This window comes from Apium graveolens, chromosome 5, assembly GCF_009905375.1.
Source record: "Apium graveolens cultivar Ventura chromosome 5, ASM990537v1, whole genome shotgun sequence".
Taxonomy (NCBI): domain Eukaryota; kingdom Viridiplantae; phylum Streptophyta; class Magnoliopsida; order Apiales; family Apiaceae; genus Apium; species Apium graveolens.
Window position 1 is genome coordinate 106,693,637 of NC_133651.1, and position 72,089 is coordinate 106,765,725.

Here is a 72,089-nt window from a genome sequence, read left to right on the forward strand (position 1 = left end):
AACAACTAGCAATGAAATCCAATTTTCTCCAATTTTAAAAATCCATGTTATTTTATTATTAAGAGAATATCTTAAATTCTAAATATAAATAAGCGATTAAACTTCGATAAACAAACAAACCATGACCTAGCACTCAAGAAACCTATAAGACTTAGTGAAATACAATTATTTCTAGCATGCAAATCAATTCGACAAGACTTAACATCACCAAATACGAGATCACTACACTAGCATCAATATCACAAATCAATACGAAAAATCATCTAAGGGATCATGTTATTATGCAAATGCATGAACTATATGAACAAACTATCATAAAAACTATAAAAATAAAATAAAAAAAATACATGGCAAAATATGCAACTATATGCACTAAACTATCATGAATATGCAAACTATATGCGACTCACACAAAATATATTCTTTCAAATACTACCCCCAAACTTAAAATTTTCACTGTCCTCAGTGAAGGTAATAGTAAGGAATCAGGCATACCTACTCGGAATCAGGATCCTCACCCCCAATGGGTGGAGTGTCAGGCGTGTCTGGAGGTGGATACACGGAGTCCTCACCAAATACTGGACACCGAATGTCAACACCTATGGCTCTAAATGCTGTTCCTAATGCCTGAGTGAGATCACGTGCAAACCGACTATGGATGTTATGCATCACATTCATCCTCCTCTCTAGACGCCTATACTGTGTTATGCTCATACCAACTACAACATCAGCTCCTGCTTTCTCCTGCTCCTGCTGCGATGGACCAGCCTCTTCACCCAACTGAGACCTCCAAGCGGCTCTGCTCGACTGAGCTGCCCCAGCAGCTGGCCTCCTACCAGGAAGATGGTCAAAAGAATAACCAAGTCCCTTCAAATCAGGCTTGCCTCCATCCCACTTTTGCATCATCGCCAAAGTGGTGCTGTCAATAGGAGCACTCGAAATCTGGAGCTGCTCGTGTGCTAGCCAATGGACACCAATTTCCACACACAGCTTCGTCACAACGGGCGCGTAGGGTATAAAACCCGTAGTACTCACTCGCAAAAATCTCAGAATACCCTGGTAAATCACCATCCCAAGGTCCACATAATCACCCTGAAGAATCCCCCACAACAGCCGTGCACGCTCCACAGTCACATCATGCACATGAGAAGATGGCATGATGTTAGCACAAATAAACGCATTCCATGTACGAACAAACCTGTTCATGCTCGAAACAGGGAAGGTGGAATAATCGATCGTGCCCCTTTTGAAATTCTAATGAGTCTCAGGCACGCACAGAGTAGCAACAATCAAATCCAAATCAAAGTCTTCCCGAGTCTTATCGCTCCAGGTGTCCTGATCGGGCTTCCTCGCAGGCTGCTCAATCACTCTCCTAATTGCATCCACACTGTACTCCACCGTCATCCCCCTAACCACAGTGAAACCATTCTTCTCCGTCTTAGCATTAGCATAAAACTCACGAACAACACTCATGGGTACAACATCGGGTGCCTCACAAAAAGCAACCCAACTCATCTCTAAGATCATCTCCAATAACTTACCATCTTTCCCTGATGGCAGAAAACCTCGCTCCTTCGCTATAGGCTTCGAGAGAAGCCTTGTATACTCTGCTTTAGCCTCATGAGTTGAAAACCTCGTCCTCACACCACCTGCACTCGAAGAATCAGTGGTGCTGCTGCTTACTTGAGTTCTATGTCTATTGGGTGCCATTGGGATTGAATAAGAGAGAATAAAAGATAAGTGTTTGAGAGAAAAATGTGTTTGAGAATTTGAGAAGTGATGGAGAAGTTTGTGTATAAGTGTGTGTATATTTAGGAGGTGAGAAGAGAATTAGATACGGAATAGAAGTGGGAATTGATTATGGGAATAGTGTGAATAATGAGTTTGATTTGGATAGGGAAATTTGAGATGTGGAAGAGCAAAATTCGGGTAGGAATTGATTTTTAAAAGAAGTCCTCGATTTTCTCTTTATTCCCATCTTTTATTTTTTTTCGGACTCAGGGGGTAGCGCGGCCGCGCGCTACCTCAGCGCGAGCGCGCCGTGCTTCTATCTTTTCAACACGGCCGCCCCGCTAGGCAGTGCGGGCGCGCCATATCTCTGGAAAATGGGCGCGGCCGCCCCGCTTCCTTAGCGCGGGCGCGCCGTGCCACTATACTTGGCCCCAATTTTTTTTTTGATTTTTTTTTATGTTTTTCTCTTTTCTTTCTTCTTCCTCTATCTACTAATGTACAACAAACTTGAGTTGCCTCCTAAGAAACGCTTGCTTTAGTCGTTAGCTTGACGTAGAAATGCGAGGTCAAACGGATAATAAAACGGCACTAACCACCTCGCGGTTTGCCGTGTCACCATAGTAATGCTTCAACCTATGACCATTTACCTTGAATGCTTGGCCCGAATCATTCTCAAAAATCTCCGCCGCTCCATGTGGAGACACAGTTTTGACAACAAACAGCCCTGACCACCTTGACTTCAACTTTCCAGGAAAAAGACGGAGACGAGAGATGAACAAAAGAACTTTTTGTCCCGACACAAATGATTTGAGCACTAGACCTCTATCTAGCCACCTCTTGACTTTCTCCTTATAAATTTTGTTGTTTTCATATGCTTGAAGTCGAAACTCATCGAGTTCATTCAATTGAAGCATCCCCTTCTTTCCAGCTGCATCCAAATCAAGATTCAACTTCTTCAAAGCCCAATTCTCTTTATGCTCGAGCTCCACCGACAAATGACACCCCTTACCATAAACCAACTGAAACAATGACATTCCCAATGGAGTCTTGTATGCTGTTCTATACGCCCAAACAGCTTCATCAAGCTTCAAAGACCAATCTTTTCTCGATAGACACACAACCTTCTCCAAAATATGTTTGATCTCTCTGTTATATACCTCAGCTTGACCATTCGTCTGAGGATGATAAGCCGTAGCAATGCGATGATTCACATTATACTTTTGCATCATAGCAGTGAACTTGCGATTACAAAAATGCGACCCCTCATCACTGATTATGTTTTTTGGAGTTCCAAATTTTGTGAATATCTGCTTATGAAGAAAATTAAGCACTACCTTCGCATCGTTTGTTGACAACGCCTTAACTTTAACCCATTTCGAGACATAATCAACCGCCAACAAGATATACTTATTGTTACAAGATGAGACAAATAGCCCCATGGAGTCAATTCCCCAAACATCGAAGACTTCAACCTCGAGAAGCACATTAAGAGGCATCTCATCCTTCTTAGAAATATTACCCACACGTTGACATCGATCACATTTCAAAACGAACTGATGAGCATCTTTAAACAAGGTCGGCCAAAAGAAACCCGCTTGAAGAATACGAGATGCTGTCTTTTCTCCACCATAATGTCCTCCATAAGCTGTTGAGTGGCAATCTCACAAGATCCCCCCCGTTTTGCTTTAAGGAATACATTTCATGATGATTTGGTCAGCTCCTTGTCGAAAAAGAAATGACTCATCCCACATATACCACTTCACTTCATGCAGAAACTTCTTCCTTTGAGCGTATGACAAGTCGGGAGGCATGATATTACTCACAAGGTAGTTCACAATATCTGCAAACTACAGTTCTTCCTTGTTAGGTCACACTTTCACTGTAGAGGGGGTGAATACAGTGTTTATTACAATCAAATCAAACTTCAAGAACTTATGTAACAGAAAACAAACTTTATTGAAACAATAAACTCTGTTACAATCTGGAACTGTTATCTCTCAGTGATGAACAAAATATCACGAGAGCTGCTAGGGTTACAGTAAATAATATTCTCGATAATGATAACACTTATAGTGTAAACCCTATGTCTGTGTTTATATATTACACAGTTACAAGATAATCGCTAATTGATATGGAATATAATTCTGCTTCCTAAAATATATCAATCAGATATCTTCTATTCCAAGTATTCCATTCTTCACGGAATTCCTTCTTCATGCATATCTCTTCTTATGTTTATCTTGATCTTCTTAACTTTAATCAGCTACTGTCCTTATCTGATCATCCTTCAGCACTTAAGTTCTGATATCTATCTCCTGATGCTTATCTCCTGATAACATAAGTACTGATATCCCTTAAGTTCTGACGTCCAGTATAAGTACTGATCAGTTAAGTACTGATTTGTTCTGTTCAAATAAGATCTGAAATCTAAACATAAAACATATTAGCCATGACATTATCAAATATATCTAACAATCTCCCCCAACTTGTAAATTAGCAAAATATACAAGTTTAACAGATATTTGATGATGTCAAAAACATTAAGTACAAATGCATGAGAAATAGACAAGATAACTACAACTTACAGTCCTTAAAGCTTTTACCAATTCAACTTCTGATAACAACTTTGGTCTGTATACATATCAGAATTTAAGTAGTTGTAGATCTTTGACTTGGCTTCATCATTTTCTGATCTCTCTGATGTCAGGAGTTGTTCTGAGATAATTCTTCAATAAACATTTCTCAGCATATCTGAGTTCATCAATCATTCTCCGTTTGACATCTTTAAGCTCTGCAGTATCTTCACCAGTTTGAAATATTGCAGCTCTGAGATCATTAATCTTTGCTTTTCTCAACTCCCGATCTAGTCTTATGACATAAGCTTTGTTAGACTCTAGATTGAATTCAAGCCCCTTAATACCAAGATATGTTCTGATCTGTGCAGTATTAGGCTTCATATCAACAATATCACCATTGTGATTTCTGTACTTTGGAACATATCTGCTGTCAGACTTAACAGAATAAAGTCTTTTCTGTCTCTGAATCTGTTCTTTCAAATAATTTGCAGCAGTCCCTGTCAATCTGTCATCCACTTGAAGTAAGAATAATACATGCTCCAATTCTTCAAAATACTTCAATGGAATGGCATTTTGTCTTATATGATAAACCCTACCATCTGTCATGAAATACAACAAGATGTGTTCCTTCAAGTAGGTATGGTAAACCATTTGTACAGATTCCAATTGATTCAATCTTTCAGGAGTTGCTCCAATACCTGGTTCACTCAAGGAAGTTGGATCATCGGTAGTGTTGTGTACTCTTCTTTCATCAGCACTTCCCAATCCAGTTTTATCTCTAGCTTCCTTTCCAGTAACTACTCTTGCTTCAAAACCACTTGGAGTAGTCTTCAAAGATTGAGTCTATTTTGCTTTAGTGAATCCTGGTAGGAGTGTTTTAGATTTATTTTCTGATATCAAGTTAACTTGAGCACTGTCAGAGGTTACTTGCTTCTTCTGAATATCAGAACTTACAATTTCTTGACTCTGAACAACTTGAGCCATGTCAGAGGTTGTTTTAAGAACTTTTCTTGAAGTCAGAGCAAGATCATCTTTTCCATCAGTAATTTCTTCTTTCTCAGGAGGTACATAAGGCTTGATAGGTTCACCAACCTTTTCTTTACCCTTGGATTTTGGATCTATCTGTGGTTGTGATCTAGCCAAAGTTTCTTCAGTATGTATCCTTTCTTTGATCACAATGCCTTTAGGTTTTGGAAGTAACTTTTTACCAGAAGCTTCAGATTTAGATGTGACTTTCTCTGATTTAAGTCTGGCTTCTTCTTCCTTTAAACTTTCCAAGTCCATCCCTGGATTTTCTTGAAGAAATAACTGTCTTGACATTTCCTCATCAAGATCTAGAAGTTCATCAGAACTTATCCTTTTACCAGCAGCAGAACTTATTCTTTTCCCAGTATCAGAACTTGTTCTGTGACTAGCTTGTCTTGATGTAAACCTTCTACCTTGACTATGACCACTACCCATTCCAGAGTTTCCTTGGTCATCTTTTCCATCATCCTTTCCTTGCAGTGACTTGTTGGTTTTGCATTTGGACTTAATTACCTTCTCCCCCTTTTTGGCATCAGCAGGTAATAAAAGAGAGATAAGTAGTTCCACTGAGGTCTGGATTTCAGTAAGTTGCGATTGCTGAGAAGCTTGATTTGTCAGAATTTGATCAATCTGAGCTTGTTGCTTCTCTTGAGTTTTCTTAATATAAGCAACCCTGTCAATGGTAGGTTGGAAGAACTTTTTCTTATCAATTTTTCAAACTTGTTCCTGTTTGATAAAGTTCTCCTGAATCTTGTGTAGCTCTGCATGAGTGTTGGAATGAAGACCTTGTAGATGTTTAGTACTCAATGCAGTGACTCTAAGCTGGGTTTTAAAATCATCAGAATGTAACATGTCATCAGCTTTAGTCAAGTGCTCAGCAAGATGTAAAGCATTTGGAACACATGAAACTGAGTTCCATTCCTTAGTCCACTCCTGACCTGCAGGAGTTTCACTCCAAGGTACTGGTGCATCCCTGATAACAAACTCCTTTACCAGTTCAGACTTAGGAAGAGTCAGTGGAGGAGTATGTCCTGAAGGACCTGCTTCATCAGCATCTACAGTTGTAGCAGCCTCACCAGTATCTCCAACATTTGCAGCATCAGAACTTAGAGAATCAGTATCTTCTGATAAGACAACTGTGTGAGTAGCAATGGAGGCTTCAACATCCTCTAATTGCTGATCTGATACTAAGTTCTAATCAACAGCCATATCCTGATGCTCACCTAAAATCTGATCATCAGCATCTTGATGCAGAGAAGGTGTTAGTGATAACTCAGGAGTTTGAACAGCATCAGTAACAGGTGTTGTGGAAGGATTATTTGCTGTTGGAGCTTCTAAGTAAAGTATTTCAGGCACAACCAGGTTCTGAATATCAATTTCAGCACTTGTGCCTGGATCAACAAGAGACATAGAAGGTGAATTAGCCTTGTCAGATACATGTTCCTGAGATGGAGTTGATGGAGAAGAAGTGACTGGAGCAAATTCCTTGTCTTGTGAGATCAGAGATTCCTGATCCCCTTCCTTAGCTGCTTCCTCCTCATCATCTGAAACTGGCCTTTGTGCCCTCTGTTTCTTGTACTTCCTTGTTGATTTGGATTCCTTGGGAGTTTCAGGAACCGTCATACGTCTAAGCCTCTTGAGAAGCCTAGAACCCCCAATTGCAGAATCCTTCTGAGAAGTTGCCTTCTCAGCTTCATTTACCACAGGTTCTGAAGAGGGAATCTGATCCTCAGAATCTGATTCATCTCTCAAAGTAATGCTTCTCCTCTTTTGAGGTGTTTGAGGAACAGTCTTTGTTCTCTTTGGCTTAGAGGATGTAGGCTTCACAGTAGGTGCTGAAGAAGAAGGTTGAGCAGTCTGTGAAGTGGAGAGATAGGATTTGAGATAAGTTCTGAGGGTAGGTTGAGTAGAATGAGAGGTAGGGACTGAGGTTGATGGATTTTGGTTATGGTGAGTTGGTTGAACATTTGAGTAAACAGATTTGTAAGTAGCAGGATCAGCATTTACCAGAATCTGTTTCACAGACTGAGGAATCTGTAATTGTCTCACCATTGATTTCTTTGTGTCAGCATTTATCAGGTCGTTAAAGTACCTTTTTGCAACCTTAAAAGGTGGGGTTTGAGTGCTGACTAACTGGGGTTCAGCAGTACAATACGTATAAATAAGTTGACAGAATCTAGCAAAATAAACAACATCTCGATCCTCTGTCATCCTATCCCCAATAAAACCAATTATTCCAGTTGCAAAATCAAAATGAGTTTGATGGATAATAGCATACCCGATGTGCTGACTCAGAATTGGGATGGCATCAAAATTTGAACACTTGTTGCCAAAAGCCTTGGTGATGCAATCGAAGAAGAAACTCCATTCTCTTCTGATATTGGCCCGTTTCAACTGTCCAAGTTTCGTCAGACTCTTTTCATATCCCAAATCAGTCATTAACCCCCGAAGTTCTGATTCCTCTGGTATAGAGAAGGTACAATCTTCTGGAAGATGTAATGCTCTTCGTACTGTACCAGGAGTGACTACATAGGATGAATCACCCACTTGGAAGATAATACTGGGAGTTCCTCGTTTACCACCATCATCAAAAACTCCAGTCCTCCAGAACCGCAGAACTTGTTGACTTGAAAATAATTCAGGCTGAGTTAAGGCGTACCCAACCTCACTATGTGCAAGAAGATCTTGCACAAAGTGCAATTCAGATGGAGCTTCAGCATGATCAAGAATTGCAGCATAGTTGTTTGGAACAAACTTTGCTCCATCAATGATTAAATCCTTTGGTGCCATGTGAAAAAATATTGAAATTCAAGTATGCCTGTTAGGTGTTTGAGATAATGTCTGTATGAAAAACCAACGTGAGAAAGAATGAGAAAGAGAGTAAAAGTAAGAAGAGAGATAAAGTATAAAGAAAATAAAAGATTAAAGAAATCTTCTCTCTGTTGTTCTTATACTCTGAAAAAAAATGTTACCGTTGGACACCTGTCAGACATGCAGTAATAACGGATAGTTACTGGGCTCGAGAAAACAGGAATGATTACTTACCCAGTTGCCTTGTTTCAAGGAAAAACCATTTCATTTATCAAGAGACACAGTTTTAATTCAAAATTTAAACCGTTAGCACTGATTGAATTATTTTTCACTGCAACATTAATATTCTGAAAATGAATCATGTTAAAAATGACCGAGATAATTTCGATGAATAAGTGCTGACAAAGAATCAGAACTTAAATAAAGACAAAATTTAAATGGTCATCAGAATATCAAGCAGGATTTAACAATACAAGATAAAATATCTCAGAGACAAAATCTTGAAGTAAAAACAGTTTTCATTAATATATCAAGTCAATACATATATGAAATAGAAATGACATCAATACAAGATTTTCCCTAAGCTTCTAATCCTAACGTCAACAGCTTTAGTCCTAGCTAAGAAGCCTGACAAAGCTGAGGATGAAGAAGAACAGGAAGAAGACGAGATTAAGTCATCTTCCTCTTCCTATCTTCGACGAACAAGATGGCGAGTCGTATGATTCGCTCTTGCTGACGGATACGACGAAGGTGAAGGTCTCTTCGAATGGCCACCAGATCACGTTTGATAACCTCTGGAAATTGAATCCAGAGATTGTGAGGGATGTTGGTGATAGGGTAGGGAGTTGGAATTCCATTCAAAAAGACATGCACAGTCTCATCACCGTAATTGTAGAACCAGCCAAATTCAGCCATTTGTGATAGTAAATGAAAAACAAGACTGAATTTGTGATACAAGTGTGATGAGAAGACTAATGTGAAGTGGCTGTGTATATAGGCAAGAGAATGCCAAGAGACGCAAAGATATTTAATGCTGACAGGTAGAATTAATTCTACCTCGTCTCCCTAGACTTTGAAAAAGAATAACAGTCATTGGAAAGAAGAATCATGGTCTAGACCGCACAAGACACAAGAAACAGTGGACTGTTCAAGTACAAAACCATTAATCCTAATCATAGTGACTATTAATCTTCCACTTCAATATATGCGAGTACAAACTGAGACTGTTATTAAATTTCATTCAAAGATAAGCCAAGTAAAGGATTAGACTGAGAAATCAGAACTTAGACCTATACTAGAACTTAACAGTCATCAGAACATAATTTCTTAACTCGAAAAAGGAATTCTCATCTTAGTAAATACTCATACAAGTTCTTAGTTATGAACGTCAGAACTTAATCATCAGAACGTGTAACTAGAACTTGTCCTCAGAATTTGTGCAAAAATGACACAATGACTGTTTATCTAAAATAACATAGACCACCACAGAAATTTTCATCATTCAGATGGAGTGATTAGTGTGTGCATTAAGCTAAATAACAGACAAAGAGTAAAGTCTGATCTACTTTAGTACATCTTAGAAATAAGTCATAATTAAAATTTTGCTAAAGAGCTGTCATTATCCTGAAACCTACTGATAAATGAGTTCATGCATGAGTCCACCTCAACTGTTTTTGTGCTAATTTTATGCATCTTTTGAAATTCTATTTTACAGTGGCTTCTCAGTGTAAGTGAGTCACGACTGTTTATCAGAATTTATGCTATTATCAGAGTATTTCTCCAGTAATCATAGAGTGTGAAAAGTCACCAAGAAAATATTTTGCTTTTCTAATGCATATTTACTTAATACCAGCAATGCACTTGGGTCGTCCCTTTCACATTTTTACTCTAGATCTCAAAGGAGTACCTGATTTTTTTTTTTTTGATTTTTGTTCTTCTTCTTTTGATAAGTGAGGTTTATCAGCACTTAGTACATTCAGCAGTTTTACTAGAATCAGAACTTAAACAGATGAGTAGCATTATTCTAATTTGGGACTTAGTAATAAGATGAATAAAGTAAACTAAACTAAGCTCAAGTATCAGAATTTGCTTGTGTCATAAGATTTCCACAGAAATAATTACTTCTTTTATGGGATCATTTGTTTATTAAAGATTACTAGATCAGTATCTAGCACAGTTATCCTCATAGGATTGAATAGTTACTGAAACAGACATATCACTTATCAGAGTTTAGAAACATATATCAGACAACAGTCAGTACTTAAAGACATTTATCAATTAATGCACAGAATATACAAAGAGATTAATTCTGTAAATACTGATCATAAAGTCTGATAACATAGAACAAGTTTAAGCAGATTTAGAGAAAGAACCTGAAATCATTCCAAGTTCATTTACCAATTTTGTAAAGGTAGCTTCACACAGTGGTTTTGTGAAGATATCTGCTACTTGTTGATCGATGGGAACAAAATGCAATTCCACTGTACCTTCATCCACATGTTCCCTGATGAAATGGTACCTGATGCTGATGTGCTTTGTCATAGAGTGTTGAACTGGATTACCTGTCATAGCAATAGCACTTTGATTATCACAGTAAATAGGGATTTTGAAATATGTTAACCCATAATCCAGTAACTGATTCTTCATCCAAAGAATCTGTGCACAGCAGCTTCCTGCAGCAATATACTCTGCTTCTGCAGTTGATGTGGAAATTGACTTTTGTTTCTTGCTATACCAAGAAACCAACCTGCCTCCAAGAAATTGGCAGCTACCACTTGTGCTTTTCCTGTCAATTTTGCAACCTGCAAAATCTGCATCTGAGTAACCTATTAATTTAAAATCTGATTCTCTAGGATACCATAATCCTAGATCAGCTGTTCCTTTAAGATACTTAAAGATTCTTTTTACAGCTGTTAAGTGAGGTTCTCTTGGATCTGCTTGAAATCTTGCACAAAGACAGGTAGCAAACATGATATCTGGTCTACTAGCAGTTAGATAGAGAAGTGAGCCAATCATACCTCTGTAATCAGTAATATCTACTGAATTACCAGTATCCTTATCCAGTTTTGTTGCAGTGGCCATGGGAGTGGATGCACTTGAACAGTCTTGCATTCCAAATTTCTTCAGCAAGTTTCTGGTGTACTTAGATTGACAAATAAAAGTTCCTTCTTCACTCTGCTTGACTTGAAGGCCCAGAAAATAACTAAGTTCTCCCATCATACTCATCTGATATCTTGACTGCATTAGGTTGGCAAACTTTTTGCAAAGTTTGTCATTTGGAGACCCAAAAATAATATCATCAACATAAATCTGGATCAAAAGTAAGTCCTTGCCATGGTTGAGATAGAACAGTGTTTTGTCAATAGTTCCTCTGTTGAATCCACTTTCCAGAAGAAACTGAGCTAAAGTCTCATACCATGCTCTAGGAGCTTGCTTAAGTCCATAAAGTGCTTTATCAAGCCTGTAGACATAATCTGGATGTTTGGAATCTACAAAGCCTGGAGGTTGTTCAACATATACTTCCTCTTCCAATTCTCCATTGAGAAAAACACTTTTCACATCCATTTGAAAGACAGTAAACTTTTTGTGAGCAGCATAAGCCATGAATATCCTTATGGCTTCTAACCTAGCAACTGGCGCAAATGTTTCATCATAGTCAATTCCCTCCTGTTGAGAATATCCTTTTGCAACCAGCCTTGCCTTGTTCCTTACAATTATGCCATCACTGTCAGTTTTGTTTCTGAATACCCACTTTGTACCAACAACCGATCTATTCTTAGGTCTTGGCACTAAGGTCCAGACTTTGTTTCTTTCAAATTCATTCAACTCTTCCTGCATTGCTTGCACCCAATCAGCATCTTGAAGAGCTTCTTCCACTTTCTTTGGCTCAGACTGAGAGAGAAAAGAATTGTAAAGACATTCATTCGAAGTACCTGTTCTAGTTCTGACACCTGCCTCAGGATTTCCAATTATCAAATCAGGTGTATGTGATTTTGTCCACTTCCTTGCAGATGGAAGATTTTCTCTAGAACTGGATGCTCCCCCATGATTCATGCTGTCTTCGGTTTCATTTTCTGATGCTCCCCCTGAAACTATGCTCTCTGAGTTGGATCCTTCAGTATTTAGATTTTCAGTACTGTCAGTACTTGGCTTATCAGAACTTGACGAATCAGAATTTGAAGAGCCAGATGTATGTTCTGATGCTTCTTGAGATGTGATAATATCTTGAGTATGCTCCCCCTGCATTGGTGCATCTTCCTTTGACGTAGTCACCACAGTTTCAATAACATCAGAGTTTAATCCATCAGAATTTACAGTATCAGGACTTAGACTGTCAGGACTTGAGGTATCAGAATATGAATCTTCATTTTCAAATCTCAGCTGATCATGATCAATGCAATCTTCAAGTCCAGTGATCTTCTTGTCATCAAAAGAGACATTGATAGATTCCATGACCACTTTTGTTCTCAAATTATAGACTCTGAAGGCTTTTGTAGAAAGTGGATATCCAACAAAGATTCCCTCATCAGCTTTTAGATCAAACTTGGATAGCTGTTCAGGATGAGTCTTGAGAACAAAACACTTACATCCAAATATATGAAAGTATTTGAGATTTGGCTTCTTGTTCTTCACCATCTCTTATGGTGTTTTTCCATGCTTGTTAATGAGTGTTGCATTTTGAGTAAAACAAGCAGTCTGCACAGCTTCAGCCCAGAAATAGGTTGGAAGCTTTGCTTCTTCAAGCATTGTTCGTGCAGCTTCAATGAGAGTTCTATTCTTCCTTTCAACAACTCCATTTTGCTGTGGAGTTCCAGGAGCAGAAAATTCCTGCTTTATTCCATGATTTTTGCAGAACTCTTCCATTATCAGATTCTTGAATTCAGTGCCATTATCACTCCTCAAAATTTTCACAGAATCTTTGATCAATTTATCCAGATGTTTGACATGATCAATCAGGATAGATGCAGTTTCACTTTTTGTGTGCAAGAAATACACCCATGTGTATCTGGTGAACTCATCTACTATGACCAACGCATATTTCTTCTTTGCAATAGACATGACATTCACTGGACCAAATAGATCAACATGAAGTAGATAATAAGGCTCAAGAATTGATGATTCAGTCTTGCTCTTGAACGAAGATTTTCTTTGTTTAGCCTTCTGACATGAGTCACAAAGACCATCAGGAACAAACACTGATTTTGGCAGTCCTCTCACAAGATCTTTCTTGATCAGTTCATTTATCTTGTTGAAGTTTAAATGAGAGAGTTTCTTGTGCCAATTCCAGCTTTCTTCAGTTGAGGCTCTACTCACTAAACAGATTGCAGAACCATCAGAACTTGTTGAAAGCTTAGCTTCATAAATGTTACCACGCCTGAATCCCTTCAGAACAATTTTTTTTTTAGATTTACTAACTATTTCACAGTGTTCTGCAAAGAAATCAACATGATAACCTCTGTCACAGATTTGACTTATACTCAGTAAGTTGTGTTTCTCCACAAAGTCTGATAGCAGGGCCTTATTTCCAGTCATATGTCCTGAACATCCACTGTCCAGAACTAAAATATTTTTCCTGTTGCCCTGCAATCAAAAAGACCACTAATTATTAGTTTTAAGGACCCAGACTTGCTTGGATCCTTTGGCCTTTTTAGGTTTGTTAACATTTGCAGCGGATTTAGCATCAGATTTTATGTTAACAGTTTTCTTATCAGAACTTATACTACCAGACTTTGAATCAGAACTTACACTAGAAGGAACAACAGAAACTTTCTTTAAAGAAGGTTTTATTTGATAATAATCATAGTACAAACTATGATATTCCTTACAAGTATAAATGGAATGCCATAAACTACCACAATGAAAACAAGGATCTTGTGGTTTGTATCTAACAGACTGACTCTTAACTCCTGATTTTGTAGATAAGGAGTTAATATTCTTATTCTTCCTGCAAAAAGAAGCCAGATGGTTAGAACTTCCACAGTTATGACATGCTTTCCTAGGAGCATCAGGAACAGATTTATAGTTATTGATTTTATTCACACCTTCCTTTCCATTCCTGTTTTTCCTAGGTGATTTTACCTTGTTTGCATTCTTAACATCTTTCAGCTTATGCTTAAGCTGCTTCTTTGTCATTAAGCCTATGTTAACTTCAGCTGTCTTTTCCTGTTTTAGTTTGTCAGAAGCTAATTCCTTTTTAACTTCTGATTTCTCATTTTCAGATTTTTCAGTTACAAACTTAACAGGTTTTAATTTCGGCTTTTGCTTATCAACAGGCTTAATTTCTACAGTTCCTTTTTCATTTTTATTTTCTCCATAGCCTAAGCCCTCTTTCCAGTTTCCACTGCTTAGCAAATTTTGAGTTGTTTTGCCAGAGTTAGTCCAAGTTCTGATAATCTCTCTCTCCTTTTCTAACTCAGTTTTTAGAGATTCATTCATTTTTAACACTTCATCCCTAACATAAAAAGCATCATCTCTATCCTGCTGAGTTTGATGGAACATGACTAACTCTTTTTCTAAGAAATCATTTCTTTTCCTAAAAGCAAGATTTTCAGAAGTTAATCTTTCACATGTTAAAGTTTGATCTCTATAACTAACAAACATGGTTTTAAGATATCTTCTCAACTCATTAATATCATCAGTATGAAAAGCATAAGTAGTCTGAGGTACCTTTATTTCAGCAGCTTCAGAACTGCTCTCAGAACTTGATTTATCAGCATTTGCCATCAATGCATAGTTCTCCTCACTTTCAGAGTCTGAGGTGTCTGTCCAGCTTTTCTGCTTTGTGACAAGAGCTTTGCCTTTGTCACTCTTGGTCTTCTTGCAATCAGGAGATATGTGGCCTTTCTCACCACAATTATAACATTTAACATTAGCGTAATCTCCTCTGTCAGACTTTCCTCCTCTTCCTTCAGATCTTCTGAAATTCTTCTTATCAGAACTTATGCCTTTTCTGGAAAACTTCTTTCCCTTCCTGAACTTCCTGTATGCAATCTTTGTGATTCCTTTCACCATAAGAGCACACAGCTTCATCATCTCCTCATCAGCATCAGTTTCAGGCAAGCTTTCAGAATCTGAGTCATCATCACTCTCAGAACTTGATGACTCAGTATCAGACTTTATGATAAGAGCTTTACCCTTGTCTTTCTTTGAGGAAGGTGGTTTGGGGGATTCCTCTTCAGCCTTGAGAGCAACTGTCCTTGACTTTCCTCCTTTCCTCTTGCTTCTTTGTTCCATCTCAAGTTCATGAGTCTTGAGCATTCCATAGATTTCATCAAGAGTTGTTTCATCAAGATTGTAGTTGTCTCTTATTGTTGTTGCCTTCAAATCCCAACATTCAGGAAGAGCTAACAGGAATTTAAGGTTTGTATCTTCAAGATCATACTCCTTATTTACTAATGACAAGCCATTCAAGAGTTTGACAAATCTATCATATACATCAGTCAATGACTCATTAGTCCTAGAGTCAAAGTGTTCATACTCTTGAGTGAGTATTGTCTTCCTGTTCTTCTTAACTGTTTCAGTTCCTTGACACCTTGTCTCCAGTGCATCCCATATCTCCTTAGCAGTCTTGCAGTTGATTACCCTGTTTGACATTACATTATCAATGGCACTATGCAATAAGTGTCGTACCTTGGCATCCTTAGCAATAGATGCTATATCTTCAGCAGTGTAATCACTCTTTTCCTTTGGTACGGTCTTTGCTGCTTCACCTGCAACTACAACAGCGAGCTTGGTAGGTTTGTGAGGCCCTTCCTTGATTCTATCAAGGTATTCTGGATCTGTTGCTTCCAGAAACATGGTCATCCTTACCTTCCATATGGGATATTCAGATGGTCTCAATATGGGAACTCTGATAGTCTCATATCGACTCTGAGTTGATGTCTTTGATGATTCCTCAGTTTTGGTAGGCTTAGTTGGAGTTTCTGTGTCATACATGATTGTGTTTGGATCTTTAACTGTATGTGTGTTAACAGAAGGCTCTGATACCACTTGTTAGGTCACACTTTCACTGTAGAGGGGGTGAATACAGTGTTTATTACAATCAAATCAAACTTCAAGAACTTATGTAACAGAAAACAAACTTTATTGAAACAATAAACTCTGTTACAATCTGAAACTGTTATCTCTCAGTGATGAACAAAATATCACGAGAGCTGCTAGGGTTACAGTAAATAATATTCTCGATAATGATAACACTTATAGTGTAAACCCTATATCTGTGTTTATATATTACACAGTTACAAGATAATCGCTAATTGATATGGAATATAATTCTGCTTCCTAAAATATATCAATCAGATATCTTCTATTCCAAGTATTCCATTCTTCACGGAATTCCTTCTTCATGCATATCTCTTCTTATGTTTATCTTGATCTTCTTAACTTTAATCAGCTACTGTCCTTATCTGATCATCCTTCAGCACTTAAGTTCTGATATCTATCTCCTGATGCTTATCTCCTGATAACATAAGTACTGATATCCCTTAAGTTCTGACGTCCAGTATAAGTACTGATCAGTTAAGTACTGATTTGTTCTGTTCAAATAAGATCTGAAATCTAAACATAAAACATATTAGCCATGACATTATCAAATATATCTAACATTCCTCTTGCACTCCAAACAGCTGCTCATCGGGAAAAGACTCATTTATTAATATCTTATCCAGTGAAGTTGCAATTGGATCCTCTAAATGTGATAGATGATCAACGACTTGATTTTCAGTCCCCTTTCTTTCCTTGATCTCTAATTCAAACTCCTGGAGTAAAAGAACCCATCTGATCAATCTAGGCTTCGAGTCCTTCTTTGAGATGAGATATCGAATTGCAGCGTGATTAGCGAAAATTATCACCTTCGTCCCAATGCAGGTAAGATCGAAATTTCTCAAAACCATAGATATTAGCTACAAGTTCATTCTCCGTAGTAGTATAATTCTGTTGAGCACCATTTAGGGTCTTACTAGCATAGTAGACCACATGAAATATGTTTATTCTCTGCCCAAGAACTGTGGCAACTACATAGTCACTTGCATCGCACATCATCTCAAACGGTTCACTCCAATCAGGTGCAGTTATGACATGTGTCGTGATTAAACTCTTCTTTAATGTCTCAAAAGCAACGAGACACTCGTCATCAAACTTGAAAGGAACATCTTTCTCTAGCAAATTGCATAACGGTTTAGAAATTTTTGAGAAGTCCTTGACGAAACGCCTATAAAAACCCGCATGACCAAGAAAATTACGAATTACCTTAACAGAAATTGGTGGAGGAAGATTTTCAATAACCCCCACCTTGGCTTTGTCCACCTCAAGACCCTTACTAGAGACCTTGTGCCTAAGAATAATGCCCTGTCGCACCATAAAGTGACATTTCTACTAATTGAGAACCAAATTGGTCTCAACACACCGTTTGAGAACGTCGCCTAGATTCTGCAAGAACTCATCAAATGAATCACCAAACACAGAGAAATCATCCATAAACACCTCCACATTCTGACCAATCATATCAGAGAAGATAGCCATCATGCATCTTTGAAATATGGCTGGTGCTCCATATAATCCAAAAGAAACCCTTATAAAGGCGAAAATACCAAATGGACAAGTGAAAGTAGTCTTCTCCTAATCTTCTGGAGCAATGCAAATTTGATTATAGCCCGAATAGCCATCCAGAAGACAGTAGTATTCATTCCCAGCCAATCTATCAAGCATCTGATCAATGAACGACAGAGGGAAGTGATCTTTTCTTGTGACCTTGTTCAGCTTCCTATAATCCATGCAAACTCTCCACCCCGTGACTGTTCGAGTAGGAATGAGCTCATTCTTCTCATTAGTAACCACAGTGATACCTTCTTTCTTTGGTACACACTAAACTAGACTCACCCAAGAACTGTCAGAAATGGGATATATGATCCCTGCATCTAACAACTTAAGGAATTTCTTTTTCACAACCTCTTTCATGATCGGATTTAACTTCTCTATTGCTCAACAATAGGCTTACTTCCTTCCTCTAGCAGAATTTTGTGCATGCAATATGAAGGGTTGATTCCCTTGATATCTGCTATAGTCCAACCAATTGCCGATTTGAATTCTCTAAGAATTCTCAAAAGCTTCTCCTCGTCGCTACCTGAATGGTCATCTCCTAAAAACACACACCTCAAATGTTCAGGTAAAGGCTTAAGCTCAAGAGTAGGAGCTTCCTCAATAGATGGTTTCAGGCGCTTAGGAGCTTTGTTCAGCTCCTCCATTTCAAGAGATTCAAAAGGCATATCCATCTTCCTCTTCCAGGGAGAAGCATTCAGAAATTGTAACTACTCATCCCCTTCATCATCTTCACTATCGGAATTCCCCAACAAGGCCTTTTCTAAGGCATTAGACCTTAGCAATCGATCGCGTTCAGAATTAACCACAGAATCAACCATCTCTACCTTAAAGCACTCCTCATTTTACGTAGGGAATTTCATGGCATTAAACACATTAAAAGTTACATTCTGATCCATCACTCACATGGTGAGCTCACCTTTCTGCACATCTATCAAGGTTCGGCCAGTAGCCAAGAAAGGTCTTCCCAAGATTATGGGAATCTTTTTATCCTCCTCGAAATCAAGAATCACAAAATCAGCAGGGAAGATGAGTTTATCCACCTTGACCAAGACATCCTCCACAATACTTCGCAGATATGTAATAGAACGGTCGTCCAACTGTAAAGTCATATAAGTAGGCTTTGGATCAGGTAAGTCCAACTTCTTGAAGATTGACAAGGGAATCAGATTGATGCTAGCTCCCAAGTCACATAGACACTTGTCAAATGACACCTTTCCAATTGTGCAAGGAATAGTGAAGCTTCCAGGATCTTTAAGCTTCAAAGGCAATTTCTGTTGTAGCACAACACTGCATTCCTCCGTGAGAGCAACGGTCTCTAAGTCATCAAGCTTCACCTTCCTAGAGAGAATACCTTTCATGAACTTTGCATAACTAGGCATTTGTTCAAGAGCTTAAGTAAAAGGTATGTTGATGTGAAGTTTCTTGAACAGCTCCAGAAACTTCGCAAACTGCTTATCTAGCTTTTTCTTCTGCTGCCTCTTAGGAAAGGAAGGTGGATGATAGATCTGTTTCTCCCCTGTATTACCCTCAGGAGGAGTGTGCTCAATAGTGGTCTTCCTTGGTTCCACTTCTGCTTCCTTCTGCACTTCTTCTTCTTCAGCCTCAACTTCTTAGCTTTTTCAGGATTTGCAACCTTACCAAACCTCAATGTAATTGCTTAACATGCTCCTTAGCTTCATTCTTGCCTGACACTTCAGTATAGCTCGGAAGCGTGCCAGGTTGACGATTCAGTAATGCATTAGCAATTTGCCCAATCTGATTCTCCAAGGTCTTGATAGACACAGCTTGGCTCTTGCATATGAGCCTTAACTCCTCTAATTCAGATTTTTCATTAGCTTACGGTAACTGTTGAAGTTGTTGCCTAGGGGCATGATAAGTGACATTTTATACCACTTAGAACGTCTTAAAATGGCTTAAATTGGTGTCTTGAAATCAAGTATTTTGTGTATTTGATGCGTTTTTCTAGTGTTTATGCATTTCAGGGTATTAGTTGCATTTCGGAGGAGGAATCATCAAGGATAAGCCTTGGCATGTGTTCACCATTGCGAGAGGAAAAGAACGGGCAGATTACGGCGAAGAAACTTAGCAAACCTGGAAATTTTCCAGTAGGGTCCTGCGCGCCCGCGCAACAATGCTGAGCGGCCGCGCAGCAGCCTTGCGCGCCCGCGCAGAAATGCTGAGCGGCCGCGCAGGGTCGGGGAAAAAGCTGAATTATTTTAGACTTCTACTTCTGTTTAGCTTCCAACTTCTATGTAATCTGAGTTTTATGGGACTATTATATAAGTAGATTTGAGACGTTTTTCACAGAGTATTAAGAGGAGATTATGTTTTAGATTGTGTTTTGCAAGAAGCGAAGGAGATAGGGAAGGAGACCGATTTAGCACACAGCAACGAAGAGGAAGCATATATTCTTGTGATTCTTGTTTCGTTGTAACGTTGGATGCTAGTTTTCTTGCTTTGACTTATTTGACGTACTCTGTTTTAATATAATCAGTTTAGTTGATATTTTCTTGAGTTCGTTTATCATGATTTCATATGAACCCATGATGGCGATAAGTTCTATTATGGGCTAATCGTGATCATGGGGTTGCAACGGATTTATTATGAAATTCTCTAGTTAATTGTTTAATACTTTAGTGTGTGATGATTGCATGATATCTAGTATTGGTTGTGCGTATTCGTCTTATGTGCGTCGTGAACATATAAGATAGGGTGTTAATCTCTTGTGAAGCGACGGTGGATCTTGAGATTTAGAACTTGCCATGCTAGCATAGGTTCATGTACATTGTGCATGATTAGTGGGTAACTCTAACAGTTTTATTTGCCCTATGTAATCAAAAGGAATAACTTGTGCTTAAATCGTTGTGTTGTCAATTTCTGTAGACATATAGGAACTCAACATAATTGATGACTATTCAACTTCTATCTTAATTGTGGATGTTTGGTAGAATGGTATTAGTACAATGAAAGTTGGCTTTTATCAGTTTCGTGTTATTCGATTAATATCATCACTGTCACATGCTAAAGGTAATAACTATGGCTATAGAAGGAAGTAATAATGAAGTTGTGATCTCATGAGTGTTTTATTATTGATAAATTGAAGTGTTAGTTAAGTGGTTAATTAAGTAGTTAATTATAGTTAATATTTGATCAACAATTTTAAGTGTTATCTTAACATTGAGAAGTAATCATACATTGGTGAGTGAGTTAAATTAGACAATAAATTAGTCTGAGTCTCTGAGGGAACGAACTAGAAAGTATTCTATATTACTTGCGAATGCGTATACTTGCGTGAATATTAGTGCGTGATTTCACCCTAACAAGTTTTTGGCGCCGCTGCCGGGGACTCGGCGTATTTGTTTAGTTTATGTACTTACCATCATTGGTCATTAGGACTCAGTGATTAGGACGTAGTAGTTAATTACTCTTTTCGGTTGTGTTTCAGGTACTTTAGCAAACGTTTATGCAAACTCGTTCTCGTGCTCGCAAGAGGACCTTAGATACAGCTGAGGAGAAAGACGAAATTCTTGATACACCGGAGAAGTTAGATTTTGAGGATTCGGATTCAGGAACTGAGCAGAAAGAACCAGTAAATATGGGAGATCGTATTGTTCAAGCTGATCCAGCTCTTATGGATTTTTCTCGGCCTAAAATTGATGACATTCAGTCAAGCATCCTTCATCCGGCTATTCAAGCTAACACCTTTGAAATCAAGCCGGGCACTATTCAGATGGTGCAGAATTCTGTTTCTTTTGGAGGAGCGGCAACTGAAGACCCCAACATGCACATAAGGAATTTTGTCGAGATCTGCAGCACTTTTAAGTATAATGGCGTGACTGATGAGGCTATCAAGTTGAGGCTTTTCCCATTCTCACTGAGGGATAAAGCTAAAGACTGGTTACATTCTGAACCAGCTGGGTCCATCACTACGTGGCAAGATCTTGCGCAAAAGTTTCTGGTGAAGTTTTATCCAATGGCAAAGACTGCTGCTATGAGGAGTGCTTTTACTCAGTTTGCGCAGCAACCTACAGAATCTATGTGCGAGGCTTGGGAACGCTACAAGGAAATGTTGAGAAAATATCCACATCATGGAATGCCGGATTGGATGGTAATAACTGGTTTTTATAATGGTTTGGGGGCCCAATCTCGGCCCATGCTCGATGCAGCAGCTGGAGGCGCCTTATGAGCTAAAAGCTATACTGAGGCGTATAATCTTATCGAGACGATGGCTGCAAATGAGCATCAAAACCCAACTCAGAGGATGACATCAGGCAAGGTAGCAGGTATTCTGGAAGTTGATGCAGCCACCGCTATTGTAGCCCAGCTCCAAGCGCTATCAATGAAGGTTGATTCTTTGGCTACGTATGGAGTTAATCAAATAGCTATGGTTTGTGAGCTTTGTGCAGGTTCTCATGCTACGGATCAGTGTTCTCTTATCAACGAATCTGTTCAGTATGTGAATAATTATCAGCGATAACAGCAGCCTGTGCCAGCGACCTATCATCATAACAACAGAAATCATCCAAATTTCAGCTGGGGAAATAATCAGAATGCTATTCAGCCACCATATCAGCAAGGAGTGAGTAAACAGTTTAACCCACCTGGATTCCAGCAACCACAGCAGTATGCTACAAGGCAATCATATCCTCAACAGGGAAGTGCAGCTGCACCTACTAGTGCTGATTTTGAGGAACTTAAGCTGTTGTGCAAGTGTCAGGCGGTTTCTATCAAGACCTTGGAAAATCAAATCGGTCAATTAGCCAATGCAGTGCTCAATCGTCAACCTGGCACTCTTCCCAGTGACACGGAAGTACCAGGCAGAAAGAAAGCCAAAGAGCAAGTCAAGGCTATTACCTTAAGGTCTGGAAAAGTAGCTGATGCTGAAAAGGCAAAAGAAGTCGAAGCTGAAGTTAGAGATGAAGAATCTAAGCAAAGGGAGAAAGCGGCGGAACCAAGGAAGACTACTGTTGAACACACTCTGCCTGAGGCTAATACAGGGGAGAAACAGCTCTATCCTCCACCACCTTTTCCTAAGAGATTGCAGCAACAAAAGCTGGATAGACAGTTCGGGAAGTTTCTGGAGGTGTTCAAGAAACTTCACATCAATATACCTTTCGCTGAGGCTCTGGAACAAATGCCTAGTTATGCGAAGTTTATGAAGACTATTCTTTCAAGGAAGGTGAAACTGGATGACCTTGAAACCGTTGCTCTCACGGAAGAATGCAGCGCGGTTCTGCAACAAAAGTTACCACCAAAACTGAAAGATCCAGGAAGCTTCACCATTCCTTGCACCATTGGCAATCTAACTTTTGACAAGTGCCTTTGTGATTTGGGAGCAAGCATTAATCTGATGCCGTTGTCGATCTTTAAAAAACTGGACCTGCCTGATCCAAAACCCACATACATGTCGCTACAATTGGCGGACCGTTCCATTACTTACCCAAGGGGCATAGTTGAGGATGTGCTTGTCAAGGTGGATAAGCTCTTCTTTCCTGCTGATTTTGTTATTCTGGATTTTGAGGAAGATAAAAAGATTCCCATAATCTTGGGGAGGCCTTTCTTGGCGACTAGCCGTACCTTGATAGATGTGCAAAAAGGGGAACTTACTATGCGGGTTCAAGATCAGGATGTGACCTTCAACGTATTCAAGGCAATGAAATTCCCTACAGAAGATGAGGAGTGCTTAAAAGTGGATGTGATTGATTCTGCGGTTACTTCGGAACTCGATCACATGCTAATGTCTGATGCATTGGAAAAGGCCTTAGTGGGGGAATTTGACAGTGATGATGAAGATAGCAACGAGCAATTACAATATCTGAACGCTTCTCCCTGGAAGCGAAAGCTAGATATACCATTTGAATCTCTTGGTACTTCTGACCTCAAGAACGCTGAAGGGAAACTCAAACCATCAATAGAGGAAGCACCTACCTTGGAGCTCAAACCATTACCTGAACACTTGAGGTATGCCTTTTTAGGTGATTCATCTACGTTACCTGTTATTATTTCAGCTGACCTTTCAGGTAGTAAGGAAGACAAGCTCTTAAGGATTTTGAGAGAATTCAAATCAGCTATAGGATGGACCATAGCAGACATCAAGGGGATAAGTCCTTCATATTGTATGCATAAAATTCTGTTAGAGGAAGGTAGTAAGCCAACTGTGGAACAGCAGCGAAGACTGAACCCGATCATGAAGGAGGTGGTGAAGAAAGAAATTCTGAAATGGCTAGATGCAGGCCTCATTTATCCTATTTTTGACAGCTCGTAGGTGAGTCCCGTGCAATGTGTACCTAAGAAAGGAGGTATCACGGTGGTCGCAAATGAAAATAATGAGCTCATCCCTACTCGAACAGTGACAGGATGGAGAGTATGCATGGATTATAGAAAATTGAACAAAGCCACAAGGAAGGATCACTTCCCTCTCCTATTCATTGATCAAATGCTTGACAGATTGGCGGGACATGAGTATTTTTGTCTTCTGGATGGTTATTCCGGGTATAATCAGATTTGTATTGCACCAAAGGATCAGGAAAAGACTACCTTCACTTGTCCATTTGGCACATTTGCTTTTCGAAGAGTTTCGTTTGGGTTATGTGGCGCCCCGGCCACCTTTCAGAGATGTATGATGGCTATATTCTCTGACATGATTGGAAATAACGTCGAAGTGTTCATGGATGACTTCTCCGTCTTTGGACACTCATATGATGAATGCTTGAATAATCTGCGCGCCGTACTCAAAAGATGCGTGGAAACTAATTTGGTGCTTAATTGGGAGAAATGTCATTTTATGGTGTGTGAAGGCATTATCCTTGGACATAAGGTCTCTAGCAAAGGTCTTGAGGTGGACAAGGCCAAGGTGGGAGTCATTGAAAATCTTCCCCCACCTAATTCAGTGAAAGGAATCCGTAGTTTTCTCGGTCATGCGGGTTTTTATCGGCGATTCATCAAGGACTTTTCAAAGATATCTAAGCCGTTGTGCAATTTACTTGAGAAAGATGTGCCTTTTAAATTTGATGATGAATGTTTGGCAGCATTCGAAACTCTCAAGGAGAGTTTGATCACGGCACCAGTTATTACAGCACCAGATTGGACAGAACCGTTTGAGATGATGTGTGATGCGAGTGACTATGCGGTAGCTGCAGTTCTGGGACAGCGCAAGAAAAATCTCTTCCATGTGGTCTACTATGCGAATAAGACTTTAAATGGGGCCCAATTGAACTACACCACTACTGAGAAGGAGCTTTTGGCTATAATCTTTGGCTTTGAGAAATTTCGATCTTATCTGCTTGGTACGAAAGTAACAGTATTCACTGATCATGCAGCTATTCGCTATCTGGTTTCTAAGAAGGATTCGAAGCCGAGACTCATTCGTTGGGTGCTTTTACTTCAGGAATTTGAGTTAGAGATCAAAGATAGAAAAGGTACTGAGAATCAAGTAGCTGACCATCTCTCTAGGTTGGAGAATCCCGATTCTACTTCACAAGATAGGACGTTAATTAATGAATCTTTTCCGGATGAGCAGTTGTTTGCAATTCAGGAGGAAGAACCATGGTTTGCAGATATTGTAAACTATCTTGTCAGCAATATAATGCCTCCTAATTTGACATCCGCGCAAAAGAAGAAGTTTCTGCATGAGGTGAAGTGGTATATGTGGGATGAACCATATTTGTTTAGACAGGGAGCTGACCAGATCATCAGGAGATGTATCCCGTTCTGTGAGACGGAGGGGATATTACGAGACTGCCATTCCACGGTTTATGGTGGACACTATGGAGGTGAGAAGACGGCAGCTCGTATTCTGCAAGCAGGTTTTTTCTGGCCCACCTTGTTCAAGGATGCTCATCAGTTTGTTTTAAGGTGTGATCGTTGCCAAAGAGTGGGAAATTTGTCAAGGAAGGATGAGATGCCATTAAATGTGATGCTTGAAGTCGAGGTCTTTGATGTATGGGGAATCGATTTCATGGGGCCTTTTATCTCGTCTTGCAATAATCAGTACATCTTGCTGGCAGTCGATTATGTCTCAAAATGGGTCGAAGTTAAAGCTTTACCGACAAATGATGCAAAGGCAGTGCTAAATTTTCTTCATAAGCAAATTTTCACAAGGTTTGGAACACCTCGGGTAATTATAAGTGATGAAGGATCGCATTTTTGCAACCGTAAGTTCACTTCTATGATGCAGCATTATAATGTGAATCATCGAGTAGCTACTGCCTATCATCCGCAAACAAATGGTCAAGCGGAAGTGTCTAACAGAGAGATAAAGCGCATTCTAGAGAAGGTTGTTTGTCCGTCAAGGAAGGATTGGTCTTTAAAGCTCGATGAAGCTGTTTGGGCTTACAGAACAGCATACAAAAACTCCACTTGGGATGTCACCGTTTCAGTTGGTGTACGGTAAGGGATGTCATCTACCGGCGGAGCTTGAGCATAAGGCCTACTGGGCATTGAAGAAATTGAACCTGGATTTAGATGCAGCTGGTAAGAAAAGAATGCTTCAGCTTAATGAACTTGATGAATTTCGACTTCAAGCGTACGAGAATAACAAAATATACAAGGAAAAGGTGAAGAGGTGGCACGATAGGAAGCTACATCCTAAGTTGTTTGTGCCAGGGCAACAAGTTCTGTTATTCAACTCTCGGCTCTGACTTTTTCCTGGGAAGTTGAAATCAAGGTGGTCTGGACCTTTTATTGTCAAAACTGTGTTTCCACATGGAGCGGTGGAAATTTTTGAGAATGATTCGGACCAAGCATTCAAGGTTAACGGTCAGCGGTTGAAGCACTACTATGGGGACATGGCAAACCGAGAGGTGGTTAGTGCCATTTTGTTGACTACGTGAGAAAGGTACGGAACGTCAAGCTAATGACGAAAAAGAAGCGCTGCGTGGGAGGCAACCCATGAATTGTTGTTACAGGAACCCTTAGAAGTTAATAACCTATCCAAAAACACAAAAAAATCAGAAAACAGGGGCTGAAATTTTTTTTTTTCCAGAGACCCTCTGCGCGCCCGCGCAGCTATGCTGAGCGGCCGCGCAGCTTGCTGCGCGCCCGCGCAGAAATGCTGAGCGGCCGCGCAGGGGTCGAGTTCCAGAAATTTTTTTTTACAGTTCAGAAAAAAAAAAAACAAAAACACAAAAACCCATTACAGCCCATAAACCCACGAATTCTTTTCCCATTACCCCATGATTTTATCCCTCAACCCCACTCCTAATCTAATTTAACCTACTCCACACCCTATATATACATACACCTATCCTACATATCTCCCACAACTTCCTACACTTAAACCTTCTCATAAACATCAAAAATCAGTTCTTACACACTTTTATTCACAAATTAATGGCACCCAAGAGAGCACGCACTATTGACAGCAGCAGCACAGTTCCTACTGCTGATTCATCAAGGGGTACTGCTGCAATGCCTCGGTTAACTGACAGAGCCGTGGAGGAGGAGTACACTAGGCTGTTGGGGAAGCCGATTCTGAAGGAGAGGGGGTTTTTACCATCAGGGAGGGATGGTGAGTTGTTGCCCATAATTGCAGAGAAGGGGTGGATAGCTTTTTGTGAGTCACCCGAAGCAGTACCGATGAGTGTTGTTCGCGAGTTCTACGCGAACGTGAAGGCTGAAAAGAATGGGTTTTCTGTAGTTCGTGGGCTGACGGTTGATTATCATCCTGCGGCGATTCGCCGTGTGATTGGACAGCGAGAGAGGAAGCCCGAGGAGGAGAACTGGAATGAAAAGACTGCTGAGGACTTTGACTTGGATTTGATTTGTGCGACTCTCTGTCGACCAGGCACAGTTTGGAACCGCAGTCCAGCCAATAATGAGTATCGTCACTTTCCGGCGATCGCCATGAACAGGTATGCCCGTGCATGGAATGCATTTATATGTGCTAATATTTTGCCTTCTTCACATGCACACGAGGTCACAGTTGAGAGAGCACAGTTGTTGTGGGGAATTCTGAATGAGGAATACTATGTGGACCTTGGTGAGTTTATCTACCAAGGAATTCTGAAGTTTTTGAGGGGAGCAAAGCATATGAACATCCCTTATGCATCCACGGTTACGAAGCTATGCCGAGCAGTAGGAGTGAATTGGCCGGCTCATGAGCAGTTGTAGTTGCCAGCAGCTCCGATAGATTCTGGCACTCTGAATGGGATGCAGGAGTGGACCGGTGGTGAGCCTGAGGAGCATGGGCTGGGTTATCGTCTTCTAGGAGGGCGTCCAGCACGAGGTGCTACTATGGCCAGGCCAGGGCGTGGTGAGGCTAGTTCTTCGAGAGCCCAGGAGGGTGCTGGGATGGGTGATGCCCAGTATAGGAGGCTTTCACGGCGGATGGATGCCATGTATGAGACGCAGAGCAGGTTTGCTCAGGAGCTCACCCTTGCGTTAGGGACTGCTTTTCGAGGCCTTGGAGCTGATATCCAGTGGCCAGTTTTTGGTGAGGACTCTGCATACCCGCCGCCTGATACTCCACCCACTGAGGGTGATGATGATGATGACTCCGAGTAGGTATACCCTGTGTTCCTTTCTACTACCTTCACTGGGGACAGTGAAGATTTTAAGTTTGGGGGTGGTAGTTAAGGAATATTTTGTGTGTGTCATATAGCTGCATATTCATGATAGTTAGTTCATATAGTTGCATAATTTTTGCCATATAGTTTTTTTTATATAGCTTTATTTGTTTGTCATATCATATAGCTCATGCATATACCATGATCCCTTTTGCAATGATTTATCGACTGAATTGTGATATTGAGGCGAGTGTAGTGATAACATTAAAGTGATATTAAGTTGTGTAGGTTGATATGCATGCTAGAAGCACTTGTATTTTCACTAAGTCTTAGAGAATGCTTAAGGACTAGATTGTTGTTATGATCTGATTATTTTCGAGGATAATCTATTTATTATGCTTAGAATTTGATGATAGGTTCTTAGTGGTAAAGGCATGAAAAAGAAAAAAAAAATGGAGTAAAAATGGAATTTGTTGCTAGTTGTGGCTAGGCGTCAAATGGCTAGTAGCCGGCTCGCATGTTATGCGAGTAGTCTAGGGTTGAGCAAGATGGAGCGAAACGCACTTGCTCAGAGTTATAAAAAAAAAAAATTGCGTAATTGATCAAGAGTGGGCTCTTTGGTATTCGAGTTATTAAGTTCTTAGGGGACTTTGTGCCTAGTGACCTAAGGCTTTTAGAGTCTGGGATCCGCTAACCTAACGCTCGTTACATGGATACCATTGTATAAGTCTTTTGTGGACCTCACTCATTGCACGGTCAAATAAGCATTTGAGTTGTAAATAAAAAGCACGATTCCGTAGTAAGCTCCAAAGTTCTTGTAGTGTTGTATATCACTTTGTGCCTAGAATTTTTATTCTTTGTATAATCGTAGGATTGCCTTGAGGATAGTCTAGTCATAGTAATTGGTCTAGTTCCGAAGCATATCTGTTAAGCATTTGCACACACCACGTTTCTGGAGGTATGTCCGTTTGCATGAGTTTCTTGATCTTTAGTGTCTAACTGCATTCGTTGAGACGTGACAATTTGGTTGGTTAATTGTAGTAAGGGGGATCGTTGCATTTTCATATAGATTGCATTCATGCATATTTTTTTTTTTTTTGAGTCTGTGACGCTTGAGGACAAGCGTCGATTTAAGTTTGGGGGTGTGATAAGTGGCATTTTATACCACTTAGAACGTCTTAAAATGGCTTAAATTGGTGTCTTGAAATCAAGTATTTTGTGTATTTGATGCGTTTTTCTAGTGTTTATGCATTTCAGGGTATTAGTTGCATTTCGGAGGAGGAATCATCAAGGATAAGCCTTGGCATGTGTTCACCATTGCGAGAGGAAAAGAACGGGCAGATTACGGCGAAGAAACGGAGCAAACCTGGAAATTTTCCAGTAGGGTCCTGCGCGCCCGTGCAGCAATGCTGAGCGGCCGCGCAGCAGCCTTGCGCGCCCGCGCAGAAATGTTGAGCGGCCGCGCAGGGTCGGGGAAAAAGCTGAATTATTTTAGACTTCTACTTCTGTTTAGCTTCCAACTTCTATGTAATCTGAGTTTTATGGGACTATTATATAAGTAGATTTGAGACGTTTTTCACAGAGTATTAAGAGGAGATTATGTTTTAGATTGTGTTTTGCAAGAAGCGAAGGAGATAGGGAAGGAGACGGATTTAGCACACAGCAACGAAGAGGAAGCATATATTCTTGTGATTCTTGTTTCGTTGTAACGTTGGATGCTAGTTTTCTTGCTTTGACTTATTTACTCTTGTGACGTACTCTGTTTTAATATAATCAGTTTAGTTGATATTTTCTTGAGTTCGTTTATCATGATTTCATATGAACCCATGATGGCGATAAGTTCTATTATGGGCTAATCGTGATCATGGGGTTGCAACGTATTTATTATGAAATTCTCTAGTTAATTGTTTAATACTTTAGTGTGTGATGATTGCATGATATCTAGTATTGGTTGTGCGTATTCGTCTTATGTGCGTCGCGAACATATAAGATAGGGTGTTAATCTCTTGTGAAGCGACGGTGGATCTTGAGATTTAGAACTTGCCATGCTAGCATAGGTTCATGTACATTGTGCATGATTAGTGGGTAACTCTAACAGTTTTATTTGCCCTATGTAATCAAAAGGAATAACTTGTGCTTAAATCGTTGTGTTGTCAATTTCTGTAGACATATAGGAACTCAACATAATTGATGACTATTCAACTTCTATCTTAATTGTGGATGTTTGGTAGAATGGTATTAGTACAATGAAAGTTGGCTTTTATCAGTTTTGTGTTATTCGATTAATATCATCACTGTCACATGCTAAAGGTAATAACTATGGCTATAGAAGGAAGTAATAATGAAGTTGTGATCTCATGAGTGTTTTATTATTGATAAATTGAAGTGTTAGTTAAGTGGTTAATTAAGTAGTTAATTATAGTTAATATTTGATCAACAATTTTAAGTGCTATCTTAACATTGAGAAGTAATCATACATTGGTGAGTGAGTTAAATTAGACAATAAATTAGTCTGAGTCTCTGAGGGAATGAACTAGAAAGTATTCTATATTACTTGCGAACGCGTATACTTGCGTGAATATTAGTGCGTGATTTTGCCCTAACAGGGCATATTACGGTTGCTGAAAACCAGGAGGGTTATACTGCTTTGCTGTGTATGGCTGATAAGATTGTTGCACCGCATTCTGATTGTTACTCCAGCTGAAGTTAGGATGATTGCGATTATTTGGATGATTAAGTGGCTGGAGCTTGTTGTTGTGATCTCTGAAAGTTGCTCATAAATTGAGCTGATTCTCTAGAAATAGCGCACTGCTCAGTTTCATGTGTCCCCACACAAAGCTCACAAACACTAGTGATTTGATTAACTCTATAATTAGCCAAAAAGTCCACTTTCATCGTCAAAGCCTGAAGTTGAGCAGCTATAGCAGTGGCTGTATCCACTTCCAGAATTCCTGCTCCCATGCCTTGCAATATTCTTTGCGTAGGATATTCATTAGTTTCCATTAGCTCAATCAACTCATAAGCTTCATTATAGCTTTTGGCCCATAAGGCTCCACCAGATGCTGCATCGAGCATAGGTCTAGATTGTACGCCTAAACCATTATAAAAATAGTTTATAATCATCCAATCAGGTATGCCATGATGTGGGCACTTCCTTTGCATCTCCTTGTATCGATCCCAAGCCTCACATAGAGATTCTCCAGTTTGCTGCACAAACTGAGTAAGAGCATTCCTAATTGCAGCAGTCTTCGCCATAGGAAAGAATTTAGTGAGAAACTTTTGAGGAAGATCCTCCCATTTGGTGATAGACCCTGGTGGTAGAGAATGTAACCATCACTTTGCTTTATCCCTCAGAGAGAATCGGAAGAGTTACAGCTTGATAGCATCTTCGGTCACCCCATTGAACTTGAAAGTGTCACAGATCTTGCTGAAATCCCTGATGTGCATGTTGGGGTCTTCTGTAGTAGAACCCCCAAACTGAACTGAGTTATGTATCATCTGAATCGTGCTCGAATTGATCTCAAAAGTGTTAGCCGAGATGGCTGGTCTGATGATGCTCGACAAAATATCATTGATCTTAGGGTGGGAATAGTCCATCAGAGCCTTAGGAATTTCTGCTTGATCTCCCATCACTACTAAATCTGGTTCCTTGATTTTCTCTTCTTCTTCTACTTTCTCTTCTTCCTCAAAAAATTCCCTTCGAATCACTACAACTTCTTCCTCGGCTTGATCCAGAGTTCTCTTACGAGCCCGCGAACGCGTATGCATACACGCTCGTTAGAGTACCTGAAACACGATAAGGAAAATGGTAGATAAGTAACAATGTCCGAGTCAATGAAATTTAACGATCACTGATGACAAACACATAAACTAAAAGTTAACACCGAGTCCCCGACAGCGTCGCCAAAAACTTGTTAGTAGCTAAACACACGCTAATATTTCACGCAAGTATACGCGATCGCAAATAATATATAATTATTTCTAGTTCGTTCCCACAGAGACTGGTTTAGGTTAACTTGTGATATATGCATTATGCAACAATGATATGGCTATTATTCAATGCTAAGACGAATAACAATTTGGCTTTTGATTATACTACGATTAACTATTGAGAATTATACTAGAGAAAATTAACTAAAGAGATTAAAGAGAGTTGAATAATATATGACACAAACATGAGATTCTAACTTTATTAAGTACTCCATTCAATAGCCTTTTCATTCTTAACCTTAGCATGTAATGGTGATGACACTAATCAGATAACACGAAATTGATAAACGCCAACTTTTGTTGTACGCATACCATACTACCAGACATCCACAAAAGAGATAGAAGCTGAATATACACCAATTATATTGAGACCCTATATATCTATAGAATTTGACAACATAACGGTTTAATGCACAAGTTATCTATCTTGATTACATAGGGAAAATAAGATGGTAAATTACCTACGAATCATGCATAACAATAACACATGAACCTATACTAGCATGGCAAGTTCTAAATTCTTAAATTCACCGTCGCTTCATTAATAATTAACACACTATCTTATAAGTTCGCGACACTCATAAGATGAATAAGCACAACCAAAACTAGGATATCATACAATCACCACACACTAAGGCATTGAAACAAATCAACTTAAGAAATCCATAAATAAATCTGCTAGAACCCCACGATAACAATTAGCCAATAATCGAACTCATCATCAACGTGGGTTCCGATGAAAGCATGGTGTAATAAATATAGTCTTTATAAACAAATAATAAACAAAGTACGTAATCAAGAGTATTAGGTTCAACAAAACAAGAAACGAGCATCCAAGATTACAATTTAAAACAAAGATTCAGAAAAATAAAATAGTTCTTCTTCGCATTCGTTGAATTGTGCTATAGGTTTTCTTGTCGTCTTCTCCTCAAGCTCCGTTATAAAAAACGTCTTTTATTATCTTTAAATAGCATCCCAATTAATCCAAAAGCCCATAAAAACAGTCTTCTAATTGAAACAGGAAACTGGATTCCCGACCTGGCACCACCGCGTGCTTCACCAGCGCGGGCGCGCTGACATTCTGCTTCTCTGGTGTGGCCACGCGCTAGCACAGCGCGGGCGCGCCGGTCTTCTGGAAAACTGGAATTGCCTTCTTTTCTTGCTGCAACGAGTTGGTCTTCACGGGCCTTTATTCCTTGGACACCATCCTAGCACCATATTAGCATCAAATCAATGCTAATTCACCTGAATCCGAGATTAATTCCTGAAATGCAAAAATACTAGAAAAACACATTAAAACACCAACATCTTGAGTATAAATACACCAAATCAAAGCTTAATAGAGCGTTAGAAAGTGTCATAAATGTCACTCAACAATAACGTGAATACGTATGTTCTTCAAACTGATTATGTTCTATACAATCATATGTTCAGCAATGTTCAACTTGTCAAATGTATGAGATTTGCAAGATATTTATTAAAATAGTGATATTTGTAGAACATACTTTACATTATAATACGTTTTACAAAAAGTTTTATATTATTTTACTTGTAGAATATATATTGATTTCCGTACTCAACTAAAAACAAGGACTCAAATGAAATAGGGGACTCCATTAAACCTAACCCTATATATATATATATAGGCCATTACTCCGTAGAGAACCATCTTATATGGAGAATCGTGGAGAATCATTGATTTTATTATAGAATTTTATCACAAATTGTAAAATTTTTTTCCAAAAATAAATAAATTTCGATGCTAATCTAGAATAATATTTATATTTGAATATAATAAAAAAATTAACAATTAAAATTAGATGAAATTAATTAATTTTAAATTTGATTCTACAGTGAAATAATTTTTAATAAGTGTGATTTTATTGTGATTCTACTATAGAACCAATTTAAACTTTTTCATTAATTTCAATGTTTTTTAAATAACAAAATTGTGTAACTTCGATTTTTAACTTGATAATTTAAATATATAACTATATATGATGAAAAATAATTTTTTTTTTATATTTTTTAAATAATAATTCTCCACAATTCTTTATATAAGAGTGTACTCCATGGAGTGATACCATATATATATATATATAAGAAACTTGAAAAATTATAGAATTTAATATTTTGAAAAAATATATTTATAATTAGCAATAATAAACTTACAAAAAAAATATTTAGTATTGAAAAATACTGTACAGCTATTTTGAATTATTTGAAAAAAGGTTAAAACTATAATATATTGTGGTATTTGATTTAATCCATGTTATGTTATCAAAATAAAAAAATTTATATTAGTCGATATTTTGAAAGGATTAACAAGTTCTCCTAATATTTAAAAAAGTTCATCAAATTAAAAATATTTAATTTTAGAAAAATAATATACAATATTATCTACAGATTTAGAATCATAAATGAAAGAAACTTCAAAATGATTTGAATGATGATATTAGTACATATTTATCTACAGATTCTTGAAAAAAAACTTTTTGAATATCAGTAGTTAGTCTTTACGATATATGCATTATTTTTATATGTCATACCCATGACTGATACTCGTTTGACTAAAAATAGATATTGTTTGATTGTCACTGGTACTACACCTACGATATATAAATGATTATAATTTATTTATTAGATAAATTTAATTTTTGAATAATCATAAATACATGTTATTTGAGTAATTTACTGAATAAAAATTAGATATATACATGACAAAGATATCTAACATATAAATAAACTGGACCAACATAATTTACTCGAAAATATAATAAATAATAATTTACATACATACACACACATTTGACTTTATCTTTACCAATATTAAAAGATTTAATTTTAATGGTGTATTTCAGATTTATTGATATATATACTAGAAGAATATAACAAAAGTCTTTTATGTTCTGAAAATAAGAATGATCAATTAAATTTAAGTTTTTTTTCAATGTGTTAAAAACTAAATATATTATGTCAATTTTAATTTATGAATTAACAATTATGTGACATCTTATAAAAGTACACGGTCGAGATCAACTTTAGTTAATGAATTAAGACATTAGCAATGATATTAAATCAACATAAACGTTAAATTAAAAAATAACATTTTTCTTAAAAAATAAACTTATATAATTGTAGTGTAAATTCTACTTTGTTTAATATTACGATTGCAGGTTTTGACCACTTTAATTATGCATTACTAATCCTTTTAAATTAAACGAGGTAATTATAAATTAGTAATGACTTTAGTAATAAAATATCTCATTACTCGGGCTTTATTTGACCAAAACTCAAAAAATTTACTCGACTCTGCAATATACATATATATTAATTTTTAGTTTCTTTTAATAAACATATTGACAATATTTGATGTATTAACTTCAATCTTTTCCTTTTAGACGTGCTTGTATTCATTTAGTAAATATAAATTACATGACACAAATAATAAAAATTTGTATTATGATTAATGAGATATATTAAAACGTTATGAACGTTATTTATGTTTTACATGAAAATCATACACATTGATAGATACTCAATTTGTATTTGATATGTTTTAGACGTTATACAATATTTATCAATAAAAAAATGATCTAGAATTTTACTAATATAATTGTATGGTGTACAAAAATATAGAAAATGACAGTTTATGAATAACGAGAGACCTCTCATATATATTTTTGTAGTTTTCTTAAAATTTTAATATTATTAAATAGAAAAAAAGATTATATTTATTATAGCTATATCTATTGTAGCTAATCCATTTAATCACTATAGAACAAAGCACATTGATGTAAGGTACCATTTTATTAGAGAATATGCTGCAAATGGTACCATTGAGCTAATTTTTGTTCCAATAGAAAAACAATTAGCTGACATTTTCACTAAACCTTTGGATGAAGCAACTTTCACTAGACTTGTAGGTGAAATTGGAATGTCAAATTCTTCATCCTAAGGCAAGAACTCAACTAATGTGTTGCAGCAGATTAATTTCTAGTAAATCAAAATTAATTTAATTTAACTGGAAATTAACTAAAATATGAATTAGAAATATTTCAGAAATCTCTATATATTTATTTTTCAAAAATAAAATTTTAGCTTGGAATTTTTTAATTCTAAGAAAACTGTCAAAATGTTGATTTACATCTTAAATATGTAAAATAAATACAAGGCAGAATCAAAATGATCAAGAGCATATAGAGAACTGAGTTCTCGATAAATCTAATTGACTTATCGACAAATCATTTTAAGACTTCTCGAGTGAGTTCTCGACAAGTTATTTTTCTGACTTCTCGATAAAATTTATAATGACTTCTCGATAAGTCATTGTAGAGTTCTCTATAAGTGTTAATTCATATAGTTCTCTACAAGTACATTTAGACTTATAAATAACTTAGAACTGAAGTAATTTAAATTCAATAAATTATTTTGGTAAATTGCTCTTGATAAATTCATTCTAAATATATTTGGATTTATTTAAATAGAAATTAGAAATAATTCAGTCCATTTAGGACAAACTGAGTATTTATTTGACATCTCGATAAGTTAATTTTAGTTCTCTAAAAGGAGTAAATTAAAATGACTTCTCGATATGTAATTCTTTTTCAAAATGACTTCTCGGTAAGTATACTTCAAACCTCTATTTTTGAGTCCTCGATAAGTCATTTGCTTTTACTATAAATACTCATACATCTCGACATACATATACTTACGCCTTCGAGAACTCTAAGTGACCTAGCTTTTTCAATTTCAAACCAATTTCTTTCTCATTTTAAATACCTTCTCTCTAATTTCTTTTACCTATTGATCTACACATTCACAACAATGGCAGCTAACATTATTGTACCCTTCATCCCAAAAGAGACCAACTTCCTTGCATTCTTACATGCAAATCAAGCTCCTGAATCTTTCAAGAGCTTTGTCAAGTTCTTGTCTGAAACTTATTTTATTGGAGCTCTTACAGCTAATCCAGTTCTCTATCTGGATGTATTGGGTGATTTCTGGAACACAGCTGTATCTAGGACAGTTGTGCATGAAGACCAATCCTCTAGTCTAGTGGTTAACTGTCAAATCAAAGGACAACATGTTGAGATAACTGAAGCTGACATGAACCTGGCCTTAAACATTCCAACTGACAGGCTAATGTAGATTCCAACTCAGGAGGAGCTGTATGATTTCCTGGATTTTATCAACTACTCTGAGAAAATCAACTTGGCCAACTTGAAAGAGAAAAATCTGAGAAGAAAGTGGTCCTTTCTGTTTGACTCTGTGATAAGAGCCTTTACATGCAGAAAATCAGGATTTGACAATATTTCTAGTGTTATTCAGAACCTGGTCTACTCAATGGCTCACAAAAAATAGATTAATGTAGGATACTACATTATGGGGGAACTGAGCACCAGGCTCATCATGCCATTCACTTCAAGAGGTAAAGAAATTTTCCTTCCTAGATTTATTATATTTGCTTTAAATCATAAAGTAAATGACATACATATGCTTGAAGGTGTAAATAGGTCATTAATAGGCAACTGTAAAAAAATATCCAAAATTCTCTTTGGATCACTTATTACTAAGAATAAGGTACCAGTGGGTCTTAAGTTAACACCTTTCATGATTAAAATATTTAAGATCTACCCTTATCCTATGCCTGACATGAGGCCTAATGTAGTTCAACCAATCGCAACAATGGTTTCTGAGCCTGTGGAAGTACAAACACATGCACACCCATATAAGCCTTCCCAAGTTGAGCCTATTTCTTCAAAACCACTAGTTGTTAGGAAACCAACCACTTCATCCTCTCAAAAGGATGGAGTGAGTAAAAAGAAGAGAAAGGAGGTAACCCTTACAATATTAAATGAGAGTAGTGATGAAAAAACATCAATTGAGTCACCCTTGGTCAGAAAACTCAGCCTTATTTAAACCCTTACAATATTTACACGATTTCCCAAATTTAAACCATTCAAAAACCATCACAATTCAACCTCAACCCATTCATACAACCAAAGTCCATCCTTATCACATCATAACAGCCCCAATAAATTCAATATTAACATTTATACTTATGCCTAAGCTTGAATTTAACTATACTTAAGTTCTTTTAACCAAAACAACACGATTCACCATTCCATTTCACTACCACTCCAACCCAAACTCTAAACCACAAGCATTAAGCTACTATATCATCATAACAATCAAAATCATCTTATTATACAAAGGAATCTAGGGTTTGGAGATGATATACCTTCCTTGAAGTGGTGTGAGTAGCTAGGAAGCCTTAAGAAGCCTTGAGAAGTCTTAGGGATGCTTGGATCTTAAAGGAAAACAAGAAAAAATCAAGTTAAAAACTTTGAAATTACTATTCATTGTCTTCTTCATTGATTTTTTGAAGAAGATTGAGAAAGAATTGAAGGCTCAAACTCATAATATAACCACAACTATGCATAAGGATGACTAGGGAATTATCTTACCAATTTAGGAAGCCTTGATCTTGAGTTTTGAATTTTATTTCTCTTGGAAATGGCAAAAGCCGAGAGCAAGCCTTGGTTGAATGAGAGAAATGATTTTGTGTTTTGATGAAAATGATTTGCTTGGCTTGGTTGATTTGGTTTTGTTTTTGTTTTAGTTAATTACCTTTTTAGCCTTAAACTTTGTGTGGTTCTAATTCAACAACATCTCCTTCCTTCCCATGTCATGCTTATGTCATGCTATGATGTCATCTTCCCCTCCTTGTCCTCTTCTCATTGGTTGGGTGACATCATCCTCTCTAATCCCTTTGATTAAGTTCCTAATTGTTTGCCTAATGACCGCTGATCTGTTATACGATTCGCTTAACTTTCGTTTTCGTTTATCGTTTGAGGGATCATACCCGGGATCTTATTACTTAGGTTCCCTTAACCTTTCTCAATATATTATATTCCTTTTATGATCCTCTCTTATAATCCTTTAATTTAAATCCTTTTTATCCTGTTACCTTATACTCAATTCTTTCCGTATCTAATGGATTTCCGGGAAAAATCAAAGTGTCCGGAATTGGATTCTGACGATCTTTACAAACACTTATATACCATATAGAGTACTAATAAAATCTCAGAATATCCATAACAGAACCCCTACATAGTGTGGCATGAAAAGTTTTCTCATTCAGCAAAAACACTATTCACAAGGGTTACAAAAAGTTGAAAATTTTGGGGGTTATTACAACTGAGACCCTTACAGATTCCTCAGTTAGTAAAACAGATCCTGGTAAATGCTGATCCACAAACATACACATCTGTTTACCCTGATGTCCAACCCACCAACACATCACAGCCAACACAATAGTCATCAGAACATACCATCTCTCACCAACCTCAAACTTTTCAACCTCAACCGACTCAACCCTCCATCAGGACATATTACAAACCAACACAGTCATCTCAACCTCAACCTTCAGCACATCCAGTGAAGCCTTCATCTTCAAAACCCAAGAGGACTAAGATAGTACCTCAGTTTCAACTATAAAAAAAGGAGGATAGTTCTGAGAGATGAGTCAGATAATGAGGAACAGGTTTCCCTATCAGAACCTGTTGTTGTAGAAGCTGAGAAGATCTCTTCTGAGAAAGATACTGAAACTAGGAGTTCTAGGCCCCTCAAAAGGCTTAAAAAGCTAAATTCTGATGATGAAGCTCCCAAAGTCTCTAATTCTACAAAGAGACTTAAAAAGCAAAAAGCCAGGAGGGCTGTAAGTGTATCATCACACTCTGAAGAAATTCTGGAAGCAGCAGCTAAGGAAGGGTGTCAGGAATCTCTGATCCTAACAGAACCTATAGTCATTGAATTACTTCCCACAGCTGAATCAGACTTTACTCAAGCTCCAAAGTCTCATATTCAAGAGCAAGAGGATATTCCAGAGCAAGTGTCTACACCTCCTGTGTCTCCTCTCATTAATCCAGTACATGCTGAAAACCCAGGTACAAGTACTGAAATTGATATTTATAACTTGATTGTGCCTGAGGTTCTGTACTTGGAAGCTCCACCAACTCAACTCACTCCACCAACAATACCACTTTTGGATGCTGATTTCAATGCAGATATTCCATCAACACCAGTTCCGAATCTAGATGATGAAGATCAGATTTTAGGTGGGCATCAAACTTTGGATGTTGATCAGAACTTAGTTGTAGATCAGAATTTAGAGGATGATGTTGAAGCCTCTATAGCCTCACATACTGTTATTTTATCAGAGGATGCTGATACTGTAGGCTCTATAAGTTCTGATGCTGACAATGCTGAAATTACTGGTGAAGCTGCTACAAATGTAGATGTTGATGCAGCTGGTCCTTCAGGACATGCACCTAAACAAACAGTTAACAAAGCTGATTTGATCAAGAAGTTTGTTAGAGAGGATGCCCCAGTACCTTGGAGTGAAATTCCTAGAGGAAAGGAGTGGACTAAGGAATGGAACAAAGTTACTTTTGTTCCTACTGAAAAAATTCTTGCTGAGCACCTTGCCAAAGCTGATGAAATGCTGGTAAATGATGATTTCAAGGCACAACTTAGAATTACTGCATTGAGTACAAGGCACCTTCAAGGTCAACACTCAATAACTCATGACAAGGTGAATAAAATTCAAGAATCTCTGATCTAGCAAGATATGAACATAAAATTGGAAAAGAACAAATTTTTCAAGCCAGCCTTTGACCGAATTGGGTATATTGAAAAGACTCAGGAGAAGCAACAAGATCAAATTTCTGAAATTCTAAAGAATCAAGCTTCTCAGCAAACTCAACTCAATGAGATCCAATCCTCAGTGGAATTGCTTGTCTCTCTTCTTTTACCTGCTGATGCCAAAAAGGGGGAGAAAGTGATTAAGTCCAAATGCAAATCTACTCAACCACTGAAGGGTAAGGATGATGGAAATGATGACCATGGAAACTCTGGAACGGGTAGAGTTCATGGTCAAGGCAAAGGTTTTTCATCAAGCAAAGTTGGAACTACAAGTTAAAGAACAAGTTCTGATGCTGGGAGAAGAATAAGTTCTGATACTGGTAAAAGGATAAGTTCTACTGGACATCTGGAGCTTGATGAAGAAATTTCAAAGAGATTATTTCTCAAAGAAAATCTAAGAATGGACTTTGAAAGTCTAAAGGAAGAAGAAGCTAGACTTAAAGCAGAAAATGTCAACTCCAAGTCTAAAGCTTCTGTTGTTGAAAAGAAACTTCCAAAACCTAAGGGTATTGTGATTAAGGAAAGGACAAATTCTGAGGCAACCAAAGCTAAATCACAAGTGGAGGTAGATCCAAGATCCAAGGGCAAAGAAAAAATTGGTGAACCTGTAAAGGTATATATGTCAGTCATGGATCTGGAAGAAAAATCTGATGAAGATGCAAGTCTGATTTTGAAGAAAAAGGATATTCAAACAACCTCTGAAATAGCTCATGTTGTTCAAAATCAGGACTTAGTAAAATCTGATATGACAGTGAAGCAAGCAACCTCTGAGATAGCTCAAGTTGGCTTGATATCAGAAGATAAGGAAAAGGAAACCTCTGACATTGCTCATGTTAAACCTTCAAAGATTCTACTACCAGGATTCACCAAAGCTCAACAAACTCAACCTTTGAGGACTACATCAAGTGGTTTTGAAGCAAGAGTTGTTACAGGAAAGGAAGCAAGAGACAAATCAGGATTGAGTAGTTCTAAAGAGAAGAGAGTACACAATACTACCAATGACCCGACTTCCTTAAGTGAACCAGGTGTAGGAGCAACTCCTGAGAGATTGAATCAACTTGAATCTGTATAAATGGTTTACCACTCGGTTTTGAAAGAAGATATCATGTTATACTTTATGACAGATGGGAGGGTATTCCAGATCAGGGAGAATGCTATTTCATTGAAGAATTTTGAAGAACTGGAACATGTTCTATTTCTACTTCAAGTGAAAAACAGATCAACAGATGGTGCTGCAGGTTGTTTAAAATTAAATATTCAAAGACAGAAGAAGCTTTACTCTATAAAGTCTGACAGCCCATACTGCCCTAAGTACAGATCTCACAGTGGAGAAATTGTTGAAATGAAGCCTAATACTGCTAAAATCATCACTACATTTTCTGGTATTAAGGGGCTTGAATTCAATCTAGAGTCTGATAAAGCCTATATCATCAGACTAGATCAGGATATAAGGAAAGCTAAAATAAATGATCTCAGGGCTGCTATCTTTCAAACTGGTAAAGATACAGTTGAATTGAAAAATGCTAAAAGGAGGATGGTCAATGAACTTGAATATGCTGAGAGATGTCTGTTGAAGAACTATCTCAGAACAACTCCTAATATTAAAGAGATCAGAAATTGAAGCCAAGTCAAAGATCTACAACTGTTTACATTCTGAAGGATATACAGACTGAAGTTGATATCAGAGTTTGAGGATGATAAAGCTATAAGGACTGTAAGTTATAGTTATCTAGTCAAATTCTCATGCATTTGTACTTAATGTTTTTGACATCATCAAATATCTGTTAAACTTGTATATTATGCTAATTTACAAGTTGGGGGAGATTGTTAGATATATTTGTGATATCATGTTTAATATGATTTGTGTTTAGATTTTAGATCTTACTTAACAGGACAAATCATGACTTAACTGGAAATTAGTACTTATACTGAAGTCAGGACTTAAGATATCAGAACTTCAGTTGTCAGAACTTAAGTTATCGGGAGATATTTATTAGGAGATAATATCAGGACTTAAGGAGACTTTCAGATAAGGAAGGCGGCTGATTGAAAGGAAAGAAGATCGAGACTGAAACAAGAAGAGTTATGCATGAAGAAGAATTCTATAATGAATAGAATACTTGGAAGAAAAGATAACTGATTGATATATATTAGGAAGCAGAATTTATTCGATATCAATTAGAAGATTATCTTGTAACTGTGTAGTATATAAACACAGACATAGGGTTTACACAATGTGTGTTATCTTAATCGAGATTATTATTCATTGTAACCCTAGCAACTCTCGTGATAAGTTGTTCATCACTGAGAGAGAACAGTTCTTTATAACAGAGTTTATTGTGTTGAATAAAATCTGTGTTTTGTTACTTGAGTTCTTATATTCGATTTGATTGTAGTAAACACTGTATTCAACCCCCTTCTACAGTGTGTGTGACCTAACACACTACAAAACACATTAAAACCCCAACAACTTGAGTACAAAAACATCAATTCAAAGCTTTATGGAGCGTTATAAAGTGTCATAAATGCCACTCAACATACCCCTAAACTTAAATCGATGCTTGTCCTCAAGCATAAACAGACTCAAAGAACAAGAAATAAAATTGCATGAATACAACTATATGAATGCAACGATCCCCATAAAATAACTCAACCAATCAACAAGCAACATCTCAACAAATGCAGTTATTCGCATAAAGATCAATCAAACCCCACAAATTAACTTACAAACCACCTTATTATTTTCAGTTAAGAAGGAATATGAAACCCATCAGAACTCGAGTGGTAAAGAAGCGGGTCAAGCCGACGTGCGTGTGTGCAAATGCTTACAGATATACCATCGCAACTAGATCAATAATCATGACTCACTACTCATCAAAGCAATCGCAAGGTTATAAATAAATTAAAAGCTAGACTAAAAATAACTTATAACTTTTTAATTCTTATATCGGAATTTTATATGGATTCATGCTTTTATTTGCAACATCAAAACAACACAAGTATGCTTATTTGACCGTGCAAAGTGAGGTCCACAAAAGACTTATACAATAGTACCCATGTAGCGAGTATTAGGTTAGCGGATCCCAGACTATAAAAGCCTTAGGTCAGTAGGCACAAAGTCCCCTAAGAACTTAATAACTCGAGTACTAAAGAGCCTGCTCGTGATCAATTATACATAACACTTTTTTTTCTTTTTTTCTTTTTTTCTTTTTTCTTTTCTTTTTTTCTTTTTTTCATAAATTTCTGAATGAGTATGTTTCGCTCCATCTCGTTCAACCCTAGACTACTCATATAAACATGAGCCGACTACTTGCCATTTGACACCTAGCCACAATAACTAGCAATGAAATCCAATTCTCTCCTATTTTTTAAAAATCCCTGTTATTTATCATTAAGATAATATCCTAAATTTTAAATATAAACAAGCGATTCAACTTCGACAAACAAATAAACAATGACCATGATCTAGCACTCAAGCAACCTATAATACTTAGTGAAATACAATTGTCTCTAGCATACAAATCAACTCGATACGACTTAACATCACTAAATACGACATCACTACAGTAGCCTCAATATCACAAATCAATCAGAAAAATCATCTAAGGGATCATGTTATTATGCAAATGCATGAACTATATGAACAAACTATCATAAAAAAACTACAAAAATAAAAAACTATCACATGGCAAAGATACAATATATGCACTTAACTATCATGAATATGCAAACTATACGCAACTCACACAAAACATATTCCTTCAACTACTACCCCCAAACTTAGAATTTTCACTATCCTCAGTGAAGGTAATAACAAGGAATCAGGCATACCAACTCGGAATCAGGATCCTCACCCTCAACGGGTGGAGTGTCAGGCATGTTTGGAGGTGGATACACGGAGTCCTCACCAAATACTGGCCACTAGATGTCAACACCTGTGGCTCTGAATGCAGTCCCTAATGCCTGGGTGAGATCATGTGCAAATCGACTATGGATGTCATGCATCACATCCATCCTCCTTGCTAGACGCCTATACTGCGACATGCTCATACCAACTCCAACATCTGCTTCTACTTCCTCCTGCTCCTGCTGTGATGGACCAGCCTCTTCACCTAACTGAGATCTCCAACAGGTTCTGCTCGTCTAAGCTGCCCCAGCAGCTGGCCTCCCACCTGGAAGATGGTCAAAAGAGTACCCAAGCCCTCTCAAATCAGGCTTGCCTCCATCCCACTCTTGTATCGTCAACAAAGTGGTACTATCAATCGGAGCACTTGGAATCTGGAGCTGCTCCTGTGCTGGCCAATGAACACCAACTGCCACACACAACTTCGTCACAATGGACGTATAGGGTATAGAACCCGTAGTACTCCCTCGTAAAAATCTCAGAATCCCTTGGTAAATAACCATACCAAGGTCCAAATAGTCCCCTGCAGAATACCCCACAATAAATATGCACGCTCCACAGTGACATCATGTACATGAGAAGATGGCATGATATTAACACAAATAAAAGAATTCCATACACGTGCAAACTTGTTCATGCTCGAAGCAGGGAACATGGAATAATCAGTCGTGCCCCTCTTGAACTTCCAGTGAGTCTCATGCACACACAGAGTAGTAACTATCAAATATAATTTAAACTCCTCCGGAGTCTTTTCATTCCAGATATCCTGATCGGGCCTCCTCTCGGGATGATTAATGACCCTCCTTATCGCCGCCGCACTGTACTCCACCGTCATCCCCCTCACCACCGTGAAACCGTTCTTTTCCGCTTTAGCATTAGCATAAAACTCATGAACCACACTCATGGGCACAGCAGTGGGTGCCTCACAAAAAGCAACCTAGCCCATCTCCAAGTTCATCTCCAATAACTTACCATCTTTCCCCGATGGCAGAAAACCATGCTCCTTGGCTTTAGGCTTCGAGAGAAGCCTTGTATACTCAGCCTCAGCCTCGGGAGTTGAAAACCTTGGCCTTACACCACCTTCACTCGAAGAATCAGTGGTGCTGCTGTTTACTTGAGTTCGCTGTCTTTTAGGTGCCATTGGGATTGAATAAGAGAGAATAAAAGATAAGTGTTTGAGAGAGAATTGTGTTTGAGAATTTGAGAAGTAATGGAGAAGTCTGTGTATAAGTGTGTGTATATATAAGAGGTTGGGAGAGAATTAGATATGGAATAGAAATGGGAATTGATTATGGAAATAGTGGTAATAATGGGTTTGATTTTTAGAGGGAAATTTGGGATGTGGAAGAGTAAAAATAGGGTAGAAATTGATTTTTGGAATAAGTCCCCGATTTTCTCTTTTTCCCAGCTGTTATATTTTTTCGGATTCAGGGGGCAGCATGGCCGCGCGCTACCTCAGCGCGGGCACGCCGTGCTTCTCCCTTTTCAGCGCGGCCGCCCCGTCAGGCAGCGCGGGCGCGCTCTGTTTCTGGAAAACTGGCGTGGCTGCCCCATTTCCACAGTATGGGCGGGCCGTGCTACTATAGTAGGCCCTGAAAGTTTTTATTTTTTTTTATTTTTTTGTGCTTTTCTCCTTTCTTTCTTCTTCCTCTATCTACTAATGTATAACAAACTTGGGTTGCCTCCCAAGAAGCGCTTGCTTTACGTCGTTAGCTTGATGTAGAAATGCGAGATCAAACGGAAAATAAAACGGTACCAACCACCTCGCGGTTTGTCGTGTCACTATAGTAATGCTTTAACCTATGACCATTTACCTTAAATGCTTGGCCCGGATCATTCTCAAAAATCTCCACCGCTCCATGTGAAAACACAGTTTTGACAACAAACGGCCTTGACCACCTTGACTTCAACTTTCCAAGAAAAAGACGGAGAAAAGAGTTAAACAAAAGAACTTGTTTCCCCGGCACAAATGATTTGAGCACTAGACCCCTATCACTGATTATGACTCTTGGAGTTCCAAATCTTGTGAATATATGCTTGTGAAGAAAATTAAGCATTACCTTCGCATCGTTCGTCGGCAACGCCATGACTTCAACCCATTTTGAGACATAATCAACCACCAACAAGAGGTACTGATTATTACAAGATGAGATAAATGGCCCCATGAAGTCAATCTCCCAAACATCAAAGACTTCAACCTCGAGAAGCATATTAAAAGGCATCTCATCCTTCTTGGACATATTACCCACACGTTGACATCGATCACATTTCAAAACGAACTGCTAAGAATCTTTAAACAAAGTCGGTCAAAAGAAACCTGCTTGAAGAATACGAGCTGATGTCTTTTGTCCACCATAATGTCCTTTATAAGCCATTGAGTGGCAATCTCACAAGATCCCCCCCCCGTTTCGCTGTAAGGAATACATCTCCTGATGATTTAGTCAGCTCCTTGTCGAAAAAGAAACGGCTCATCCCACATATACCACTTCACTTCATGCAGAAACTTCTTCCTTTGAGCGGAAGTCAAATATGGAGGCATAACATTACTCACAAGGTAGTTCACAATGTCGTAAAACCACGTTCTTCTGCTTGCGCTCCAAATAATTGCTCATCGGGAAAAGATTCATTAATCAAAGACTTATCTTGTGAAGTTACATTTGGATCCTTTAAACGCGAGAGATGATCGACAACTTGATTTTCAGTCCCTTTTTTGTCCTTGATCTCTAATTTAAACTCCTAAAGTAAAAGAACCCATCGACTTAATCTAGGCTTCGAGTCCTTTTTCGAGACGAGATATCGAATGGCAGCGTGATCAGTGAAAACTGTCACATTCATCCCAAATAGATAAGATCGAAATTTCTCAAAACTATAGACAATAGCCAAAAGTACTTTCTTAGTGGTGGTGTAGTTCAGTTGAGCACCATTAAGAGTCTTACTAGCATAGTAGACTGTTAGATATATTTGAGATGTCATGTCTAATATGATTTATGTTTAGTTTTCAGAACTTAAGAACAGGACAAATCAGGACTTACTGAAATCAGGACTTACTGGAAGTCAGAACTTAATATCAGAACTTAAGGTCATATCAGAACTTAAGTGTGGGAAGATTTTCAGTTAAGGAATGAAGCTGATTTACAGGAGAAGATCGAGACTAAAATAAAAGAAGATATGCATGGAAAAAGTTAGAGGACTAGAAGACTTATAGAAGATAACTGATTGATATATTTTAGGAGACATAATTGTATTCCATATCAATTTGAATATATCTTGTAACTGTGTACTATATAAACACAGCTTAGGGTTTACACTATATGTGTTATCATTATCGAGAAAATTATACATTATAACCTAGCAGCTCTTAGTGATATTTGTTCATCACTGAGAGAGTAAAACACTTCATATTATAATAGAATTTATTGAATATACTTGATCTTTGTTACAGACTTGTGTTAAATCGATTTGATTGTATAAACACTGTATTAAACTCCCTTCTACAGTGTTGTGTGACCTAACAATTGGTATCAGAGCTTTTCTGTTAACACACATACAGTAAAGATCCAAACAATCATGTCTGAAGAAACACAAACCCCAACTAAGCCCACCAAAACTCAAGAAACTCAAAACACCCAAACCCACAGTCGATATGAGACTATTAGGGTTCCCATACTGAGACCTTCTGAGTATCCCATATGGAAAGTGAAGATGGCTATATTTCTGGAAGCTATAGATCCAGAATACCTTGATAGGATTAATGAAGGACCATATAAGCCTACCAAGCTCTCTGTTGCAGTTGCTGATCAACCAGCAAAGTTTATAACAAAGGAGAAAGGTGATTACACAGTTAAAGACATCTCATCTATTGCCAAGGATGCAAGGGTAAGGCATTTGGTGCATAGTGCAATTGATAATGTCATGTCAAATAGGGTAATTAATTGCAAGACTACAAAGGAGATATGAGATGCTTTGGAGACAAGATGCCAGGGAACTGATGCAATCAAAAAGAATAGGAGGACTATACTCACTCAAGAGTATGAGCATTAACTCTTGAATGATCTTTCACTGGTGGACAATGAATATGATCTTGAAGATTCAAATTTAAAATTCCTTTTAGCTATTCTTGAAAATTGGGATTTGAAGTCTACTACCATAAGAGACAACTATGACCTTACTGAAACTACCCTTGATGAAATTTATGGTATGCTCAAGACTCATGAACTTGAGATGGATCAAAGGAGCAAGAGGCATGGAAGAAAGTCAAGGACAGTTGCTCTTAAAGATAAGGTGGAATCTCCTAAAGTGATTACCTCAAAAAGGGGCAAAGGAAAGGCTCTCATCATAAAGTCTGATTTAGAATCATCAAATTCTGATGATGATTCAGAAATTGAAAGTTTATCTGAAGTTGATGTTGATGCAGAGATGATGCAACTGTGTGCTCTTATGGTGAAGGGTATCACAAAGATAGCCTACAGGAAATTCAGAAAGGGAAAGAAGTTTTCCAGGAAAGGTGGAAGTTCTGATAAGAAAGAATTCAGAAAGTCTGAAGGCAAAGGAGGAAAGACTGAGAGAGGAGACAACTCAAATGTCAAATGCTACAATTATGGTGAAAGAGGCCACATATCTCCTGACTGCAAGTAAGGAAAAAGTGACAAAGGCAAGGCACTTGTTACAAAGAAGAAAAGCTGGATAGACACTTCATATTCTGAACATGAGGTGAACTATGCCTTGATGGTAAATGCTGATAGCAGTACTGAAACTGCTGAATTGAATGTACCTCAAACAACTTATGTTTTTCATACTGATGATATTACTGAGTTGATATTATATCTTAAAACCATGTTCATTAGTTATAGAGATCAGACTTTAACATGTGAAAGATTAACATTTGAAAATCTTGCTTTTAAAAATAGAAATGACTATTTAGAAAAAGAGTTAGTTTTTCTTCATCAAACTAAGAAAGAAGAGATGATGCTTTGTATGTTAGAGATGAAGTGTTAAAATTGAATGAATCTCTAAAAGCTGACTTAGAAAAGAAAAAAGAGTTTATCAGAACTTGGACAAACTCTAGCAGAACAACTCAGAATTTACTAAGTAGTGGAAACTGGAAAGAGGGCTTAGGTTATGGAGATGATAAAAGTGAAAAAGGAACTGTGCAAATTGAGCCAATTGTTGTTAAATAGACTCCTAAGCCAAAGGTAAATCCTGTCAAGTTTGTAGCAAAAACCGTAAAGTCTGATTCTGAAAAGATGAAAGAATATATGACATAAGTTAAAGAAAAGTCAACTTCTGACAAACAGGATAAACCAGCTGAAGTAAACATAGGCTTAATGACAAAGAAGCAGCTTAAACATAAGCTGAAAAAGATTAGAAATGTGAACAAGGTAAATGAAGCTAGGAAAAATAGGAATGGAAAGGAAGGTGTGAATAAAAGCAATAATTATATGCATGTTCCTAATGCTCCTAGAAAGAAATGTTATAACTGTGGAAACTCTAACCATCTTGCTTCTTTTTGCAGGGAAAATAAAGATATAAACTCTTTACCTCCTAGATCAGGAATTAAGAGTCAGTCTGTTAGGTTTAAACCATAAAATCCTTGTTTTCATTGTGGTAGTTTATGGCATTCCATTTATACTTGTAAGGAATATCATAGTTTGTACTATGATTATTATCAAATAAAACCTTCTTTGAAGAAAGTTAGTATTATTCCTTCTAGTGTAAAGTCTGATGCAAAGTCTGATATAAATTCTGATAAACAACATGTTAGCATAAACTCTGAAATTAAATCCGCTGCAAATGCTAACAAACTTAAAAAGGACAAAGGATCCAAGCAAGTATGGGTCCTTAAAACTAACCAATAGTGGTCTTTGTGTACAGGGCAACAGGAAAAACATCCTAGTTCTGGACAGTGGATGTTCAGGACATATGGCTGGAAATAAAGCCCTGCTATCAGACTGTGTGGAGAAAGCTGGCCCAGGAGTTTCTTATGGAGATGACAACATGGGAAAAACTCTGGGATATGGCAATATCAATCTTGGGAATGTCATCATTGAAACAGTAGCTCTTGTCTCAGGACTTAAACACAATATACTAAGTGTGAGTCAAATCTGTGACAGAGGTTATCATGTGGATTTCTTTGAAGAACACTATGAAGTTGTAAGCAATTCTACAGGCAAAGTGGTTCTGAAAGGTTACAGGCATGGTAACATTTATGAAGCCAGACTTTCAACAAACTCTGATGGTTCTGCAATCTGTCTGTTGAGTAGAGTATCAATTGAAGAAAGCTGGAATTGGCACAAACGACTCTCTCATTTAAATTTCAACAACATAAATGGGCTAGTAAAGAAAGATCTTGTGAGAGGACTACCAAAATCAGTATTTTCTCCTAATGGCCTTTGTGATTCATGTCAAAAGGCAAAACAAAGAAAATCTTCATTCAAGAGCAAAACTGAATCTTCAATTCTTGAGCCTTATCACTTACTGCATGTTGATCTATTTGGTCCAGTCAATGTTATGTCTATTGAAAAAAAGAAATATGCTATGGTTATAGTGGATAAGTTCACAAGGTACACTTGGGTGTATTTCTTGCACAAGAAGAATGAGACTGCATCTACTCTAACTGATCATGTCAAACAGCTGGATAAATTGGTCAAAGATTCTGTCAAAATTATAAGAAGTGATAATGGCACTGAGTTCAAAAATTCAATAATGGAAGAGTTCTGCAAAGAGCATGGATTAAGCAGGAATTTTCTGCACCTGGAACTCCACAGAAAAATGGAGTTGTATAAAGAAAGAACATGACTCTCAAAAGCTGCACGAACTATGCTTGATGAAGCAGAGCTACCAACCTACTTTTGGGCTGAAGCTGTGCAGACTGCTTATTTTACACAGAATGCTACACTCATAAACAAGCATGAAAAAACACCATATGAGATGGTGAAGAAAAAGAAGCCAAATCTGAAATATTTTCATATAATTGGATGTAAGTGTTTTGTTCTTAAGACTCATCCTGAACAGCTGTCAAAATTTGATCTAAAAGCTGATGAAGGAATTTTTGTTGGATATCCACTTTCCACAAAAAGCCTTCAGAGTCTACAATTTAAGAACAAGGGTTGTCATGGAATATATCAATGTATCTTTTGATGATAAGAAGATTACTGGACTTGAAGATTTTAATGATCATGATCAGCTGAGATTTGAAAATGAAGATTTAAATTCTGATGACTTAAATCATGATCCTATAAGTTCTGACGGGTTAAGTTCTGATGTCAGTGAAACTGTGGTAACTACTCCAAGGGAAAATGCACCTGTCCAGAGGGAGCAAGCTGAAGATCCTACCACAACTCAAGACTCTCAAAAAGCATCAGAACCTGTCACTGGCTCTTCAAGTTCTGATTCATCAAGTTCTGATGAGCCAAATTCTGATAATTCTAGAAACTCGGATTCTTCAAATCCTGAACGATCCATCTCAAATTCAGAAGTCTCAGAGAGCATAACTACAGGGGGAGCATCAGAAAATGCTGATGGAGATAGCATGGATCATGGGGGAGGATCCAATTCTAGAAATCAACTTCCATCTGCAAGGAAGTGGACCAAATCACATATGTAAGAACCCTGATTTTCGTAATATTTTAAAACTTCTGTGAATAGTAACTTGAGCTGATTAAGTAATACGTATGGGGATCATCATAAAATGAATAGTGGAATTTTGAGAATCCGAGATCATATTATTGTTTATCGAGGAAAATAAGTGAATGTAAAAGCCGACGGAATTCGAAGATTCACGATTATACTACGTGTTTTCGTATCCGTAAAGAATGGCGTAGAACCGGGAATACTACGTGAAATAAATAATATATCAAGGTGTTTCTATGATCAAGAGAAGGAATGGAATTGGTTATAGGATTATAAGCGATAAAAGAAATCGCTACGAAACAAGTCGTTATACGTGGAAACTATCGGAATGGAACGACAATTGCGTTTACGATAAATAAACGAATGAGAAATTAAATCCCATGCAAGTTGGCCATGCATAACCAAGTCTTAACTAGTAGTTAGGAGTTTAACTAGATGATTATAAGTTAACTAGAATAGTTAGTGGAATAGTGTTGAATAGTGATGGGAGACAAACAAGTACACAAGCCATACTTCTCCCTTTTCTCACTTCACCACACAATCAAACCAACCCATACCTTTTCCAAATTATTGTCAAATTTGCTGCATATATCCCATATGTTCATTATACACTCCCACACTTTAGCCACAAAAGAAAACAACCCCTTTTCCCTCACTTAAAGCTCTTCCATTTTTCATTCCAGCAGTTCGGGTTTTCTGAGCAAGGGAGAAAGCAAAATTCATAACTCAAAATATACTCATTAAAATATCATGAACGTTTTAACATAGCTTCTATGTATCATGGGTAAGCTTAGTACCAAATTTCAGCCTCAAATTCTTTTTTTTCAATTTTATAAAAATGTTTGAATGAGGTGCTGAAATGTAACTCTGAAATTCTAACTTGTTTCTTGGCTTTGTTTCTTAAGGATCTAGCCCTTCTAAGTGTTTTCTAAGCAAACCAAGCCTCAATCATCCTATCACTAACCTTCCTAGTGTCCAAGAAGGTATAACTTTCAACCCTTTAAGGTTTTATGGTTGGATTTAAGAGTTATGTTTGTTGTAGTGTTAAGATCCAAAGGATTGTGTTTGTTTGAGTTTGTATTGATTATGTTCTTGCTAAACGCTTGAGATGTAGAGTTGTAATCCTTGTATGTGGTACTAGATAGAGAATATAAGGTATATGTGGGTGGATCTTGAGAAGTACTTGTGTTTATGATGGTTATAGGTAGTGATTGTGTTAAGATCAAGTAGTAGAAATTGAGTTTGGGCATTCTGGCACTTGATCTGTTTTCTGCAGGACATTCGGCCATGAAAATGGTTAAAATTTGAAAACCACTGGACATTACTAGATATTATATTATTTTTTAGTTTCTATACATGTGTAGATCATCATGAGGAGGTTTACGGTTTAGGAGTTATGGTCGTTTTAGTGTAAAACATTTCTCGATTAGCCAACTGCACTTAAGTCCACTTGCATGGTGATTTGAAGGACTTAAAATAACTTTGAGATTCTGGAAAAATTATAAAATATGGATATGACACTAGAGAAGACTGTACAAAAAGAATTTTGAGAAAATATTAATTTTTAGATTTTATAAAAATGTTTTCGTAAAGCGAGCGCAAGCGAGAAACGCATAAAAACCTAGTTTTGACGCGCATTTTCTCACGTTCGAGCTTAAAACTCGAAATGGACTTTCTAAAGCGAACGATCAATTTCAAAACTCGACCATGTTATATAGTGAGAATATAAGTGTTGAGAATGTGACGATCGGAGATTCATTATACTTGAGTAGTTGCGAAAGTTGCTTAATAAAAGCGAGACGTTAATCGCGTACTAACTTAGACCGTTGGTTCTTATTTATAGATCGCCAACCAAACACCAGAGACCATACCACTTCGATTACTCAAGGCAAGTTTTCGAAACCCTATCCAATACTATCCATACTATATATATACTGTTGTGATATTGATGCCATGATTTATAGTTCAAATATATATGCTTGTCTATGATATCAATACATACGAATTATGCGATTGTTTATGAAAACAAATTTCGTTTTACACGAGTATGAGAAATTGAAACGTATTTCAAATATAATATATGATAATGGGAGTCGAAGATATTTTAATAACGATTTAATTCCGGAGAGAGCCGGACGAGAAAGATTTCTATTTCGATAAACAAAGTACGTTCGCGTAATATATATATATATATATATATATATATATATATATATATCTAGCGAACGATTGAGATTTTGACTTAAACTTCGAGAAATATTGGTTTAACACCCTTACTTGATTGATTATTTTATAAAGCTATACTTAAGGGATTATTAAATATCCAGAAAGTATTTAAAAATATACTGAATAGTTTATAAATCATTTGACGTTATTTAATAAAGATTTAACTATTCAAAGAGCAATTATAGGATACCAAATCCTGTTTTGATTATTTGATTAAGGTGTCTCCATTCGTTGGACCTTATTCAGAAATATTTTATATATATGGTTTTTATCAATTCATTGAACCTTATACAAATATGTTTTATTTATAAGATTTTATCAATTCATTGAATCCCTCTTAAATTATTATGAGACCTTAGATATTTAATATCTTCGGACTTCTAAAAACTTATTTAAAAATAGACATAGTTCCCAAAGGTACTTTCTAAATTATTTAAAACTCTTGAAAGAGATTAATCATTTAAAACGTATCAAAACCTTAGGGAACTTAGTCTAGAAGCATAATAGTTTTGCTTCCTCGTTCAATAAAGAATATGTGAGTAATATATGTGTCACCCTACTACAGATAGGGATTTGAAAATGATTTTAAATTCAAAACTCCGACAACTCCCAAAGATCAATTGAGTTAAAAGTGATGAATAAATCATCTTATTTAAAGGTTAACTTTTAACGACCTATTCCTTCGAAAAAGGATTTTGAACAAAAGATATAATTGTCTTGGGACTGGAATGTCGCCTGCCCGGCACGAAGTGGTATCGGGCAGTGACCAGGCGCGGAGTGGCGCATTATGCAAGCGCGGAGTGGCGCATTATGCAAGCACGGAGTGGCGCATTGTACGGTTATATGGTCTATGTGACCATTGACTTTCAGACTTGCACGACAATGGGCAACCACCGTGTACTGTCTTGATGAGCCCAAAGGCGGCTAGGTTTGTATTCCTTCTACTAGTAGAGAAAATTTCGTATTCGGCTGATCACCGATACGTGGTTTATTCCAGTATAGTCCCTTTCTTCCATTTTGGAAAAACTGTTGTGAAATATACAGCAGAGAGCCGATAAGGCTGAGTTTTAAACAAGGATATTGATGAACATATATCAAATCCATTTGAGAAATCTGCCAATAAGGCTGAGTTTTAAATTGGGATGTTGATGACTATATATCACACCCATTTGAGAATCTTGGTTCGAGTAACATCTTGAGATTTTGAAATAAAATGAGTACGAGTACGACCTTGGATTTGGGGGTGTTACAGAAATGGTATCAGAGCCAAAGGTTATAAGTCTTGGAAACAGTAAGAGTAAAATGGGTAGACTGAGGATCTAACAGTTAACAAGAACTCTCATCGAGTTCGTAGTCGGATTATTATGGAGTAGTCGCGACGGTAGTACCCAAGGGGACCTTAGCCTTAAGAGTTGAGGCATTGGTTGAGTTATTAACAGTCGATTGAAAAGCCAACATTAAGGGAAGAGAATGAGTTATAGCACTCAGAGAAAAGGGTGCTAAGAGTAATATGCAAAAGAGAGTCCACTGGTTGAGCCGATAGAGTTCGTTGATGGACTACCAGGAGTTATGTTGAAGTGTTTATGTGAAGTATTATACGGAAATTGATGGAATCGTTTAAGATCGACAGAATGAGGGAAGGAGAAAATTGTGCATGATTTTTTTTATGTTGATATAGAAGTGGAGCTAAGTCTCCGGAGAAAGCGGGATGAAGACGATACCCCAATACCATGGGTTGATTGGAAAACCCGAGTCTTGCCACTCATAGCTCTTTATAGAGTGCCCTTGAGGAGACATATTAGGCATGAATCAAGATGCTTAATTCTTTTACTATTAAGGTTATTACGTTACCTGAATTGGTTGAAAGTATTGTTCCGATAATAAGGGTTCAATACATGACGAACAACGATTCTACCAAGAAGGGTATTCGCTATACCATTGAGGAATCTATGTCCTATAAGGAATATTTTAGCGTGTCCCAAGATGAGAATGCTATGCGATAATATGAAATCATTTCGTCTGTTAAGCCATTATGGTTCGGCACGGAAAGCGAGAATCGACAGAATAATTTCTGAAAAGTTTCATGCTCCTGCAATCAACGCAGCAAGCTCCGAACTACTGGAGGAGAAGACCAATAAGTCTGACACAGAATTCCAAGAGTGGGATGTCACTAGGAGCTACGTGTATATTCTCGACAGGATGTCGTCTTTTATTAACGCATCAAATCAGGTGCGTGGGCACAACATTATGAGTAACTAAAGAGGAATGAAGAATGTGTTTGTGACAAAGCGAGTTATTAAGCCACTTTAATATAATGAGTAGAGACATGAATAATGTTATATTGGTGATCTTTTATGTTAGCATAACGATGCCACCCCGACATATTGGGAAACTAGAGCAAACCCTGCTGAATTGGTAAACCAAAATAACCAAGAACACGAGGAAGTCGAATATAATGAATTCGGCTTAGAGGATTACAATGAAGAAGAAACTATGGATACTAACGAGGGGGAAGGCCAGAGCGGAAACCCCATGGACCAAATTATGAATCTTCTTCGAGAGAATTTAAATTATCACCCTCAACCCAGGTTGATCATGTTCCAGTTATTAATGTCTTTAAGGCCTTTAAGTTGTTAAAACCCCCAGAAATTTCAAGGGACTGCTAACCTGTTAAGGCCAGAGCTTGGCTGAAAGAAATGGAAAAGAGCTTTGAGATAGTGCCCATAGAAGAGACGCAAAAGACTGTGTTCACCAATTATATGTTGAAAGGAGAAGCAAATTATTAGTGGGAACCTAAAGGAACCCTGGAGACTGATGTGATTATCATATGGGGAAAAGTATTTCCCAGGTTTATGGAGGCTCAGATGGAGTTGAAGTTTCTAGAGATTGAATAAGATAAGATGTTAGTGGCTGTGTACAAAGCCAAATTTATTGAACTGTCGAGATTCGTGCCGGAGTTTGTGAACACGAACGAGAAAAAGGCAAGGAGATTTCAGCAAGGGCTGAAACAATGGATTTAGGACCGAGTGTCATTACTTGAGATAACAGACTATGTGCAAAAAGGCCTCGATTGTAGAGGCAGAGAGTGAGCAAAGTCAAAAAGAGGAAGAGAGCAAGAAGAGGAGTTCGGAAGCCAAGGCGGCAGAGCGATAAACAGAAGTTTCCGATTAGGACTGAGAGGGGAGCAGTGTCCCAACCCGCATGGGTACCAGGTTTAGCGAACCGGTAAGCAAGAGTATCGCCCAGGGAGGTGGTCAATATAAGACTACGTTTCATAACCAGTTTCGGTCACCCCTACCAGATCATAAGTCATGTGGGGAGAAACATCCCGGGGCATATAATTTGGGAAAAGAGCTACTGAGGTGCTTTAATTGCAACCAACCTGGGAATTATTCTAGCAACTGCCCCAACCCAGCTAGGGCGTGATAGCAGGTAACCTTTTACTCAATTTGGTTACTGCAAATATTCTGTTTAATTCTGAAGCAACTAAGAATTTTATATCGCGAGATTTTTGGCCAAGTTAAAACTTAATGTGATTCCAACGCGAGAATTATTGCGAATATAAATAGTGAATCGAGAGGTTGTTCCAATTAATGAGATTCATCTAATCTGCAAGTGGGAACTAGGAGAGAAGGACTTTAAGTTGGACTTAATTCCTTTCAGGCTGAGAGAATTTGGTATGGCCTTAAAAATGGATTGGTTGTCGAGCAATGATGCTCAGATTGATTATAAAGGAAAGAAAGTTAAAATCCGAATGCCCAACGGCAAGGAAATTATGATTAAGGGTCAGCGGCAGACCCATAAATTTTTGAATATTGCTCAAGCGAAGCAATTATTGAGGAAAGATAGCAAAGCTTATTTAGCATACATGGCGGGTACCAAGAGAGAAGCCCCGATGTACGTGACATACCAGTTGTTAACGAATATGAGGATGTGTTTTCGAAAGACCTTTCAGGATTATCACCTGACCGAGAGATAGAGTTCGCTATCGAATTAGCATCAGGAACGACATCAGTTTCAAAAAGACCCATATAGGCTAGCCCTGGTTGAAATGAAAGAATTGACTTCACAGTTGCAAGAACTGTTGAACAAAGGAATGATGAGACCTAATGTGTCACCATGAGGCACACCAATGTTGTTTATCAAAAAGAAGGATGGCAGTATGCGATTGTGCACAGAGTATAGGGAACTGAATAAGCTGACTATTAAGAACAGATACCCTCTCTCTAGAATTGACGATTCGTTTGACCAACTTGAAGGAGTGGTACACTTTTCGAAAATCGATCTAAGAACGGGATATCACCAACTAATGATTAAAACAGGGGACAAATACCGTATTTCGCACGAGGTATGGACATTATGAGTTCTTGGTGACGTCGTTCGGGCTAAAGAATGCCCCAGTAGCTTTCATGGACTTTGTGAATTGAGTGTTTAAAAAGTATTTGGACGTGTGTGTCATTATTTTTATTGATAATATTTTAGTCTATTCTAAAACGGAAGAAGAACATGCGGAATATCTGAGGATAATGGTAGAAGCATTGAGAAGAGAAAGATTGTTTGCCAAATTTTTAAGGTGCGAATTCTGGCAAAATGAAGTTCAGATCTTAGGTTAATTGATGAGCAGTGAAGGAGTGTTAGTTGACCCTACCAATGTTGAGGCAGTATTCCAATGAGAAAGAATAACCACACCTATGGAAGTAGGAACATTTTGGGAATTAACCGGTTTTATGAGAGGTTCGTACAGGATTTCGCTAAGATATCAGGACCTTTGACTAGGCCTACTTGCAAAACGGAAAAGGTTGTGTGGAATGAAAAATGTGAGGAAAGTTTTCAGGAATTGAAAAGGAGTTTGGTAACAGCCCTCGTGCTGGCATTGCCTGATGGAAAGGGTGATTTTGTGATCTATAGTGATGCGTCACATAAAGGATTATGATGCATGCTCATGCAACATGGGAAAGTGGTTGCTTATGCCTCACGACAGCTGAAGGAATATGAAGTAAGATACCCTACTCATGAATTAGAATTAGCAGCAATAATTTTGCTTTGAAAAATTGGAGACAATATCCATACAGAGAAAATTGTGAGATCTACACTGACCATAAGAGCCTTGAGGATATATTTACTCAGAAAGAACTCAACAGGAGACAAAGGAGATGGTTAGAGTTAATGAAAGACTATGTCGGTGGGATTTTATATCACCCTGGGAAGGCCAATGTGGTGGCCGATGCCCTTAGTAGTATAGAGAGACTCAAGATGTTGACAACGCCGGAGGAACTAGTGAGAGAACTCGAGGAGATGGAGATAGAGGTGAAGTCACCGGTAAAGGGACTGATGGACTATTTGATATCAAATTAGAACCGGAATTGTTAGAAAAAATGGGACATTGTCAGGAAGAGAAGACGAATAAAGAGTGAGAATCTTTGACTGAAAAGAAGTCAAATATGAGAAAGATGAGAAGGGAATTATGAGGTATGTTAACCGGATTTGGATTCTGAATGTTCGAGAATTAAAAGATAAAATTTTACGCGAAGGACATAATTCTAGATATTCAATTCATCCTGGAGGTACCAAGATGTACCGAGATCCAAAGGAATATTATTGATGACCCAACATGAAAAGAGACGTGGCCAATTGGGTCAGTAAGTGTTTGACCTGTTAAAGAGTGAAGGTGGAACATCAGCGACTGAGGGGACTCCTACAACCCTTAGGAATTCCGATGTGAAAGTGGGAACAAATAGCCATGGATTCTGTGGTAGGATTTCCCCGAGCTAAGGCTAACCGTGATGCAATATGAGTAATTATATATCGACTGACCAAGTCAGCATACTTTCTTCCAATCAAGAAAACCTACATGGTGGATAGATTAGCAGAGCTATACATCAAGTAAATTGTGATAAGACATGGAGTCTCTGTAGCTCGTATCTGACAGAGATCCCCGATTCAACTCCAGATTTTTTTGAGGAGCTTTCAGGAATGCTTATGAACCAAACTGAATGTGAGTACTGCAAACCATCCCCAAACCGATGGACAAAGTGAGTGAATCATTTAGACATTGGAGTACATGTTGAGAAATTGTGTAATTGATTTTTAAGGTTATTGAGATGAACACCTATCTTTGATAGAGTTTGCCTACAGTCATAGTTATCATGTGAGTATAGAAATGCCCCCACATGAGGCGTTGTATGGTCGGAGGTGCCATTCATCCTTGTACTGGGATGAAGTTGGTGAAAGAAAGTTACTAGATCCCGACTTGGTGTAAAGAACGAGGGACATAGTTGAGTTGATCAGAGGATGCTTAGCGGCAGCCCAAGACCGACAACGTAAATATGCCGACTTAGCACGAAAAGACAGAGAGTATGAAGTGGGTGACCAGGTATTTTTTTGAAAGTGTCACCATGGGAAGGACTGATGAGATTTGGAAAGAAAGGGAAGCTGAGTTCCCGATATATGGGTCCTTTGAGATTTTGTGATGAATAGAACCATGGCATACGAATTGGCTTTACCTCCAAACCTTCAACAGGTTCATAGTGTTTTTCATGTGCCAATGTTGAGAAACTATAATGCGGATACCAAGAATATAGTGAAACATGAGTAAGTACCAGATCTATCCTACATTGAGCAACCGGTTGAAATCATTGGTTGAAAAGAGCAAGTACTCAGGGACAAGAGTGTCAAGCTATTCAGAGTCTTGTTGAGACATCCCAAGGTCGAGGAGTCGACTTGGGAATTAGAGAGCCACCTGCGAGAAAGGAACCCCCATCTATTTGTGAGTTGATTCCGGGACAAAATCCTTTTAAGGGGGGAGACTGTAAGAACCCCGATTTTCGTAATATTTTAAAACTTCTGTGAATAGTAACTTGAGATGATTAAGTAATACGTATGGGGATAATCATAAAATGAATAGTGGAATTTTGAGAATCCGAGATCATATTCTTGTTTATCGAGGAAAATAAGTGAATGTAAAAGCCGACGGAATTCGAAGATTCACGATTATACTACGTATTTTCGTATCCGTAAAGAATGGCGTAAAACCGGGAATACTACGTGAAATAAATAATATATCAAGGTGTTTCTATGATCAAGAGAAGGAATGGAATTGGTTATAGGATTATAAGCGATAAAAGAAATTGCTACAAAACAAGTCGTTATACGTGGAAACTATCGGAATGGAACGACGATTGCGTTTACGATAAATAAACGAATGAGAAATTAAATCCCATGCAAGTTGGCCATGCATAACCAAGTCCTAACTAGTAGTTAGGAGTGTAACTAGATGATTATAAGTTAACTAGAATAGTTAGTGGAATAGTGTTGAATAGTGATGGGAGACAAACAAGTACACAAGCCATACTTCTCCCTTTTCTCACTTCACCACACAATCAAACCAACCCATACCTTTGCCAAATTATTGTCAAATCTGCTGCATACATCCCATATGTTCATTATACACTCCCACACTTTAGCCACAAAAGAAAACAACCCCTTTTCCCTCACTTAAAGCTCTTCCATTTTTCATTCCAGCAGTTCGGGTTTTCTAAGCAAGGGAGAAAGCAAAATTCATAACTCAAAATATACTCATTAAACTATCATGAAAGTTTTACCATAGCTTCTATATATCATGGGTAAGCTTCGTACCAAATTTAAGCCTCAAATTATTTTTTTTCAATTTTATAAAAATGTTTGAATGAGGTGCTGAAAGGTAACTCCGAAATTCTAACTTGTTTCTTGGTTTTGTTTCTTAAGGATCTAGCCCTTCTAAGTGTTTTCTAAGAAAACCAAGCCTCAATCATCCTATCACTAACCTTTCTAGTGTCCAAGAAGGTATAACTTTTAACCCTTTAAGGTTTTATGGTTGGATTTAAGAGTTATATTTGTTGTAGTGTTAAGATCCAAAGGATTGTGTTTGTTTGAGTTTGTAGTGATCATGTTCTTGCTAAAGGCTTGAGATGTCGAGTTGTAATCCTTGTATGTGGTACTAGATAGAGCATATAAGGTGTATGTGGGTGGATCTTGAGAAGTACTTGTGTTTATGATGGTTATAGGTAGTGATTGTGTTAAGATCAAGTAGTAGAAATTGAGTTTGGGCATTCTTGCACTTGATCTGTTTTCTGCAGGACATTCGGCCATGAAAATAGTTAAAATTTGAAAACCACTGGACATTAATAGATATATATTAAAACCACTGGACATTAATAGATATATATTATTTTTTAGTTTCTATACATGTGTAGATCATCATGAGGAGGTTTACGGTTTAGGAGTTATGGTCGTTTTAGTGTAAAACATTTCTGCGATTAGCCAACTGCACTTAAGTCCACTTGCATGGTGATTTTGAAGGACTTAAAATAATTTTGAGATTCTGGAAAAATTATGAAAAATGGATATGACAGTAGAGAAGACTGTCCAAAAATAATTTTGAGAAAATATTAATTTTTAGATTTTATAAAAATGTTTTGGTAAAGCGAGCGCAAGCGAGAAACGCATAAAAACCTAGTTTTGACGCGCTTTTTCTCACGTTCGAGCTTAAAACTCGAAATGGACTTTCTAAAACGAATGATCGATTTCAAAACTCGACCATGTTATATAGTGAGAATATAAGTGTTGAGAATGTGACGATCGGAGATTCATTATACTTGAGTAGTTGCGAAAGTTGCTTAATAAAAGCGAGACGTTAATCGCGTACTAACTTAGACCGTTGGTTCTTATTTATAGATCGCCAACCAAACACCAGAGACCATACCACTTCGATTACTCGAGGCAAGTTTTCGAAACCCTATCTCATACTATCCATGCTATATATATACTGTTGTGATATTGATACCATGATTTACAGTTCAAATATATATGCTTGTCTATGATATCAATGCATACGAATTATGCGATTGTTTATGAAAACAAATTTCGTTTTACACGAGTATGAGAAATTGAAATGTATTTCAAATATAATATATGATAATAGGAGTCGAAGATATTTTAATAACGATTTAATTCCGGAGAGAGCCGGACGCGAAAGATTTCTATTTCGATAAACAAAGTACGTTCGCGTAATTTATTTATATATATATATATATCAAGCGAACGATTGAGATTTTGACTTAAACTTCGAGAAATATTGGTTTAACACCCTTACTTGATTGATTATTTTATAAAGCGATACTTAAGGGATTATTAAATATCCAGAAAGTATTTAAAAATATACTAAATAGTTTATAAATCATTTCACGTTATTTAATAAAGATTTAACTATTCAAAGAGCAATTATAGGATACCAAATCCTGTTTTGATTATTTGATTAAGGTGTCTCCATTCGTTGGACCTTATTCAGAAATATTTTATATATATGGTTTTTATCAATTCATTGAACCTTATACAAAGATATTTTATTTATAAGATTTTATCAATTCATTGAATCCCTCTTAAATTATTATGAGACCTTAGATTTTTAATATCTTCGAACTTCTAAAAACTTATTTAAAAATAGACATAGTTCCCAAAGGTACTTTCTAAATTATTTAAAACTCTTGAAAGAGATTAATCATTTAAAACGTATCAAAACCTTAGGGAACTTAGTCTAGAAGCATAATAGTTTTGCTTCCTCATTCAATAAAGAATAAGTGAGTAATATATGTGTCACCCTACTACAGATAGGGATTTGAAAATGATTTTAAATTCAAACTCCGACAACTCCCAAAGATCAATTGAGTTAAAAGTGATGAATAAATCATCTTATTTAAAGGTCAACTTTTAACGACCTATTCCTTCGAAAAAGGATTTTGAACAAAAGATATAATTGTCTTGGGACTGGAATGTGGCCTGCCCGGCACGGAGTGGTATCGGGCAGTGACTAGGCGCGAAGTGGCGCATTATGCAAGCGCGGAGTGGCGCATTGTACGGTTATATGGTCTATGTGACCATTGACTTTCAGACTTACACGACAATGGGCAACCACCGTGTACTGTCTTGATGAGCCCAAAGGTGGCTAGGTTTGTATTCCATCTACTAGTAGAGAAAATTTCGTATTCGGCTGATCACCGATACATGGTTTATTCCAGTATAGTTCCTTTCTTCCATTTTGGAAAAACTGTTGTGAAATATACAACAGAGAGCCGATAAGGCTGAGTTTTAAACAAGGATATTGATGAATATATATCAAATCCATTTGAGAAATCTGCCAATAAGGCTGAGTTTTAAATTGGGATGTTGATGACTATATATCACACCCATTTGAGAATCTTGGTTCGAGTAACATCTTGAGATTTTGAAATAAAATGAGTACGAGTATAAAATGATTTTGAGAAAGAGATGAATACAAGTATCCAGCGGATATACAATTGTAGTTGATTTTGAGAATATTATATATTTGACAAGCATATAAACTTTCAGAACGGTTTGGAGATACAAAGTATAATTATTGGTTTTATTTATCCTTACATACTTAATTATGGGGATATATACCTTGCTGAGCTATAATGCTCACCCTTGCTTTTATATATCATATCACAACAGACTACCAGCATGGATCAGACCAGGACTGTTGTCCGTAGGCGGGTAAGGAACGCTCGTGAGTTCTATAGGCTTTTTGTGCGCCAGCCCCGTCAGGTAGATAAGTGGAGATGATTTATTTGATACTGTTTCCAAGCATATAACCTGTGTGTGTATGAGTTTGAATAAAAGGTCGAGTAATATTGTGAAAAGAGAATTATTTAATTAATAAGTGATCGTAATGACCCGAATTCATGACCTTGGATTTGGGGGTGTTACAACATACACCTGACTTAATAATTGGAGATCCTGAAGTAGGTGTCAGAACTAGAACTACAACATCAAATGAATGTCTCTATCATTCTTTTCTATCTTATACTGAACCAAAGAAAGTGGAAGAAGCTCTTCAAGATGCTGATTGGGTACAAGCAATGCAGGAAGAGTTAAATGAATTTGAAAGAAATAAAGTCTGGACCCTAGTGCCAAGACCAAAGAACAGATCAATTGTTGGCACAAAATGGGTGTTCAGAAACAAAACTGACAGTGATGGCATAATTACAAGAAACAAAGCAAGGCTGGTTCCCAAAGGCTACTCTCAATAGAAGGGTATTGATTATGATGAAAAATTTGCACCAGTTGCTAGATTGGAAGCCATAAGAATCTTTTGGCTTATGCTGCTCACAAAAAGTTTAAAGTCTTTCAAATGGATGTGAAAAGTGCTTTTCTCAATGGAGAATTGGAAGAAGAGGTATATGTTCAACAACCTCCAGGCTTTGTAGATTCAAAATTTCCAAATCATGTCTACAGGCTTGAAAATCACTTTATGGCCTTAAGCAAGCTCCAAGAGCATGGTATAAGACTTTAGCTCAATTCCTTCTGGAAAGTGGATTTCACAGAGGTACAATTGATAAAACACTATTCTACCTCAACCATGGAAAAGACTTACTTTTGGTACAAATATATGTTGATGATATCATATTTGGTTCTACAAATGCTAAACTCTGTGAAAGGTTTGCAAAGCTAATGCAGTCAAGATATCAAATGAGTATGATGGGAGAACTTACTTATTTTCTGGGACTTCAAGTCAAGAAAAATGAAGAAGGTACTTTCATAAATCAATCCAAGTACACCAGAAATTTATTCACGAAATTTCGAATGTAAGACAGTTCAACTTCATCCACTCCCATGGCCACTAACTACAGAGGTATGATTGGCTCTTTACTCTATTTAACTACAGAGGTATGATTGGCTCTTTACTTTATTTAACTACAAGTAGACCTGATATCATGTATGTTACCTGTCTTTGTGCAAGATTTCAGGCTGATCTAAGAGAACCTCATCTAATAGCTGTGAAAAGAATTTTCAAGTACCTCAAGGGTACAGATGATCTAGGATTGTGGTATCCTAGAAAATCAAATTTTAAGCTAATAGGTTACTCAGATGCAGATTTTGTAGGATGCAAAATAGATAAGAAAAGCACTAGTGGAAGCTGCCAATTTCTTGGAGGCAGATTGGTTTCTTGGTTTAGCAAGAAACATAAATCAATTTCCACATCAACTGCAGAAGCAGAATATATTGCTGCAGGAAGCTGTTGTGCACAGATTCTATGGATGAAGAATCAGTTACTGGACTATAGGTTAGAATTTTCTAAAATACCTATTTACTGTGATAATCAAAGTGCTATTGCTATGACAGGTAATCCAGTTCAACACTCAATGACAAAGCACATTAGCATTAGGTACCATTTCATAAGGGAACATGTGATGGAAGGTATAGTGGAATTTCATTTTATTCCAACAGATCAACAACTAGCAGATATCTTCACAAAACCACTATGTGAAGCTACTTTTACAAGACTGGTAAATGAACTTGGAATGGTTTCAGGTTCTTTCTCTAAATCTGCTTAGTTTTTGTTCACATGCACCAGACTTTATGATCAGCGTTTACAGATTGTCTTATCTTCATGTAATCTGTGCTTAAATTGTAATACATTAAATACTGGTTGTTATCTGATGTGGATCTATATACTCTGATAGTGTTTTGAATGTTCTGTGACTATTCAATCCAATAAGGATAACTGTGCTAGATGCTGACCTAGTAGTCTTTAACATACTAGAAATCCCATGTTTGAATTAGTTGTTTATGTGGAAATTCATTAACATAAGCAAATTCTGATGTTGAGCTTAGTCAAATTTACTTTGTGTATCTTATTACTAAGTCACAAACTAGATTCTTTCTTCTTATCTGTCAAATTTTGATGTCAGTAAATCTTAAGGATGAACCACATGCTTGATAAGCCTCACTTATCTAAAGAAAAGAAAACAAAATTGAAGTCAGGTACTCCTTTGAGATCTAGAGTAAATATGTGGAAGGGAAGACCCAAGTGCATTGCTGGACTTAAGTTATATGCATTAGAAAAGCAAATAAATTTTTCTTGGTGACTTTTCACATTCTCTGATTACTGGAGAAATACTCTGATAATAGCATAAATTCTGAAAGCAGTTGTGACTCACTTACACTGAGAAGCCACTGTAAAAAGGAATTTTAAAAGATGCATAAAATGAGCACAAACAGTTGAGGTGGATTTTTGCATAAATTTATTCTATAGTAGACTTCATTATTAATGACAGATTTTAAGCACTTTTCTTAGTTATGCCTTATTTCTAAGATGTACTGAAGTTTATCAGACTTTAATCTTTATCTGATATTTTGCTAATGCATACACTTTCACTCCATATGAATGATGAAAATTACTGTGGTGATTAAGTTGTTTTTGACAAACATTTATGTGTCATTTGCATAAATTCTGAGGACAAGTTCTGATGGAAGTTATGATGCTTAAACTCTGAAGAAACAAGTCAGTATTTGTATGAAGAATCACATAAACAAACATTCACTTTTTTAGTACAGAAGCCATGTTCTGATGACCGTTAAAATCTGATAATAATTAAGTTCTGATTTATATCCTGATGAAAACTCTGATGCTTACGTGACATTATTTATTTACTTGACTTATTTGTGGTAAATACTGTAACGGTCATATTTTATCAGAATATAATTAGGTGAGATAAAAACATTCATAATAATTTCGTAAGTGGGAAGCGTGTTTTCCTTGAAACACTTCATATGCACATTTATTACTGCTTAATACCCGTGCCCACTAATAATTTTTTGACTAATGATATGCTGCCAGGTGTCTAAAGTCTGTTTTGCTTCAATCATAATAGTTGTCAAAAAGAGAGTATATATATGGGAGTTAAAATATTTTATAATCTTTTACCTACTTTTCTTTCTCTAATCTATCTTATTCTATCTCTCACTAATATTCTCTGAAGCTATTTTTTTACATGCCTTTTATCAAACACCCTGTGTACACTCTATTTTCTCATTTATTTTTCACAGAAATGGCACCCAAAGACATCATTTTCAATGGAGCTAAGTTTGTTCCTAACAACTACTTGGCTATACTGAGCAAGGATGAAGCCCCATCAGAACTTCACTTCATCCAAGATTTTCTATCTGAAAGTGAGATTGGGTATGCTTTGACCCAACCTGAAGCAATCTCAAGGACTCAGGTGCTGGAGTTCTGGAGGTCAGGAGTTTATGATGATGGTGCTAATGGGTCCCCAAGCATCATATTTACAACAGGGGAGTATGCACATGTGGTGACTTTGGCCACAGTTCGACAAGCACTCCAATTGCCAGAAAACTGCACTTATTCAACAGTTGAGGAGCCAGCTCTTCAACAGCTAATGGCCAATCTGGGCTATGAGAAAAGTTTGTCAAATCTTGGGCAGTTGAAGAGACCCTACATCAGGAGGGAGTGGAGCTTCTTCTTTAACTGCATTACAAGAACCTTTACAAACAAGTGTTCAAACTTTGATGCAATTCCTATCCTCAGTCAGAAAATTGGATATGCTCTGATTACTCAATCTCATTTTGATTATGCTAATGTTGTACTAGGATTCATAGGTGATAGGATGACAGAAGATAGGAATATAGTCTATTTTGCTAGATTATGTCAACTTATTTATAGTTTATGTTGCTCTGATGCACCCCAATTAGCAAGTGAGTTGATTTCACCATTTAAACTTGCTAAAAGAGCTTTTACTGATTTATTATCAACTGATAATAAGAAAACTGTTCTAAGACCCCTCCAAATTCCATAATCACTCAAACAGTTTTTGGTATACTCTGACCCAAACACCTATACCTCAATATATCCTGATGTCCAACCATCCCAACCTCCATTAGCATCTCCAACCACCTCTCAACCTCAATCAACTCAACCTACCATCAGAACATACTTCCAACCAGCTCAATCCTCACAACAACAACCATCAGCACATACCATCAGACCTTCATCTTCCAGGCCTAAGAGGACAAAGTCTGTTTCTCAACCTCCACCAAAGAGAAGGAAGATGATTCTAAGGGATGAGTCGGATGATGAAGAAGCACATGTTCATGCATCAGAACTTGTGACTGAAGAAGCTGAAGGGTCAACCCATCAGAATTTAGATGAAGATGCGAGTTCAGGTAATTTGAAGAGGAAAACTGTAAGTTCTGATGCAGATCAAACAACTCCTTCACTATCAAGGAGATTAAATAAAATGAGGGAAAAAGGCACATGGCTAAGCCTCCATCTGAGGATACTACTGAAGCTGAGAAAGGGGATCATGAATCTCTGATCTCAAAGCCAATTGTGATTGAATCTCTTCTACCTCCAGCTAAAGCCAAAGACACTGCTAATGATACAGTGATCACTCCTACTGTCTCTCCAGTCAGAGAAATACCAGTTGAAGATTCATGATTAAGTCCTGAAATTGACCTTCAAAGGCTGATTATTCCTACTATTTTATTTATGGAAGCTCCAACCACAGCAGCTCAGCCATCAACAGTCAATTCTCCTATTCTACAGGCTGAGATACAAACAACTCCTATTCTGGAGATAAATTCTGATAATCAGAATTTAGATGAAGTTGTTCCAGAATCTCCAGTTGCCTCACATACTCTTGTACTGTTAGAAGATAACGAGTCTTCTTCAAGTTCTGAAGAGAGTGTTTCTGTTGATACTCCAGCTCCCATTCTAGGAAAGGAGGCACTTATTGAGAAATTTGTTGAGCAAGCTGCTCCTATTCCTTGGGAAGATACTCACAGATGTGTGGAGTGGACCAAGAAGTGGAATGCAACTGATTTTATTCCAAGCTCTAAAGTTCTGACAGAGCACATTGCTAAAGCTGATGAGCTGATGACAAATTCTGATTTCAAGACTCAACTCAAAGTCACAGCTCTAAGTGTCAAGACACTTCAAGGTCAACACTCTGCTACTCAAGAAAAGGTTGAAAAACTTCTTGAAAAAGATAAAAAGCTGGATATGGAGACCAAACTTGATAAAAAGAGGTTTATCAGACCTATTTCTGTGAAGCAATTGAGAAAGTTCAGGAGAAGCAACAGGCCCAAATCACCGAGGTCCTGCAGAATCAAGCTTCTCAAAAAGCTCAATTGGATGAAATCCAATCTTCAGTTGAACTTCTTCTCTCTCTCTCCTACTACCTGATGATGCCAAAAAGGGGGAGAAGGTAGTTAAGTCCAAATAAACACCTACTCAAATACTGAAGAAGAAGGATGATAAAGGTGATGACTAGGGAAACTATGATAATAGTAGAGGTCAAGGTCAAGGGCAGAGCAGCAAGGTTTCTTCTAGGAAACTAATTACTAATGCAAGAAAATCTTCTATTCAAAAGAAGACAAGTTCTGAAGCTGCTCAAACTCAAAATCTGATAGCAAGTGTTGATAATCAAAATCTGATATCAAGTTCTGATAAGCAAAGTCTGATGACAAAGCCTGATGTTCTGATACAAGGTGGAAGTCAAGTCTCTTAGAAGTTTTTACAAACTCTGAAGCTAAAGGGGAAGCAGACTACAGTCTACTACAAGGATCCCAAGATTCAGACACTTGATGAAGAGATTACTAGAAGATTATTTCTGAAGCATAATCCTGGAATGGATTTAGAAAATCTCAAGAAGGAAGAAGCTAGATTTAAAGCTAAAAAGACAAATCTAAAGCCAAAAGCTTCTGTTGCAAGAAACCTCCAAGGCCTAAGGTAAAAGGCATTGTGATCAAGGATAAATCAAGTACTGAGGCGTCAAAGCCCAAAACAAGATCACAAATTGAGATTGAACCCAAAAACAAATGGAAGGGAAAAGTTGATGAACCAACTAAGCTACTGGAGATGAAAATTTCTCAAATCCTAATGAAACCAGTGTGCAAAATGGTTCAAGTTACTGATGATACTCTTGCTGAAGATGAAACTGTCCAAACTCTGAAAAGAAGGAAGATTTCTGAAGAATCAAAGACAACCTCTGACAGTGCTCAAGTTGTTCAGAGTGAAGAACTGCAAGCTACAACAGAAACATCAAGTTCTGATAGAGTTATCAAGACATCAATCTCTGACAGTGCTCAAGTTGATTTAGACAAGATGAAAGTAGTCGATAAAAAGAAACTTCTATGGAAAAATGTCAAACCATAAGATCCAAAGAAAAGCCAATTGCTGTCTGATTTAATGATTATTGGGTTAAATGCTAGAGAACTAAGAGACAGGGCTGTACTAGGTTCTGATGAAGCTAAAATCAAGACAGGGGTTGAAGTTTCTACTAGAGATCCATTTTTGTTAACTGACAAACCTCTTGAAGATGTTACACAAAAACACCTTGATAAGGTTAACTCTGTTCAAGTGGTACTGGATGCTCATGACAAGCACAATGTCAAGGAAAATCTGATTCTATTTCTTGAAGATGGAATGACATATCAGATGTCATAATCAGATGTGCTAAACAAATCTCTGAAAGAACTTCAATTTTTCATTATCTTCTTGAGATAAAGTCTGATATTACCAGGAGATGG

At 37.4% G+C, this 72,089-nt stretch overlaps 2 non-coding genes across 2 annotated transcripts; one reads left to right on the plus strand and one right to left on the minus strand.

Moving 5' to 3' along the window:
• Window positions 1-21,729: 21,729 nt before the first annotated feature.
• On the minus strand, window positions 21,730-21,836 carry LOC141662776 (small nucleolar RNA R71). The gene has a single exon (XR_012550868.1). It is a non-coding gene; the product is annotated as a small nucleolar RNA R71 (small nucleolar RNA).
• Window positions 21,837-31,379: 9,543 nt separating this feature from the next.
• Window positions 31,380-31,486, plus strand: LOC141663217 (small nucleolar RNA R71). The gene has a single exon (XR_012551296.1). It is a non-coding gene; the product is annotated as a small nucleolar RNA R71 (small nucleolar RNA).
• The last annotated feature ends 40,603 nt before the right edge of the window (window positions 31,487-72,089 follow it).